Here is a 72,089-nt window from a genome sequence, read left to right as displayed (position 1 = left end):
TTTCCTCATAATTCTGACTTTAATCTTTAACGTCAGAATTCTGAATTTAATCTTTAACCTCAGAATTCTGACGTTAATCTAAGAGTTCTGACTTTAAAGTCTGAATGCATTTTGCCACTGCAGCCTATGAAATAATGTAGAATGCATGCAGAGCTAATGTCATGCACGTTCCTGTGCTTTTTCTGGAGTTGTGCAGATACAACCTCACTGCTATATGATTGAATAGTTGTAATGTTGGTCCCGGGTTAAAATAGTGGTGGTGGTCCAAGAGTAAACCAGCATGTTGGTTTCAGACTGTGTTAAGCACAGACCCTGTGGACTGGCGTTGCCAGTCGTGGAGGAGCTGCTGTGGTGGCCGGTCACCATCTGGGATGGGTCTCCTTTTTGCCCCCAGTGCATTTATTTCTGCTGAGGGAGGTGTTTCGGAAGGTGCTTTTTACAAAATCAGACACATGGAATGGCGTGATAGTTAAAATATAAATAAAATAATAGGTTAGGCTAAAAAAGTCAGTTGTAATTCCATGTGATCCATGTTCAGTAGTGTGCTGGTTGTTCCAACCATAGGCTTCACAAAAAATGGGCTTAGTTGCTCTCCCTGTGTTGACTCCAGTTGGGTTCGGACTCGGAGAGTGAGAAACCCATCCAATATGGCGGCGATGCTGTTACACTCTACAGCACCCAATGGGGCATCTACGTATTCATGTCTATGGTGTTAAGTCGATGGTCCTTTCAAGTCATCTGAGTTTGATGTGTTGTTCACCCAACAGGAGCCTCTCCATCTTACCTACTGTTGGTGCTTACAACAACAGAGCTCAGGCAGAGATCAACCTCAGTCGCTGGCACGATGCCATGAGAGACTGTCAGCAGGTGCTGGAGCTAGACCCAGACAATAAAAAAGGTGATCTTCCTCTAGTCCTGACTTAAACCTTGCACTATTCTGGATGTAGTTACATGAGTGCGTGAGATGTGGTTTCAGATTCAATGCTGTGATTGTATCATGAATGTATTTGTGGTTTTAGCCCTGCTACGTCGTGCTACTGTTCATAATCATATGGGGAACGTTCAGCTGGCCTCTGAGGATCTGAGGGGGGTGTTGAGGCAAGATCCATATAACATTGCAGCCACTGTAAGTGCCAGAGCTACACAGCATCTTCATTTAGGGCCCACTATGTGTCATGGTACTTGTTGAGGATTAGGTAGGCTCTATGTGTAGCACTACTACTAGAATCTACTAGATTTCTACATTTCATACAGCGTTTTGTGAAGGATCCAGTCAGTTTACACTTATACTCTACGTCTACGTGATGTAACCTGTTCAACTCTGGCAACAAACCCAGAGTCTGTTGACCAACCTCCAGAAATGGTTTTGTTTTCTGCCTTTAACAAATCCTAACACAAATTTTTTATGTAATGTAGCAACTTCTGTCTAAAATAGAGGAAAAGATGTCAGAATGTCAACTGGAACAAGAGCAGAGGAGCAAGAAAATCTTTATTGAGGAGGTTGAAGAGGAAAACAGCTGTTCCATGAAAGAACTACAGACTGGTGAGACATCACACACACACACACACACACACACACACACACACACGCACACGTGCACACACACACTCACACAATAATCTGCTTCAAACACACATTTTCATGTGGCGTCTCCAGTTCTGTAAGTAGATCAGGGTTCTCTGACAGCTTCTTAGTCAGTTTCATTAAATAAAGCTCAGCAACTCTACTCCAAGCCCCTCCTGGATATCAGAACTTCTCAGCTAATAGCATCCTGAGCGGGAGAGGGATGGGCGTGGCTAAATCCAGCTTGTTTTTCTGAAAACATTGTTTCTCATTTAGTGGGGGTGTGCATCTCTTTTTCATGCTGGACTGCTACAGCACCCCCAGTCATTAGGTGGCAGCAGTGCTCAGAGTGATTAGGTGTAAATAACTTGATGAACATGTTTATCATTGACCACAGAACTGCTGTAACTTAAAGGGATATTATGGAAGTTTGACAGCCAAAACATGTATAGAAATAATAAATTTCTTCTTCATACATTCTCCTGCAATGCCCTGGTCCTGTAGAATGAGCCCTGGCATTTTTACTGTGATTGCCTGTTTTTCTGTAAAATCACAGAAAAAGAGAGCTGCTCGGGTCGAGCAGGCTGCTTCATGCGCGTTCACGCTCAGGCATCGCTCCTAGCATTTGCTATCCGTAGCTTTAGCAGCCGAGAGAGAGGCAGTGCCAACTCAGCGACTTTGTCGCTGTTCCTAACGCCTAGTGATGAACCTAGCTACATTTCTGAGGACCCTTAGCTACTTTCTTCTAGATTTTTCCTGCAAATTAGCAACAAAATTGCCATTTTCGCTCCGAACCGTTCTTTGAACGTTGTTTCAGCTGTAATCAAGGATATAAATGTTACAGATACGAAAGACGTCATTGGCGCTTTAGCTCACCTAGTAAGATGTCGGACTCTCGTGCAGAAGACCTGGGTTTGATTCTGGATGTGAACATAGTTTATATAGAGTTTATTTTTTACATTAATGGTATATTTTTTTCAGTAAGATGCCCAAATTTTTATTTGAGACTCGCCGAACAGCATTGAATTCACACATAAAAAAGATGTGGGTTCAACTTTCATTTTGGAACAATTTTTCAAGCAAGGGAAGGGTCTGAGCATGCAGGAGGACTGACCCATCATAAACCTTTGTCAGCTGTGCTGAAGAGAAAGGTACAGAACCAAATTATTTAATTAATTAGCTGCGCGTTCTCCTGCCCTCTGTCCTCCGGGCTACACACAAACACACACACACACACACACACACACACACACTCACACACACACACACACACACACACACACGGGAATGTCTCAGCTGTTATTTTTGTTGAGTGTGCACGTACAGCATGCGCGCCTCGTACACGAGCCTACTATTGAAGCTGCCGTTACGCTTTTGGCCTGAGGGGACAATCACGAGCATAAAAATTCAAAACTCCATAAAGTCCCTTTAAAGAATCAGGGATTAGCAGATACAGGAAGTAAGAATATAGTCGTAATAAAATAATAAAATGAAGGCCATAGAGAAACGGCTGCTGTACTGATCGGATCAGTTCAGGTGCAACCACAACACAGGGTCATGTGACTCAGACCAAGCCACTGGAGTGGGCCGCCCTGGGATTGTCGTTCATGAGTCTGAGCGCAGATGGGAAGAAACTGTTCTTTTGGTGAGAGGTTCTGGTTTGAATGGATATGCACTCACCTCGCTGCTGATTATCTGTTCAGCCCATCGATATATAGGTTCAGCCATGTTGCAAAGTCACCATCACCAAGATATTCTCCACCATTTCTCCTCGCTGCAGAAGAAAAGCCTTCCTGTGGGTAGGTGCAAGCCAAAATGGGCGGGGCCATGGATGATAATTCATAGTGTGACGTAGATCTGTCAGGCTTTTCTAATCCTAGAGTTTCACCGCCTATTTTCTATCAGAAGCTACTGCAGGAGATAGGTGTAGGAGACTATTTTCATGTTCATCCTACACCAAACACTCAGAGTGACCCGTTAGAATCAGAAATCATCGTTAGAAACCCGGTGAACCACATCTTTAAGAAATTGTCATAATATGTCCCCTTTAACTTGTTTGACTTGGTGGAAAGTTCCCCAACACGAGTAAAGTATCTGAGCTGCTTCATCAGAAACATTCAAAAGTGTGTGTGTGTGTGTGTGTGTGTGTGTGTGTGTGTGTGTGTGTGTGTGTGTGTGTGTGTGTGTGTTTGTGTACTCGTCTATACATCAAAGTGAGGACATTTTGCTGGTCCTCACTTTGGTATTACGTAACAGAGCTCTACAGGAGCTGTGGTGTGAATTAAGTTTTAGTTAGGTCTAGGGTTAGGCAGTCACTAACATGAATGGAAGTCAATGATGGTCCTCACAAAGAATGCTAGATAAGAATCTGTCTGTGTGTGTGTGTGCGTGCGTGCGTGTGTGTGATTCCCTCTTCCGTCATACTCTTTTGTGAGTTCCAGTTTCCTGGAAGTCCCCCTTTGAAGTCTAACAGATCACCCCTCCCCCTCACTGACGTAATCACTGACTCCTTCCTGTCAATGTGCTTCCTCCTCCTCCTTCGCTCTTCCAGCTTGTCCGGCTCAACCTAGCCAGCCTGTGGGAGGGGAGGAGAGATTTGCTGCTCCTGCTGAAAGGAGAGACATGGGCAACACTCAGAAAAAGCCCCACAGCAGAGGGGACGGGGGTCCACACACTGAGTCCAGCAACTCCCACCACCACGGACACTGGAAGAGCAAAGGGAACAGCCCAGACAAGTACAAAGTTCCACAGGAGTCAAAGGAAAAGGTAGCCAACGGATCAGACAAGAGGGGATCAACAGCCTCCGTGCCGGGTGATCAGAACAACAGCAGTAAGGGAACTGCAGGTGGAGGGAAGTTTGAAGAATCTGCCAACCTTGATGCCCCGTGTGGGGCCCTGCCCCCACAGCTGTCCCGGCTAAAGAATGAGGGAAACCTGCTGTTTAAAAATGGACAGTTTGCTGATGCCCTGGATAAATACTCACAGGCTATCCAGGGCTACACAGACTCAGGTAAGAGGTGCTAGCTGTTGGTGTTCTTCCTGGTTCTGATCCACAGCAGCTGGAAGCCAACACACGCTGTGACAGAAAGTAGAGAGCCTGAGCTTTTTCAGCTGTAAACATAAGAATAAAACAGCTGACTCAGGCTGAGCAGCCCGTGTTTTCCCAGCTGCACATCCATCCCTGCCTGGCTGAACATGTCTGACTGGAAATATTACAGCTGTTCCTCTGACTGGCTGCTGTCGCTGTAAATCAAAGGTCACCATCAGATTTCAGCCATTTTGCTTTTTACTTGGGTTGCCCTGTACAACCATCCTAATGTCACTTTTGGTACACACTCTCACCTGGACTCAGGCTGTTAACTGTTAGAGCTATTTCAGGATCGGCCTCTGTGTCTCACATGGTGCGTTTAATGGCTCTGTCCCGTGGGCGTTGCGTCACACAGTCAGGCTGTTGTAGAAGGTAGAGTGTTTGAGTTTTAGTCCGCCACTAAGCCGCTCAGCTAGTCTGTCCAAGTCACATGACCATTAACCGCTCACTGGGCCGCAGCTTTAATTCTTACAGGAAGTAAGAGCAGCTGATGAAGGGAGAGGAACTGCAGCATGTTGGTTCATCCACCGTCAAACTCTGGCAGGAAGTTCCGATATTGGCTGGATGAGCCAAGCTGTGTGTGTGTGTGTGTGTGTGTGTGTGTGTGTGTGTGTGTGTGTGTGTGTGTGTGTGTGTGCATGCGTGCGTGCCTCTAACGAAGAACTTGTACAGACCTGATCTAGTGCTCCAGTGCAGCAACTGAGACGTCATCATCTCCATCTCTTGTTATCCATGATCAGATCTGATGTGCTGAACTCTCCGTGCTTATGGAGGAATGCTGCTCTGTCAGTAACACAGAAGCAGAACCGCAGATACACACTGGTGTGTATGTGTGTGTTAGTAGCCCTTTACAGATAGACATTCTGGAATGTGTGGGCAATTCAATCCAGTTCTTAACCGGAACTGTGTTTTCAGACACACCACTTTTGTACCGGAACTTGTCCTTTCAGCTGCCTTCACACAGCAGGGAAAAGTTCCAGATGTCTGAGGGAGGGAGGGAGGGGGGGGGGGGGGGGGGGATCAGACTTATGTTAAGCATAATTCTGCGCACACGAAGATGCATAAGAGACCTGGATGATGAAGCTCAATGGTTACAGGAATCATTGAAGTGGTGTGAAGCGCTCCGTCGCGCGTCTAGACGGTACCGTAGGAGGCGAGCTGCCATGGTTCGCTGCATGCTACAGCAGCGGGCTATCTAGTGGGTCATTCCCATCTGTACCGGGTCGGCCCCAGCCTGGCCCGGTTGATTTCACACATCCTTGCCTTAAGCCCATGTGGGCTGATTCTACCCACCAATCAGAGGCTTGCTCTAATGGAAGGTGTGAATTTGCTGTCAGCAGTGGGTGTGTTGGCCCTGGTCGGCCTGAACCAGACCCCCTCGAGAAGAGGACTGAGAATGAGCCTTGGTTGGCCTGGAAAAATACCAGGCCACCCAGATATGTAAACAACCTATGCTACCCGGCCCGGGCCGACCCGGTACAGATGGGAATGGCCCATAAGTGCACACAGCGTTCCCCGGTCCCCTCCTCCTCCCCCCCTCCCTGTCCGGAACTCGACCTCATCAGTCTGAAGCAGCCATCTTGTCCTTAACAAGTCCGGACCTGTTACTAGGGGCGTCGTCCGGTTAAATTACGGAAAACATTATCTGGATGTTTGTATTCAGACACAAAGGTCTTACTGACTGAGTCTCCGGACTCTGTCCGTAAGACATTTCCATTTTTCATGGCCTGTCTGAAGGGGGCTAGTGTGTCTCTAGCAGCTCACCAGACCTGCGTGTCTGGTTCTGTGTCACTAGTGGTGTTGTACCATAATCTGCAGCCATCTGATTCTGTGACTGTAGGGGGAGCCTGAAGAAAGGAGCTTTGAATGTTTTTTTTATTGTAGCTTACATGAAAGGCTTTTTCACAGACTGTGATTATAAATTAAATCCAAATATCCAGAATCAAATGTAAATGTATAAAAGTTAATCTACAAATTTAGGACCACATCTTAAAAAAGACCGTTACATCTGAACGTTGACATCTACAGTGGGGCATAAAATATTTAGTCAGTGTGATAGAGGCCTGTAATTTAGGTACACCTCGGCTATGAGAGGGAAAATGAAAAAACAAAGTCCAGAAAATCACAATTTCAGATATTTTTTAATCATTCATTTACAAATGATGGTGGAAAATACGTAAGTATTTGGTCTCCTGCAAATAAACAATATTTCTGCTCTAACAGACCTGTAACTTCTTCTGCAAGAGGTTCCTCTGTCCTCCACTTGTTACCTGTATTACTGTTACCTGTTGGAACTGGTTACCAGTCTAAAAGACACCTGTCTACAATAGTCACACTCCAAACTCCATTATGGCCAGGACCAAAGAGCTGTCAAAGGACACCAGAAACAAACTGTAGACCTGCACCAGGCTGGGAAGACTGAATCTGCAACAGGTAAGCAGCTTGGTGTGAAAACATCACCTGTGGGAACAATTATTAGAAAGTGGAAGACATACAAGACCACTGATAATCTCCCTCAATCAGGGGCTCCATGCAAGATCTCACCCCATGGGGTCAGAATGATCACAAGAACGTTGAGTAAAAATCCCACAACTACACAGGGGACCATGTGAGTGACCCGCAGAGAGCAGGGACCAAAGTTACAAAGGCCACCATCAGTAAGGGACTCAGATCCTGCTGTACCGGACATGTCCCCCTGCTTAAGCCAGTACAAGTGCAGACCCGTGTGAGGTTTGCTAGTTAAGGCGAATGGTTGAGGTTAGGATCCAAATGCTGGTGAGCTGAGACAGGTAGGCTGATGAGAACATTTAAGGGTCTTTATCTTGGAAGCACGCGGACGCTGAAACAATGAACAGACAAGACAAACAGGACTGAGAGGGTTTAAATACATGAGGAGCTGGGACAGTGAGTGATTGGGAGATGAGAGGCAGGTGGGAGCAGTTACCGTGGACACAGGACTGAACAGAAACTAGGGAGACAAGACAACTCATGACAGCTGGAGAGCATGTAGATGATCCAGAAGACGATTGGGAGAATGTCATATGGTAAGATGAAACCAAAATAGAACTTTCTGGAAAACACTCTACTTGTCTTGTTTGGAGGAGAACGAAGGCTAAGTTGCATCCAAAGAACACCATACCACAGCAGTTTCCTAATGTTGTGATTCTCACACATTTGGCAATAGAACCCTTCTGATTCTGACCTATTGCAAAGCATGGGGGCGGAAACATCATGCTTTGGGGCTGTTTTTCTGTAAAGGACAGAATGAATGAGGCCATGTATCGTCAGATTCTGAGTGAAAACCTCCTTCCATCAGCAAGGGCATGGCTGGGTCTTTCAGCATGACAATGATCCCAAACACACTGCCCGGGTGACAAAGGGGCTTCATAAGAAGGTCCTGGAGTGGCCTAGCCAGTCTCCTGATCTCAACCCCATAGAAAATCTTTGGAGGGAGTCGAAAGTCTGTGTTGCTCAGTGATAGGCCCCAAACATCACTGCTCTAGAGGAGATCTGAGATGCCAGCAACAGTGTGTGAAAACTTGTGAAGACTTCTAGGAAACCTTTGACCTCTGTCATTGCCAACAAAGGTATTTAACAAAGTATTGAGGAGGACTTTCGTTATTGAGCAAATACTTATTTTCCATCCTAATTTGTAAATAAATTAATTAAAAATCAGACAATGTGATTTTCTGGATTTTTTATCCACATTGTCTCTCATAGTTGAGGTATGCCTATGATGAAAATTGCAGGCCTCTTTCATCTTGTTAAGTGGGAGAAGTTGTACAATTAGTGGCTGACTGAGTACTTTATTGTCCCACTGTATTTAAAAATGTGGCTGTTTGTAGCTTAAATGTTGAGCTAGCATGCAAATTCAGACTTCCACAAAGCGGTTGTCAGGTTCAGTACTGGATTGGTTCTCGTCATATCCTTCCTGTAGAAGCTTTATTGTTCTGGCAAATCAGATATCTTCTGAAACAGCTGATTTTAAGAGTGGAGTACCACACGGATTCGTTTTGGGACCCCTCTTGTTTTTACTATACATTCTACGTCTTGGACAGTTACTTGACAATTTCAGCAATATATCATATCACCTGTATGCAGACAATATTCAACTGTGCTGCACCTTTTATGAGAATGAGTTGCATTTATTGGACTGTGTGCCAAATCAAACGTTGACTGAGTACAAACTTTCTCCAGCTTAACCCTGGTAAGACTGAGACTTTAATTATCACTCCTGGGAATAAGCTCCAAATCAAAGACCACCTGGGTATATTGGCCTCTTCGGCTTGATCGAGTGTCCACAACCTCGGTGTTCCTTTTGAATCTAAGATGTCTCTGACACAACACACAAGTCAGTTGGTCAAAAATGTCTCTTCCAACTGAGAAATATTCTGAAAGTTAGGACTATACTTTCCAAAAAGGAGATAGAGATGATAATGCATGTTTTTATCTAATTCTCAGTTGGATTACTGTAACAATATTTTTGCATGTCTAAGCAAAAAGGAGCTTGAACGTCTCCAGGTGAAAACTCCGCTACCAGACTATTAGCATGCAGAGCTCTCATCACTCCTGTATTAGAGAATGTACGCTGGCTCCCAGTTCCCTATCCAGTTCAAAATCTTTCTCTTTAATTTTTGAGCATTACATGGTCAGGCACCCAATTATATCATCCATCTACTATCTGCAACCCAGGATGCGCTTTCAGATTTTCAGGCCAACAGCTATTGGTAGTGCCTAGGTTTAGGACCAGAGGTGGTCGGGCCTTTCAGGCATTGGCCCCCTCACTAGGGAATGCTTTACCACCGACCCTGCGCTCTCTAACCACTGTGGAGTCCTTTTTATTTTGTGTTGCTTAGCCCTAACTCTCTACGCTTTATAGGTCTGTTTTCATTGCTTTTGTGGCAGGTTTTATGGATTTTACTTGAACAACGCTTTCCTTGATGCTTTAACACCTTTTAGGTTTGTGTTTATATAAATGTTACGGTGGCCACTCTCTATGGCATCGTTATGACGGTTTTATCACTTTGTTGTTGTGAGGTGCTTTCTAGGAAAGGTACTAAAGAAATAAACATTACTTCCTTACAAAGGAAAAGTAGCCTACTAAATAAAAAGTGATCAATCATCTAACATCTTGGAGACGTTAGGATGAACAAACAGAACCCAGATGAATGATGGCCAAACAAACCCACACAATCTGACTTTCTAAAGCAGAGCTTCCCAACCTGGGGTCTATGACCCCCCGAGCCCAGATCTCACTGTGCGATTTGCAGCCGGCTTAGCCAAATCCCTCATCGGGAGCAGAATCGTGCAAGAAAACAGTAAACTTGAGGGTGATTTGGAAAATATGCAGTCGTCCAGTCTGCGACAGCTTTCTGAGCCATCTCACAACCCAAATCAGCCTCCGACAGTCTACAAACATGCTTGAAAACCTACGACTCCCGTCTGCAACCAACCAATGAAAGCATACCTTTGGGACGCCGCAGCAACAAGACTCTGCCTCGCTGAGCTTCGGGTTCAATTTATGTTTAAAATCCAGATTATAAACTACACACCAGTTTTTATTTTTGTTAACAACCCAAGTTAAACCGGAGTTATACTAAAAATAATTAAACTACCTTTTTAGACCATCAGATAAATTGAGAAAACCGCGATTCTGTGATCTGTGAGAGCTGACAGGAGATGAGCTCACAAACATAAAAATAAAACACAAAAACATGAAATCCCTTTGCTGTTGGTGGAAATCTCACATATTCAGCCGATGGTTCAGTACTACCGGAGGTGCAGACGTGTTTTAGACCGTTTGACCCTGAAGACCTGATTTGTACACCTGAGAGAATTCTGTTCATCTTCAGAACCAAAATCAGTTCAGTTTGTTAACTTTTGTTAAATATTTCATCTCTTTTTTTTTTATTATATTTTTATTGAAAGAAGAAAACAACAGTACTTGCAATTACCAAAATACAATTAACATTTCTTCATTTTTTCTAGGTAAATAACAACAATCAGACAGAACAACAACAACAACAAAAAAAAAAAGGGGGACAAGACAATTAGACAAAAAAACCATACCAAAAAACAAAGACCCCCCCCCCCCCCCCCCCGTCCCACACAGATCAACACAACCGTCAAACATATTACCGGGATATAACAATAACAGAAGTACAATTAAACAGGTAATACCTCTAGACTAGTAAAATAAGAGATAAAGGGTTGCCACTTATGAAAAAAATTGGCCGTGCACCCTCTCAGCGTATATTTAATTTTTTCAAGTTTTAAAAAAAACATGACATCTTTAAGCCACTGGGAAACAGTAGGACACTTAGCAGACTTCCAATGTAACAATATTAAACGTCTCGCTAATAGGGATGTGAAGGCAATGATATCCTTTTGTGTGGAGTCCAGTATAAGTGAGCGGTCAGGAATCCCGAATACCGCAATCAGAGTACAAGGATGAAGAGTTACCCCAAGAACAGTTGACATAATAGCAAAATACCCTGTCCAGAAACGTTGTAGCTCAGGACACAAAAAAAACATGTGGCTAAGGTGACAAGGAGAACCCTGGCATTTATCACATTTATTTTCCACTTCCGGATACAGTTCAGAAAGTCTAGACTTAGAGAAATGCACCCTATGAATGACCTTAAATTGGATAAGTCCAAGACGAGCGCAGGAGGTGGAAGATCGTACCCTTGCTATAGCCTGTTCCCAAGACTCCTCATGTATTCCAATTCCTATTTCTCCTTCCCATATACCCCTAAGCTTAACCTTAGAGTGGTTACTAAGAGACAGAATAGCATCATAAAGTTTTGAAATGGTTCCTCTGTGATGAGGAATAAAATATAACATAGTTTCCCACCGCTGTTCTGGAGGTAAAAAGGGGAAATTCAGGAAACACTTGGCAACAAAATTTCGAATTTGAAAATAGCGAAACAAATGGGTAATAGGGAGATTATAACGAGAAGACAAATTGGGAAAACTATCGAACACACCATCCAAATATAAATGTTTAAACTGTCCTATACCCTTGTCACACCACACTGAGAATGTCGTGTCCAAAAGTGAAGGGGGAAACAAATGATTGTTGGTTAGAGGACCCGAAGAGGATGGCATTACAAAATTATTGTGTCGTCTAAACTGAAACCAGATTTTGAGTGTGTTAAGAACCACTGGATTATCAGTATACAAAGAGGGTTTTACGGGTAAAGAGGAATAGAGCAAAGCTGGTAAAGAGGAGCCCTTACATGATAATAGCTCCAATTTACACCACGAGGAACCAGAAGATTTTAGCCAGTAGCAGAGTTTTTGAATGTGAGCAGCCCAGTAATAAGCTAGAAAATTAGGTAATGCAAGTCCTCCACTAAATCTGCATTGCTGCAGCAACGTTTTAGAAACCCTAGGCGGCTTCCCTCCCCAAATAAAAGAACCAATAATCTTGTCCAGTGAAACAAAGAAATGTTTCGGCAAAAATAAGGGAATTGAGTGAAATAAAAATAAAAATTTTGGTAGGATATTCATTTTAACGACATTAATCTTACCGATTAAAGAAAGCGGGAGATTACCCCATTTTTGAATATCAGATGTGATCCTAGATAAAAGAGGAGACAAATTTGCTGATTTAAGGCCAGATAGAGAGCGAGTCACATTAACCCCTAAGTACTTAAACCCAGAGGGACTAAGACGAAAGGGTAAATCGGACTGTTGGAGTTGACGTGCTGCCGTATTAACAGGAAAACACTCACTTTTCCCTAAATTTAATTTATAACCTGAAAACGAGCTGAAGTTCTCCAGAATACTTAAAACAGCAGGAATGGAGCGAGCAGGGTCAGTCATATATAATAACAAGTCATCCGCATACAATGATACTTTATGTGTAATTCCATTACGGGGGATTCCCTTGAATACAGAAGAAGATCTTAATGTAATGGACAGCGGCTCGATGGCAATGGCAAAGAGTAAAGGTGACAAAGGGCAACCTTGACGACAACCACGACCCAGCGCAAAATAATCAGAATAAACATCATTAGTATGAACACTGGCTTTAGGGGATGAATAAAGAAGCTGAATCCAAGAAGTAAATTTATCACCAAAACCAAATTTCTTCAAAACTGCAAACAAATATTCCCACTCCACCCTATCGAAAGCCTTTTCAGCATCTAAAGAAATCACAAGTTCAGGAAGTTGAGATAGATGCTTTGAGTAAATAACGTTAAAGAGTGTACGAGTATTAAAAAATAATTGCCGTCCCTTTATAAAGCCATTCTGCTCTTCGGGGATAATTTGAGGAAGCACATCCTCAAGGTGAGACGCAATTACTTTAGCCAATATCTTTGCATCGGCATTAAGCAGAGATAATGGCCTGTAAGAATCACAGGAAGTTGGGTCCTTGTCATTTTTGAGAAGGAGCGCTATGGTGGCCTGCGTGGAAGTAGGAGGTAATGAACCTGATTCCAAGGACTCGTTAAACACAGACAAAAGCAAAGGTGCCAGTTTACCAATAAATGTTTTATAAAATTCAATAGGAAACCCATCCGGGCCTGGGGCTTTATTAGACTGCATAGCTGTAATAGCTTTTAATACTTCATCAGCAGATAGTGGGGAGTCCAGTTGCCCGGCCTTATGAGTACCGATAACCGGGTTTGAAAGAGACTGAAGAAATTCATTCATTTTAGCTTTATCCGTGGGAAATTCTGACTTGTACAACAAAGAGTAAAATGCTTTAAAGGTAGAATTAATTTCCTAAGGATCTGTAGTAATATTGTCGTAAGAGTTTTTAATACCAGGTATCACACGTGAAGAGGCCTGACGTCGTAACTGATGCGCCAACAAGCGATTAGCCTTGTCACCGTATTCATAATATGAGCCACGACTGCGTAGTAATAAGTGCTCAGCCTCTTTGGTTGACATAAGATCAAATTCGGCTTGCAAATCAAGGCGCTGCTTGAGTAATTCTGGAGAAGGATTCAGTGCATAAATTTGATCAAAGTTACTAATTGCCACCGTAAGTTCTTTAAGCCTGGCATTAATCTTTTTATTAGTACGTACAGAATAAGAAATAATTTGACCTCTCAAATAGCATTTAAGAGTCTCCCACAGCAGAGAATATGAAACAGAATCATCCCGATTAAAGAACAAGAACTCCTCAATAGAGCTTGAAATAAATTCACAACATTCTTTATCAGCCAAAAGGAGAGAATTAAATCTCCAAAGAGGAGGACTACGTTTATATGTAGAGAGTTGAACATCTAATAGCAGAGGAGAGTGATCAGATATTACAACACCAGAATAGTCGGAGTTAGTAACACATGAATTGAGAGTTCTATCGATGAAAAAATAATCAATCCTGGAATAAGATTGGTGGACCTGGGAGAAAAACGAAAATTTTTTGATTGTAGGGTTGCGAAGTCTCCATGGATCAACAAGGTCATTCTGTATCATAAAATCTGAAAATGTTTTAGACATAGATGATGGAGTTAAATTACGAGGACCAGAACGATCCAAGCTTGGAACAAAAACACAATTCAGATCGCCACCAAAAATAAGCAAATGTGTATTCAGAAAGGGGATGTTACTTAGTAATTTATTAGCGAATTCAGCATCATCAAAATTTGGGGCATATACGTTTACCAACAAAACCTTTTTCTGCATTAGGGTGCCAGCAACAATTATGTATCTACCGTTCCCATCAGCAATAACATTGGTCGAAGAGAATTGAACTTTCTTATTGATGAGAATGGCCACTCCTCTAGCCTTTGAATTGAAATTTGAGTGAAAAACCTGACCTACCCAAGGACAATATAACCTATGTTGATCCTTAATACGGAGATGAGTCTCCTGTAAAAAAGCTATGTCAGAATTCAGACGTTTCAAGTGAGTGTAAACCTTAGATCTCTTAACAGGGTTACCCATACCTCTGATATTCCAACTAATAAACCTAAGAGGCATACCTGACCCAGCAATGCTGGGGTCTATATTACCATTAACCATTCATAAAAAGGAGAAAGAAAAAGACAAAACCAAGATGCAGGTGGCCATGAAGAGCCAAGTTGGACAGCCCCCCCCCCCCACACACACACACCCCAAGTCTCCACAAAACAAAACAAAGGAGACAGCAGTGTACCCCAAAGTAGCAAAAAATAGTTCACAGAAGTGATTGGACTAACTGGCGTCTAAATACAAAATAAAAGCGAGAGAGGGAACAAGAGAGAGAAAAAAAAAAAAACACAACCTCTCGCCAACTTCTCTACAGTATAAGTGTGCGCTTCACAACATACCACCTAGTCCTTTGAACTCTCTAGAGTATATCATATAATTCAGTCTCATTAGATAACAATGAAAATAAAAGGAACCAGCACACCAACAGTATGATAACTGGCACAGCGGTCTAAGAAAACAATGCACAGGTGACGTTAAACCTAACGAGAGCGTGAGCACTTAGTTACATTACAGCATCTAACTAAGAGGCTATTCAGGCTCACCCAGAGATCAAAGTTTTAACATAATCACTTGCCTCTTCTGCTGAGACAAAGTCCCTCTCAACACCCTTGTATGTGATGCGGAGTCGTCCTGGATGAAGCAGGCCGTACCGGACGCCTTCAATGCCACGGAGTTGCTGCCTGACCGTATTGAATGCAGCACGAGCCCGTGCCACCTTGATGGTGTAGTCGGGGAAGATTGAGATGGTTCGGTCTCCAACTTTAATCTGTCGGCGTTCTCTAGCACGTCGTAAAATGTCAACACAATCAGTGTGGTAATGAAACCTGCATATAATAGCTCGTGGTCGGTCGCCAGGTTTAGGTGCAGGCTGGAGGGTCCTGTGTGAACGATCCAAAAGCGGCTCCTTCCCCAGGTCGAATGCTTCTTTTAGCAAGGAGGCTACGGCAGCAGTGGTGGACGTGTCAGGGCCCTCTGGTACTCCTAATATACTAACATTGTTGCGCCGCCACCTGGACTCCAAGTCTTCACACTTGTTTTCCAGCTTGGCTACATGAGCAGTGAGGCTCTTGATAGTAGTTTTCATATCAGCAACATCATCAGAACAAACAGTCAGTGCATGCTCCATCTCCTTGACCGTACCTTTTAGCTCGGACATGGTAGAGTCATTGGCAGCTTTATCGATCGCCAGCTGCGTCTTCACAGCCTGCAGGTCGAACTTAATGGTGGACAAAGCATCACCCAGTGTGTCCTGAAGTTCTTTTTTAAAAATGTCAGCAATATCATTCCTCAACGAAGCAAGCAACTCGACCTTGAGAGCCTCGATATCAGGATTAGCTTGGCCCAAGGGAAACTTTGCCGGAGACGGCGGCTCACTCGAGGGTGTGGCCACGGTTTGCAAACCAAGCTTCAGTTGTGTTTGAGTAGCATTGCGGGTTTTTACATTTTTTGCTGCCATTTTATGCCGAGCCGATTAAAACGTCCCAACAAAATAATTCAAAAATCAGAATTAGGACAAGAAATATGGTCAAAAAAGCGCAAATGAATAACAATTTTAATCGAAGTCGGCAGGAGCTCCCAGACTCGTGTCCTACTCCATCCTCCCCTCTCCCCGGAAAGCAAAAATATTTCATCTCTGTGCTCCACCAGGAGCTCTCAGCCAAATCCAGGTCTTAGCTCCATCATCTGTCCCAATATAACTAAGTAATCTACAGATAAATAATGTGCTGTCAGTTTTACCGCTGTGTGTGTATGTTGATATAACTCTGGATCATATTTAACCATAATTTACCAGAATAAATCTTCTAGATGCTGGAGTAACTCGCTAGCTCGACTCGTCATTTGCACTAATCCAGAATGGCACGGAGGTTCTGCTGGTCCCAGGAGGATCTACTGTTGAAATATGGGGATCATCTTTTAAATTATATGTGTGTGTGTGTTAAACCAGAGTTCTGTGTGCTCTGTCTTCTCCATTCCCAGTGAGTCATGGAGGATGGCTGCTTATACTGAGGCAGGATCCTCTGGAGGTTTCTTCCTGTTAAAAGGGAGTTTTCCTCTCCACTGTCGCTGCATGCTTGCTTAGTATGAGGATTGCTGTAAAGACTCTGACACTGGTCAGTGACTCGAAGCAACCTGCTGGGTTCCTTATATAGGAAATTTATTACTGATTGGCAGTGACCTGACCTGTGTTGGAATGTTTACTGTGTGAAGGTCCTTGAGACGACTCTTGTCGTGGTTTGGTGCTTTATGAATAAACTTTAATTTAATAATATAACCAATAATATAATCAGTAGCCTGTGTAAAAGGTATAACCCTGTATGTCTATATAAAGATGGTGATATTCACTGTGTGTGTGTGTGTGTGTGTGTGTGTGTGTGTGTGTGTGTGTGTGTGTGTGTGTGTGTGTGTGTGTGTGTGTGTGTGTGTGTGTGTGTGTGTGTGTGTGTGTGTGTGTGTGTGTGTGTGTGTGTGTGTGTGTGTGTAGGACTGGATAGTCCACAGGACCTGTGTGTTCTGTATTCTAACAGAGCAGCGTGTTTCCTGAAAGATGGGAACAGTCAGGACTGCATCCAGGACTGCACAAGGTGAGAGGAGCTTTATATTCCTGATTCTGACCTGAATCTGCAACCTTTATCAGAGAAAGAGACATTTTTAACTAATAAGTGCGAAACACAACCTTCTTCTGTGGTATTTCTGTTAGAAGAATCTTTCTTATTGTTTATTTAAATCCAAACTCAGGAGCAGCAGCATGGGGTCAGATGATGAACCTCGTCATTTATTTTGAGTCCAGTTGTTGTGGTCCAGCAGCCTCAGTAGCAGATCTGTGTTTAATCAAGTCTTTTTGTGATTATTATAGAATATAATTATTCTCACAGCAGGTTTAAGCTGTTACAACACACTAATATAGGCACTCCTAAAAAAAGCCTGTGAACTCTGCATTAAGGCTTCCAGACTCCAGCTTCTCCTCCTTGATCCTTCCTGCTGGTCTAATTATATCCACTTATCCTCGCCAGAGCTCTGGAGCTGCAGCCCTTCTCCCTGAAGCCCCTCCTGCGCCGGGCCATGGCTTACGAGTCCTTGGAGCAGTACCGGAAGGCCTACGTGGATTACAAGACTGTCCTGCAGATAGACAGCAGTGTGCAGGCAGCGCACGACAGTGTCAACAGGTATGAGCTTTCATCCACCTGAGACTTCTCTGGATACCATGGTGCACATGCATCTAATGCACTTGTCTTGTGATTAAAAAGTCTGTTTTCTCACTTTATCTACTGTGTTGCACCGTTTCTACTCTTCATTTCATTCATATCTTGTGCTGAAGCGTACTCACAATTCAGCAGCTAACTGTTCGTACCGAACACACTTGGCTCTCAGCAACCGTTGCTGGATATAAATCAGAAGTGTTTTTGTTGAACACAGAGTGTTTTCTTTAGGATCACCCGGATGCTGATCGAGCAGGATGGGCCGGAATGGAGACAGAAACTTCCAGAGATTCCCCTGGTGCCTTTGTCGGCTCAGCAGCACCGCAGAGAGGAGCCCCCCAGCGCAGAGGTCCTGCAGGCTCGGGTGGAAAAAGCTGCCAGGGAGGCAGGTCTGTTCTCTGCACACCCACCAGAAACAGCTGCTGGAGTTTCTGGGAAATCCTTCAGCAAATACATGAGTGGTTTTTAAAAGGCATTGTGTGCTTTCAGAGGTTGTTCTCAGGTTTTAGATTTAATTACTGAGTTCCAGCTAATGTCCCACTGGAGAATTCCTCCCATTCCCTCCCAGTGATGTGACCGTCCTCATCTTTAACTGAAGGGACATAGCTCAGGGTGCTGACTTTGCTCTTTCCTCAGTCTCAACATGTATATGTCAATGTTTCAATGCAGCAGCTCTCCTTATTAAAGTCTAACAGAAGAAAAGCACTGCTGGCGGTTTTCCTCCCAGAAGATGCTCTGCAGCAGATTGATTAGTCTGTAGATCACACCGGGACTCGCTGCTGACTTCACTCACATGCTTTGCGTCTGGCCAGCGCAGCATCCAGCCCTGGAGCTTGTTAAACAGAAGTCAGTTAAAGTGCATTCAGAGTCAGTGAGGATGTTTGGCCTTGAGAGGGAGGGACGGACATGAATCAGCCATGTTGGGTGATGACCGACCACTGTGTTTGTGTCGTAGAGAGGAGAGCAGATGTCCTTTTTCCTGCTCTGAAGCAAGAAGGCAATGACTTTGTGAAGAAGGGCCAGTACCGAGATGCTTTTGGGAAGTACACAGAATGCCTTAAGCTGAAGCCAGAGGAATGCTCCATCTACACCAACAGGTTAGTGCTTCAGCTTCAGCCTCAGTGGCACACTCACAACTCTGAATTAAATAATAATAATAATAATGGATCTCACGTGCACACACTGCTGGTGATGGTTAGCTACCATGTAGCCACAGCTGCCTTGGTGCGGTCTGACAGAGGCGAGGCGGCCATTTTGAGCCATCGGCCTCTCTGACCACCACCAACACAGGCTAGTGGGGTGAAGAGTCTTGCCCAAGGACACGGCAGCAGAAGACCCCTAGCGAGAGCTGGAGTCACTATTTTAGGTTTTGTGTGAAAATAAGTCCAGGACTACAAATGCGCTTCACAAAAGTGACATCATCGAACCAGACATGGAGAAAACTGAGGGAAAAGGTCTGTAAGTTCAGCAAACTTCCCACAGGAGGAAAGAACCACCATAAATCTGGTCATGTGGTAAGTAGCAGCTACGCTAGGGGGGAGGAGATTATGTGGTGACGTCACATATGCGACGTGTCGATGTCTGATTAGTAGTCATGCTAATTACGAACTTTTACAAGCTGATAAATCTCAAAGTACATGACTGGCATGGTCGAAACACCCATCATTATTCCATCCATCCATCCATTTTCATCCGCTTATCCGGAGTTGGGTCGCGGGGGCAGTAGCCTAAGGTGAGAGGCCCAGACTTCCCTCTCCCCAGCCAACTGAGCCAGCTCCTGCGGGGGAATCTCAAGGTGTTCCCTGGCCAGGTGGGAGACATAGTCCCTCCACCGTGTCCTATGAAGAGGAGGGGCCCCAGGACAGAGCCCTGGGGCACACCTGACTTGACTGGGGAGGGTTTTGAGGAAAAGGATTTTAACTGGATGAACTGAGTGCGGCCAGTAAGGTAAGATTGAAACCAGCGGAGGGGTGTGTGAGTGATGCCTAAGGAAGAGAGTCTATTGAGGAGGATGGGATGAGAAATGGTGTCAAAGGCCGCACTCAGATCGAGGAGAATGAGAATGGAACCAGAATCAGCAGCAATGAGTAGGTCATTAGTGATCTTGATGAGAGCCGTTTCTGTGCTGTGGTGGGGGCGGAAGCCAGACTGAAACTGTTAATAAAGGTTATTGCGGGTGAGATGGGAGTGCAGCTGAGATGCAACAGTTTTCTCTAGGACTTTGGAAATAAAGGGAAGATGGGAAAAGGGACGGAGGTTATTGAAATCATTGGGATCTGAACCAGGTTTTTTTAAAATAGGGCTGACTGAAGCGGATTTGAATAGGGAGGGGACCATACCAGAGGATAGTGAGGAATGAATAATGGCTGTTATAAAAGGGAGCAGGGAGGAAAGGCAGGATTTAACTAAAACTGTTGGAAGGGGCTCTAGTTGACATGTGGAAGGTTTGGACTTGATGATGTAATCTAATAGTTCTGAGGGACGGGGAAGTTCAAAGGAGGAGAACTGAATGGAGGGTTCAAATAAATCAGGGGAGGGAGGGGAGGAATGAGGTAAAGAGAGATGGATTCTATTGACCTTATCATTAAAAAACTGAAGGAGAGAGTTACAGGTTTCTGAAGAGTAAAGGTGGATGGGTAAAGAGTCAGGAGGCTGAAAAATGCTGTTCATGATGGAAAATAATGTCTTAGTATTGCTGGAGTCTTCCTCCATGGTCTCACCGAACTCCTCCCATGCCCGGGTTTTTGCCTTGGCGACCACCCGAGCCGCGTTCCGCTTGGACTTGCCAGTACCCATCAGCTGCCTCTGGAGTCCCACAGGCCAAAAAGACCTGATAGGACTCTTTCTTCAGCTTGACAGCATCCCTAACCTCCGGTGTCCACCAGCGGGTTCGGGGGTTGCCATCACGACAGGCACCGACGAATCTGCGACCACAGCTCCAGTTGGCCACCTCAACAATGGAGGCACGGAACAGGGTCCATTCAGACTCAATGTCTCCCGCCTCCCCCGGAACATTTTGGAAGTTCTGTCGGAGGTGGGAATTGAAGCTCCTTCTGACAGGAGACTCTGCCAGACATTCCCAGCATGATACGTTTGGGCCTGCCTGGTCTGACCGGTTTCCTCCCCCACCATCTGAGCCAACTCACCACCAGTTAGTGGTCAGTTGACAGCTCCGCCCCTCTCTTCACTCAAGTGTCCAAGACATGCAGCCGCAGGTCAGATGAAACAACAACAAAGTTGTTCATCGAGCTGCGTCCTAAGGTATCCTGGTGCCAAGAGCACATATGGACACCTTTATGTCTGAACATGGTGTTCATTATGGACAATCCATGACTGGCACAGAAGTCCAATAACAAAACACCACTCAAATTCAGATCAGGGGGCCGTTCCTCCCAACCACACCTATACGCCCAGCAGGGCTCTGAGATCCTTAGGAAACAGTCAGCTGGTAGAACCGGGTGGTGGTCAGAGGGGTCTACGGCGCCAAATGGCAGCCTCGCCTCCGTCAGACCGCCCCAGGGCGGCTGTGGCTACGTAGTAGCTTACCATCACTGGCAGTATGTAAATGTAAGTTCACGCAAGCGTCTTTGAGTGTCCTAATAAAGCGCTATATAAGTTCGATGATTATTATTATTTTATTATTAGAACCAAACAGGTGAAGCTGCTTTTAGCTACGATGCTGCTCACAGATGAAATCAGCTTCCTCTTGACCTCAGATGTGCCCCGACTCTAGAAACATTCATGTATTCATCAGCCATTAAATGAATATTTCTTATGCTGCCCTGTAAATGCTCAGCCTTTAACTTTGCTTTTTACTTCATACTTACATCTAATTTTGCTTATTATTAAATTTGTTTTGTTGTTATTGATTTTACTAAAGCATCCATCAGGATCAGCTGCTGATGAGCAGAATAAGACAATTGTGTGTGTGTGTGTGTGTTTTAGAGCTCTGTGCTTGTTGAAGCTGGAGAGGTTCGGTGAGGCTAAGCAGGACTGTGACGCGGCCCTGAGACTGGAGCCAGCCAATAAGAAGGCTTTCTACAGACGAGCCCTGGCCAATAAAGGCCTTCAGGTGAGCCGAGTGTCAAAGGAGGACTTACATTTATACAAACGTGCTCAGAGAAATTCTCCCTCACTCCTTCAGGACTTCCTGGCTTGTAGCTCCGACCTGCAGGAGGTGCTGCAGTTAGACCCCAGCGTGCAGGAGGCTCAAAAGGAGCTGGAGGAGGTGACAGTGCTGCTCAGACAGAGTCTTGCTGACGGTTCAAAAGAACATAGGAGGACTGTCCTCATCAGAGAGGTAGAGGCACAATAAACCATCTCTGATGAATATCCCAGCGGGCATTTAGTAATCCTGGCTCGTGGGGGTGAAGGTGGTTTGGTAGATGAAAGGATATGACTAAGCCCATAACCACTGAAGGTGCAGCATGTCCTTCTCTTGCCTCAGGTGGACGGCGATGAAGACACCACAGCTGTTCAAAGCAACTGCACAGGAGCCGTCTCCATCAACCAGAAGCCAACCAGCGCCTACGACTTCGGCCAGTCCCTGAACGCAGCTCGCTGCAGTGGAAACACGGAGGCCTGTGCAGAGCTGCTGGCCTCCACCTCACCTGAACAGCTTCCCCGGTACCTGAGCACGCAGCTGGATGGACATACCCTCAGCTTCATTATGCAGGCCCTCGACTCTCATCTACTGGAGAAGAATCCCAACTTAGTCTACCAGCACCTCCACCACCTGCACACTGCAGACAGGTTCACGGTACGTCCGAGTCCACGTATGTTTAATACCTCAGGAATAGATGCTGGTGATCAATGCTGCTGTGCTGTCTGCAGGTCGTACAGCTGCTGCAGGACATGGACACGCATCACCACATGACTCAGCTATTTGAACATCTCTCAGCTGTGGAGAGTGCCGAGTTCACAAAAAACGATGTTCAGAATCTGGCTAACAAGTATATCTGACCTCCCCGTCTCCCTCCCGCTGCATGAGCTGCTGCACCTCCACTCTTTGGTCTATGCAGAGGACGGAATACGACGGCAGGAAGCTGCAGAATGTGTCCACAGCAATCACGCTAAACCGGATTAAACTCACTGACTCGTCTGGGCAGTGGATCGTGTCTGTCACCTTATTTTATTTTTTAGTTTCTAATTCCACTGACCAGTTAAATCCTACAAATACCCTGGGTTCAGTGTTAAAGCTACAGAGAGCAGAGTTTGCACACGAGAAGCTGGCGTTCACACCTCCTTCACCAGAGGGTGAGTTGTTACAGGAATAACGTCAAACTACGGCGCATGAGGAGTTTAGCCCAGACACGAGCTGTTGGGCCTTCAGCAGGATGTTGGCTGGTGTCCATCTTTATTCTACTATGCAATTAGCTGCTGTCTTACATGCTAACTCCTCCTTGAAGGTAGGGGTGTGTGTGTTGAAGTCATTCAACCTACCAGCTGACACACATCTGCAGTCTGACTGTGGACTCATGAGCAAAGCAGCATCTTTGAGGCGTGTGCCTTTCCTTTCAGTTCCAGGGCTTTAGAGAGAATATATGTGTGGTTGTGTAGCTTTAATCTGATCTAAATATTACCTGTACAGTTAAAACTTTATTGTTGTGAATTTAAATGATTAAAATTTTAATGCTGGGGAAACCAAACTAGTCTCTTATTAAAGGTTAAAGGTTGCTTTTACATGTCGGGGACATTAGCTGTGGACAAAGAGGCAATAATTTTCCTCAACTTCACCGTAGTTCAGAGGGCTGTTCAATAAAAATGTAAAACAACATTTCTTACACATTTTTATTCATTGTCTGATTTGCATTTACACACATTTAGTAAAGTAGATGAGCAAGCATACAATTACTATGCTGATCCGAACAAAAGTTACCTGTTAGTGTTCCAGTTAGACCCAAGGTGCTGATGCAGCGAGGCCTGACCCACCGGTGAAGCAGGTCGGACCGAGCGGCTCACTGGCCTCAGAGCAGAAAACAAACAGAACTCACTTAAAAAACCACAAGCTCCACGCAAAAGGTGAATGTAAAGAAAATCCGATAACAGTGCAGGCGCCTCAGGCTGCGGTGCAGAGCTTCTGTGAAGCAAATACAAAACCAGTCAGCAGGATCCTGTCTTCATTCATCTGATGGTGTAGAAAAAGGCTCAAAATACCGTCAAGATGCATCAAGAGCCTGAGTGCCGTCTTTGGTAGAATGTCTTTATTTACTCCATCTACCTGTTATGCAGGTGAGTGGGCCAGCCTTCAGCGTGATTAACAGTGGAGATGAAACACTAACAGCTTCTTGAAGGCACCACGAGTTCATGAAGGTATCAAAGCTCTGAGGTGAAACCATCAATCTGGACCCACCCACTGGTTATTTACAATAACGCTCAGCTTCATCTGTGGCCTTCCAGAGGCCTGATCTCAGAATAAAGGGGAAATAAAATACTTGCAAAACTGGCACAGTGGTTTTATTTCAACCTACAGCGGCCAATCAGCAGGCTGCATTCTGTTAGACATGGTGCATGAGGGAGTGCCGAGTGGACACAAACACGAACCACAATGGTTCTCTCACAGCTGCTCTAGAAGCACCAAGCCTCCATGAAGCACAAACCAGAGCTGCTTTTAGGACGCACGTCCCAACGTCAGAGATCTGCTTTAGCAGCAGCAACTGTTAGTTTAAAGAAACAATGTTAGATGCAAAGTAAGTCTGTACAGCACTTAAGGTATTAAATGTCCGTCTGTATCCAGGAGCTGTGGGCCTGCTGCTGGTTGTTGTTGCTTTCCTGTAGCAGCTCAGAGGGACACGGCAGGTTCACACGCTCCTCTGTGATGAAGCAAAGAGAGGACAGCTCAGCGCCATTACCCAGAGATGAGGTGGTGGAGGTGGGAGACTGAGGAGGAATCAGGGCTCCGTGTCCCTGCAATGAAGCAGCAGGACACATCTCCAGGCGGTCGTTCTCCACCTCTGGTAGGGGGCTGACTGTGGCAAAGCAGAGGTGGTAATCACCTCCACTAGAGCCGTGGCTACAGGAAGTCTTCATGCTTTCCAGATCAGAGCAGCTGAACTCTGAGAAGTGGCTACAGTGGAAGTCAGCAACAGATGGCAGGCTGCCGCTCAGAGATGGAGAGTCAAACTCGGAGGAGTTGGTGCTGCGCTGCTCTAGGAGCTGAGCATCCATGTCCTCTCGAGTCTCGTTGATCTTCGTGCTCCCACCGCCACCTCCATTCTTACGCACCTTGCCTTTACTCTTTTTGCCCCCTGAGCAGGTGGAGGAGGAGCAGCATGATGCCTCTTTGGCCCACTTAGAGGTCCCTTTGCTTCCTGAAGACGTGCAGCCATTGGAGGGGTACGGCCAGCCGCAGTGACCAACATGGCTGTCTTCCATGCTACTGCTACCACTATGGTGACGCCTTTTCGTGGGTTTAGATTCAATGTCCACCTGGACTTCCATATTGTTTCCTTCTCTGGAAGATGGAGAGAATAAACATGAAGTAGGTCAGATGACTTCTACCACCACATGTGCGTGTATAAGATTTAGTCATCACCCTAACAAACACGATGCTCACCTGTCCACAGGTATGTAAGCATTAAGAATGGACCCAGCCATTGCTTTGGTGCTGGCGTTATCGCTGATTGCACCCAGGCTGACGGTGGCAGACTCACCGCTCAGACTGCAGCGCTCCTTCTGCACATCAGCCTGCACCTCCAGCCTGATAACAAAACATCAGAAGATCTTAGACGGCGAGGATGGAAGGAGGGAACAGCACAGCCTACAGTTAGCTAAAGCAACCAGATGTGGATCAAAGAGTAAATTTATGAAAGACAAAGCGCTGACAAACTGGCCCAAATACATATAATACATATGTATACGTTTACATATATGTATACATATGTATATGTATAATATGTACACATTTAGATGTATTATGTGTATACGCATTATATGTATACATATAATACATATGTATATGTATACAAATAATACATCTAAATGCATACATATATGTATTATATGTATACATATATGTTATGGAAAAATTTATGGTTATTAATTCTTGATCATTGACTCAATCAACTGAATGTAAATGTATTGGTCTATGCCTCTTTGATCATGCTCACTCATTCAGACACACCCATGCCTCCACACACACACATTCTTGACCCCCCCCCCCCCCCCCACCCACCCACCCACACACACACACACACACACACAATCTCTCTCTCCCTCTCACTCCCCTCTCTTTAAATAAACTCTGTGACCGGATGTTCGGTGCATTTGCCTTGTGCATCTTGCCACAGTTATAACTGTTTGACTTGTTGTTCACTGTCTCCTTCTCTCTTCACTATAGGAAATGGGTTATTGATAAACATATTGATAAAATCCATGACATTATTTGGTCCTTCGAAAGCCGGGGTCCCATCTCCTCGCGGCGCCAGGAGCTGACGCCGGTAAACTGTCGACAACCTAAATCATCTCCGGCGCTGTGCTTTCGATGGGGGTTGGTGTGAGGATCTTGACGGCGTTGGTGGGATGCAGATCCACGAACTACTCAAGCCCTGAGTGGAGAGATTCGACGAGTCAAGTTTGTTGCTTTTTTTAGTGGTACCGAGAAAAATCCTAGGTGACCGGGGTTAAAATTGGTTTTTGAACGTTTTAACCGGAAAATATAAACGGAAGTAAGCAGATTTCTGGAATGCTGTTTTGGTGAGAGCAGACAGAAAGATAAACAGATTCTGGAGATGCTGTATTGGCTTGGGTTTTTGAGCGTTTTTGCCTTGAATAGAAACGCAACTCTGTAGTTATCTGTGTTGTTGTTTGTTGTCTTAGATGTTGTCTGCTTAATTGTTGTTTGGATAAATGAGTGTTTGGACTTGCTTATTCGTGTAGAAAGGATATGGCAAATCACTTGCACAAGTTTCAAGTTGGTGGTCAGACTTTTAAACTAGTTGGCTGATAAGTGAGTCCCGCTGTGTTAGAGATACAGTTGGAGGACAGATTCGTGAGCCTAAATCTGACCTCATGCCGAAGAAGAGACGGTGTGGTGTCTATATGGGGAAATAAGAACTCACAAAATAACTTTTGAGTAAATATTGTACATTGATGGAAATGTAAATCCAGGAAATGTGGAAGGGAACTGAAAATTATCAGAGGGTGGATGGAAAATGTGATTTTGATAACCGCTGACGTGTCACAAATGTATTATACTTACGAGGAAGCACAGAGCGGTGAAGAAAAAAGGGTTGAAAATATGAAACAGAGAGGAGGCAAGTCCTGCCTAAAAAAATCAAAACAACTGCAGCTGTTCTCTGAGCCTAAGCCACCAATGTTAATTGCAGCCTGATGGTTATAACTAGGAAATAAAGATGAAAAATATAATTTGAACAGGTTCTCAAAATTGTCACTTACTTATTTGTTTTTGCTATTAAGCACAGCTGTTGAGTACTTTAATGCATTTGAGACCCTCTGTGTGGACTTCAGTAAGTCCAGTCAACATATTCCATGTTCAGAATGCACGCTGTCCACAGAGGTGGACATGTAGTAAAATTATTTGCTAATTATTAAATGTTACAAACAATATTGTTGAAATTTGTTTCATTCACACCTAAAGATAAATGAAAGACATTGTTAAATAATCATGGTTGAAGATTTCATAATTCATGCATCAAAAGGTTAAGCACTAACCACATATTTAGTTCCTGGTATTCTGGTGATTAATATAATTTGAACTATAAACTGTGTCACTTTAGTGGATTTAAGTGAAGGGTTTTAGTAAAAACCCCCGGTTCGAGAAATTGAGTGTTTCAGTACATGGTAGTAGAAAGGGAGCCCAAATAATAGCTAAGTATGTAGGTTTTTAGTTGCAACCCTTGGGCTGGGCAATTGACTGTGTGATTTAACAGTAATTCCAGACCAACAAAACTATGACATTATTTGACAATGACTATTGTCAAATTGCATTTTATCTCATTTTGTTGTTTATTTTCTTTTTATCTTTGCTTCTGACGCTTAAAACCAAGACAAGGGAGTTCAGCGGATGACAATCGCACCTGGGTGAACATAAACTGGTGGACAGTACCTGCTGAACCCAAAAACTGCATTTTGAACACTCTAAAAATATCATTTGTCATCAATTTAATCTTTCTGGTGTCTGTCCAATGTAGGAACTTGTTCAGATCTCCGATTAGCGGGCTTTGTGATCAGAACAAGGGGAGAAACAGTCTGGAAGTAAAATTAAATGAGACAGCAGATTAAAGCTGCTGTAGGGAATTCACATTTAAATAGTTTAAATTGGTTTAATTCTTCATGTATTCCCAGCTTGGGAACTTTTAAATGTTTTGACACAGAATTTCACGTTCCCCTGTGTCTGGGTTAAACAGCAAGATCGTATCAGAAAAACATAACAGACCTTGGTCTCAAGTAAGACAGTATCAGCCAAGAGGCTGAAGCAGAAATCAGAAAGGTTTTGAGAAATAACTGCTGGATGAAATTATAAAATAAAAAAAGTAAATGCTTTAAATGAAAAACGGAGTTTGCACACTTGAAACTAAGTGTGAAGCAGTTGGACAGTTGATTTGAGGTTTTCTGTCCTCTTTGGAATGTAAACATCGACACCGGCTCATGCTTTCAGAGCCAGTAGAGATAAGAGTAGGATACTGCTGACAACAGCCTGCTCGGCCGACCTTGCTCACTTTAGAATTGGGAGAAATAAATTATGCAGTTTCAGACTGAAACATTTAAATGTTGGTAGATTGTAAATAACTTAATGAACATCTTTATTGCTGAACACATCAAATAAATGTATTTAAATTTGAATTGTGTAAATTTAGTCAATGACTCAATATTTCCTTTTTTTTAGGGGCAGACGGTATGAAATTACCTACATCTCATAACTTGGATTTCATAAAACATGATAAAGTTAAAAAAGCTTTGTTACACACCTAAATTTATTTATAAATAGGATTTAGCTGGGGAATGTCATTTAGCTTACTGAGTGATTTGGCTGCTTCCTAGTAAATTCAATTGTTTTTTTTTTCTTTTAATGTGACTGAGTGGGATAAGGCCGATTCTCAGTGCCATGCCGAACCTCACTGTTTCCTTATCTGAACCCAAGACAGAGGGAGACGGCTGGTGTCTGCTAGCTGCGCTGACCTATCCACACACACAGTGTGACCTGATACTTCTCCGAGTAAGTTGATTAGCTGATTCCCCTTGACAACCTGTTAACTATCTGACGCTTGTGCGTCTGTTAAATACCAATTAAAAAAAACTTCATTGTAAGAAGAAACAAGATAATATTAAGCAAAGTGTGACCTCTGATAGAAGATTAAGTGGCCAGTATTGAAATGTCAAATTTAGAAGTGATGATAAATGTTTTTTTTAATTCTGACTTACCTTATCATTAGGACATAAGGGATAATGTGTGATGTCCTAGACTTTCATGAGTACTGATTATGCCCTTTTAAACCATCATCTATGAATGACTTGGTTCGCTCCCTCGAGTAGATTCTTAAATACAATCATTATATCAATATCATTAGAGATTACCCAATATCTTCAAAAACACTTTTTATTGTAGCTAGATGGATTAGCTTCCGGCTCTTGGAGGGTGCAGATGCTTTTCTTCTCCTCTCCTCCCTATCTTATCCTCAAGGCCTTTGTCTGTCTGTGTGTGCTGGGTGCACGGCTGCTTCTGCATTTTTCTGGAAACTGGAAACTGAAATTCACTAAAATGGATCTCGTCAGTTGGTCACTCAACACGGTTGATAAAATTTTTTCAACGATGAGAACGAGAGAAGGGGCTCCCAGATGCCCCTCCGGGACAGACCAGCTGTCTGTGGAGGACTCTGAAGATGTGTGGATATTCGTGGTGTTGGTGTCTGGTTTCCTGCTGATCGGCATTGGAGGCTACGTGGCTTACCAGAAAAATAACGAGCTGTCGAGGAATATTGGCCGGATCCCGGAGCTCAGAGATGGATTGCACCGTGCTGTGAATTCACAGACTCACATAATTTTGTTTTAGTGTTCATGTTGGAGACTGCTCTTCTCCCAATATCCCACTTCCATGGGGAGTACCGCAGGGCTCCATCCTAGGTCCTCTCCTCTTTTCAATTTACATGCTACCACTTGATAAGATTTTAGCAAGTCTCGGGGTTAACCACCACTTTTATGCAGATGATTGCCAGCAGATGATTGCCAGATCTACCTTCAAATCAACCAACAGCACTCATTTTCTATAATGAATCAAAATTTATTTATGAAGCGCTTTTCATGCAAATGCAGCTCAAAGCGCTTTACAATATTAAAAACAACCAGACAGCAGTCGGTTTCCCACCCCTCCCACACAGATTCACATAACAGATCCCCTTTGTTTCTCCCTCCTCCCACCCTCAATCCCATCCCAAGCAGATGCAAACTCCCGCACGCACACAGAATGCCTCTCCCAGGTCAGATCATGGCTTTCTCAAAACTGCCTACGGTTAAATGAAATCAGATGCCATACTTTTTAGCCCCACTAACATGAATGGTACTTTAGATGTCTCAACTCTCCTACTCAATCTCAAATCATGTGCCACTAGCCTAGGTGTGAAACTGGACTCTGACCTTTCAATGTCTTCACAAGTCAACGCTACTGTCAAGTCCTGCTTTTTCCAACTCCGCCGCATCACTCGTCTTAAGTCAGTCCTCAAACGCCCAGATCTTGAGTCAGTCATTCATGCTTTCATAACTTCACGTCTGGATTAAGCAAATTCTGTCCTGATTGGGATTAATGCTTCAGCCCTAAGCAAACTGCAGAAGGTTCAAAATGCCGTGGACAGATTTTTAACCAACACCGACAGACGCATACACATCACACCCATCCTCGCAGATTTACATTGGCTCCCAGTCAAATTTAGGATTAACTTCAAGGTCTTGTTATATGTTTATAAGGCTTTGTACTGCCCATACCCATCCTATCTGACGGACCTGCTGACCCCGTATGTTCCCACCCGTGCCCTTCGGTCAGCAGATCATCTGCTGCTTGTTGTTCCAAAGGTTCGGTACAAATCACGGGGGGAGCGTGCCTTCTCTTGTGCAGCCCCAAAACTCTGGAACTCTCTGCCCCTCCGTGTGCGTCTGTCTCCCTCTGTTAGCAGTTTCAAGTTAGCCCTGAAAATGCACTTCTTTAGTATTGCCATCCCTCCGTGAAACTTTTCATGAAAATCTAGCAACGAATTTGAGTTTTTAATTCCGTTTTTATGATTCAGTTGCACACTTTTGGCACCTCGCACCATCTGGTAGCTTATTTCGTTTTATTTGTGCCATTTCAAATGTTTTTATCATTCATCGCATTATTTTATTTTTTATAGTGCTGTTAACTGTTCTATTTTATTGTTTTTAGTAGGAATTTTTATCTCCAACTATTTATGCTTTGTTCTTATGTATTTTGCCTGTTCTTATTGTGTTTCTTGTTCAAGCATTTGGCGTTTTTATGTACAGCACTTTGGTTAGCTGCCATGCTATTTTGAAATGATGCTTTATAAATAAATATGGTATGGTATAATTGCCGAGATGAATCGTAAGCTTGGGACCTTGGCCGAGATTCATTATTGGCACAAAAGATGGATGCCATCAAGGAGAGAGTGGACGAATCAGCACGGATTGGGATAGTTTAATGTCCATTATTGGGATTTTGAGAGAACTGTAAGACAGAGAGGAAATTATCTCCGTCTGGCCCCAAAACTATTTCTAATCGGAATCTGGTGCCCTTGAGCCTGCAAGGCTCCAACGAAAACTCCTCCCTCAGAAGATATGTGGAATGTGCTGTCGCTATGGCAACTCAATTCTGTCTCCTATCCCAGCCTGGGCGGGACTGTGGGAAGGCCGCTGAAACGTTCCAGGGTCACTGCAACCCTTCAACCCTCAATGCTCCTCCCCCTATCCACACTGAGGTGACACGAGCTGCTTCTATTGTGGCCACGGGAACTGAAGTAGGGATAGTCCCAACCCACCACCCCACCTAGTGGACACTTGTGTTTTCTGAAGTCTGTTGCATCTCTGTCTGAGGTGTTTTTTTGCAGAGCAAAGCTGCCCTACTGGTGGAGGGTAACTCTGAAGTGCCTTTTTCCCCCTCCACCTGAACCAACCCTCATGTAAACCCCTCATCTCTATTAACGTAGCGCGACTCATGGTTGCGAATGACCACAGTCACCAATTCTTGTCATGTGTATTGCCCATGTATGTCTGATCTCTGAATTGTGTGTATTGAAACTCTAATTTCCCTCTGGGATTAAAAAAGTATCTTTGATTTGATTTCATTTTTAAGTTACCATGGGCTTTGTTATGTAAATCTCTACCTTGTGTTAGCCACTCTATCTTCAGGGTTTCCCTTACATAGGCGTAGCCATGGCGGCCTGCCACAGTTGAAATCCCACCGCCACGCCAACAAGATCCCAAGTGTTTTTTTTTTGCGCTGTTGCCCGAAGAAGCAGCGGGAACTACTATGTTGTCGCTTGTGATCACAGCCGGCGGGCAGCAAGGAGGAGCAGGCAGGGCAGGGTGAAGTTACAGCATAAGTTACTGAGTTTAAAATTAGAAAGGTAGCAGTGGATATAATGCTTTTTGGTTTACATGTTTCAACAGCATTAAGATAAATGAGTGTTGACGATCTTGACAGGGTTTCCTCCAGTGCTTATTAGGCCAGGTTCTCCTCCCCCCACCAGGCTAAGATCGATGTGTGAGCAGCCTGAGAGGTCGGGTGTTTTCATCTGAACCCTTACCCCCAAATTCCACTACCTCCGCTCCGCTGCGGTCCGCCCCCGCCTTCCGCAGCCGCTCGCTTCCGAACTCAATTTTACTGGTACCCGCTCTACAACGGCTCCGCTCCGGTGCAGAGACCTGAGGTGGGCAAACAAGCATGCGCGGGATTTTCAAGATCTTGCATACAGTCCGAGCAATAAACGCGGAAGTTAGATCCAAACACCCGTTGTGTGGGAGAAGCATCGGCATGAACTGTTTAATCTGCCCATCATTTGTGTAGAGATCAGCAGTGTTTGGATCAACAAAGTGTGACTACTTTGATAGTGGAAACTGTATTTATGGCTTATTTTTGTGCATTTAAAGTTCAACCGCCATTGATAGTTGTTAAAAGTTGTTAAACCTGTGCATATGAAACAAAAAACGCCTTTTGTTTATCGATTTATTGTGAAAAACGGAAGTTGTGCTTGCTCCTTTTCCTGTTGGGCGGTGGTGATTTCTGTCCATTGACTGCGGAGGTGCTCCGGCGTCCGGCGAAAATAGGATCGATTCTATTTTTGCCGGACGCCGGAACAAAGGGCGGAGGTAGTGGAATTTGGGGGTTACCCCCAAATTCTACTACCTCCGCTCCGCTCCGACACGAACGCCGGAGCAAAATCGGTCCCGTTGTAGTCAATCAGAGCTATTCCACTACTGCGGCCGTGCACCGCCCTCTGTTCCAGCGTCCGGCAAAAATAGAATCGATCCTATTTTCGCCGGACGCCGGAGCACCTCCGCAGTAAATGGACAGAAATCAGAACCGCCTAACAGGAAAAGGAGCAAGCACAACTTCCGTTTTTCACAATAAATCGATAAACAAAAGGCGTTTTTTGTTTCATATGCACAGGTTTAACAACTTTTAACAACTATCAATGGCGGCTGAAGTTTAAATGCATAAAAGTAAGCCATAAATACAGTTTTTACTATGACGTCGTAATTTTGGTCACAATAACCGTGAGGTTAAATTTTCACACAGTGACAACCCTAATACAGACCATTTTAGATTAGGTTACATTTCCTTTATTCCCAGATTGTGTAGTTTGTAGTAGGGCTGAAACGATTCCTCGAGTACCTCGAATAATTCAAGTCCAAAAAATCCTCAAGTCAAATTCTCTGCCTCGAGGCTTTGTTTAATTCATGTTTAATTAATTCATGGCTTTGCAATCACCCGGGGTCATGTTTCACCCGGACCTAAATAAGTGACGCACATACATACTGCACTGAATGCACACGCGAGTGGCGAATGTAACTTAACTTTCTCAAAAAAAAAAAAAAAAAAACCTTAACTTTCTCTTAAGCCATGGCGGACAACGTGGACCCCGGTGGAGTGCGAAAAAGACAGAAAATGTCAAAGGCGTGGGACCATTTTTCACGTCTTAAGGCGGAAAACGTACTCCGGTGTAAATACTGTAAAATGGATTTAGCCTACCATAACGCCACATCCTTGATGCTGCAGCACCTGACCAGGAAACATCCACATGTAAATGTCTCTTCTGCAAGCGAACTCGGAGCCTCTACAAGATAATGCATTTTAGCCTGTATATATGTGTTCTATATATTCTGCAGACACTGTGCGACTTTTTCGTTTGTAGCACTCAGTTTCAGCTCACACTGTGCGTCTGGTAGCAACACGTCAGTCTTAAAATGTGCTAAAAATAGCAGTTTTTACAACACGTCGGACTTTTTACTGTGTTGTTATTGATGTCCGTTGTCCCTCAGGATTGCTGCAGAAGGACACAGATATTTATGAGGAAAACAAAAGAAAGTAAACAAATGTGTGATCAGTATAATTTGACATAACCACGGCAAACATGCTTTCTCAACCATCCTTGTTAGTGTGAGGAAAAAAAAGTGTAGAAATTAAAACGGATGTGTGTTAATAGGGAAACAGCTGGCGAGCCATGTTTTCGCATGCGCCGTGAGCGGTTCTGGTGCTGTTTGGGCCGCAGTCGCTCGCATTTGTTTACTGTAAAGTAAAGTTGAAGTGCTGAAGTTTTGAAAACTAATTTTGAATAAAACTTGAATAACTGGCAATTGCTCATTTTAAGAGGTCTTTCATATTTTATAACATGCTGTTTGATATAATGGTTTACAAACGCAAAAGGGTAATTTATTAGAGTACTCGATTAATCGATAGAGTATTCGATAGAGTACTCGATTACAAAAATGTTCGATAGCTGCAGCCCTAGTTTGTAGCACTCATTATAATGTTGTAGAAAATTTCTGGCCAATCCACGTGATCGATATCGGTGATCAGCATTCTTTGATATCGGTATCGGCAGCAAAAACCTGATCGGTGCATCCCTAGTTTTTGCTACAGCTCTTTTACTACAATTTCTCCAGTTACTCTTAGGTTATGTGAATCACTTTTTGTGTTCATTTTCAATTTTCTTTACACGGATTATGGCTTTTGTTAGTTGTTTTGGTTTGTTTAGTTGTTTTATGCACACTGTGTTGCACGACTCTGCCCCTTGCTGACATGAACTAGTAATTACAAGTTCCTTGGGACGGGTGTGCTCAGAGCACATTACTTACAGGCCAATGCCACGTGAGCATGTGGCATTGTCAAATTAGTGATCCTAAATGAATGGAGAAGACTGTGAGCTCCAAAGAGGCTTTATTATTTGAATGTTAGCACCTGTTCAGGTAATTGACCATGACGCTGCCAGAGAGGCTGCCAGTGATGCTGGCTCCAGCCAGGGCCATGGTGGAGGCCGTCTCACTCAGGTTATCCCTGGTGGTCCCCAAACGGTCCACGTGGCTGCCGCTGGCACTGAAGCTGCCCGTCATCCCCTCGACGCTGCCCTCACAGAGGCTAGGGTTGTTTCTGGTATCTGCTACTGATGTCATGTCTTTAACGGTGGAAAAAAGAAACTAACATGAGAATACCATAAAGTACTGAAAATACCGCACTGAAACTGCATTAGTGAAGTTACAAATGATATCCTCATGGCCTCGGGTAAGAATCTTGTGTCTGTTCTAGTCTTGTTAGATCTCGGTGCAGCCTTTGACACAGTTGATCACAATGTTCTTTTAGAAAGGCTTCGCCATGTTGTAGGGCTCAAAGGAGCAGCGTTAGGCTGGTTTAAATCCTACCTGTCTGACAGATATAATTTTGTAAACGTACATAATAATAATGCATTGAACTTATATAGCGCTTTTCTAGACACCCAAAGATGCTTTTCACACACTCTCACATTCACACACTGCTAGTGATGGTAAGCTAGTTGTAGCCACAGCCGCCATGGGGAGGTCTGGCAGAGGCGAGGCTGCCATTTGGCGCCGTCGGCCCCTCTGACCACTTCTAACACAGGCAAGTTGGGTGAAGTGTCTTGCCCAAGGACACAACAGCAGGATACCCCTGGCGGGAGCTGGAATCAAACCCATGACCCTCCGATCATGAGGCAACCCGCTCTACCACCTGAGCTACTGCTGCCCCAAATGATAACAGATCTTCATACTCCAAGGTTACTTGTGGAGTAACACAGGGTTCAGTGCTTGGACCATATCTTTTTACTATATATATGCTCCCAATTGGTAAAATCATTAGACAGCATGGGATAAACTTCCTCTGTTATGCTGACGATACTCAGTTATATCTATCCATTAACCCTGATAAACCTAATCGGTTCGTTACAGCATGTAGCGGAATCAGGACAGTAAAACGTACCGGTGGCAGCCGTCCCGCTGCCAACATTCATGTCATTCTCATCATCAAACTCTATTCGCACTCCTTTTCCATTCCCAGCTGAGACCCCACAGCCTCCGCTACGACACAGAGAGATGGGCACCACGCCGTAGACATACGCCAGCATGATGGGAACGCCGATGCCTGAAAAAACAGCATGAAGACAGATTACACATTTGACTTTGTCCAGCTTCCCTTCAACAACCAACCAAAATGGTGACACTGGCAAATTTCCAGAGTGAAAAAAGAAGGGGTGAACTGACCCTTATTCAGATTAGTTTAGTATTTCTCTGTTAGAGAGGAAGTTATTGTTTATTCTTTTTGCCTACAGGGATGTTTTGGGTAAACTACAACATGGGCCCTGTTTAGGTTGTTTACGCATTAGGTTCACACTGAAGTTATACTCCATAAATGTGCTGGAACTCCTAGCAGTGTTTCTAGCTTTAAAGCACTTCCTGCCCTACTTAAGGGACCGTCATGTCTTAGTGAAGACAGATAACACCACAGTGGTAGCTTATATCAACCGTCAGGGTGGGACACACTCCCTACAGCTGCACTCACTAGCCAAGGAAATTATTGTGTGGTGCAGCTCCAGACTCCTCTCAGCCCGTGCAACACGTGGCGGACAGCTTGAACAGAGGGGCAGACCTTCTGTCCAGAGGAAATCTTCTGTACGGAGAATGGAAACTCCACCCCCAGGTGGTGCACCAAATGTGGCAGAGATTCAGTCAGGCTAACGTAGATCTCTTCGCCTCATTGGAAAGCGCCCACTGCCCACTCTTCTCCCTGACAGACGTGGACGCGCCTCTAGGAATCGACGCATTGGCTCACCAGTGGCCAAGAGTGCTGCTGTACGCGTTTCCTCCTCTCAGTCTGATTTCCTTTATTTTAATAAGAGTAAGAGAACAGGGCCTGTCTTTGATCTTGGTGGCTCCATTGTGGCCATCCAAGCCGTGGGTGGCAGAAATAATCCAGATGCTTTGGGACAAACCCTGGCCCCAGCCTGTCTGCAGGGATCTCCTGTCCCAAGCCAGGGGAGAGATTTATCACCCTCACCCAGGCCGCTTGTCTCTGTGGGCCTGGCCCGTGAGAGGTGGAATCTGAGCATGGCAGGCCTGTCCCCAAGCATCAAAATGACACCATTCAAAATGCTAGCCCCCCCCCCCCCCCCCCCCCCCCCCCCCAAGTCTCTCTCTTTACAGCTTTAAATGGAGGGTTTTTGAGGTGTGGTGCGAAGAAAAACATGTTATTCCATTTCAGTGTTCAGTGGTGGATGTACTGTTTTTTGCAGAGTCTGATGGACAAGGATAAAGCTTTCTCCACTATTAAGTTTTATCTGGCTGCAATTTCTGCATGCCATGTGGGGTTTGGTGACAAACCAGTGGGGCAACACCCACTAGTGAGTTGCTTCATGAAGGGTGCTTGCCGTAAGCTACCAGTCTTTTGGCCACTGGTACCACTGGGGGACCTCTTACTTGTTCTGGAGGCCCTCTGTCATCATCCTTTTGAACCTGTAGATGGGGCTGGACTGAAATTTCTCTCTTTAAAAACTGCACTGCTCTTAGCTTTAACTACAGCAAAAAGAGTGAGTGACCTTCAGGCATGGTCAGTCAGTCCCTCTTGTTTACTGTGGGCCCCTGGCTACACTAAGGTGTGTCTGCGGCCCAATCCAGCTTTTGTGCCTAAAGTAATGGAGTCGTCTTATAGCTGCTCCCCTCTGGAGCTGCTGGCTTTTCACCCACTTCATTTTTCCTCAGCAGAAGAGCAGAAGCTTAATTGTCTCTGCCCTGTTCGAGCTTTAAGGGCTTATATGGACAGGACTGCTGGTCTCAAAAAAATCAGACCAGTTGTTTGTTTCTTGGGCCACGGCCCATAAAGGCAAACCTGTGTCTCACCAGAGACTGGCACACTGGACTGTAGAAGCAATAAGCCTTTCATATAGGTGTATGGGTGCTGAACCCCCTCTGGGGGTGAGGTCTCGTTCTACAAGGAGCATGGCCACATCTTGGGCCCTGTTTCGTGGGGTGTCAGTCCAGGATATTTGTGCAGCAGTTAGCTGGGCCATGCCGCTAACTTTTGTGCGGTTTTACAGGTTGGATGTGTCTCAACCTTCACTGGCACATTCAGTGCTGGAGGCAGGATGCACAGCATCTGCTTAGTGGTTAAGGAGAATTTTGCTGCAGCTCGCTTCGGGATGGACATGCAATCCGGGAGTGGGCCATATCTCCCTTAGTGAAACACCGAACGAAGTTAGAAAAAGAACGTAGGGTTACGTTATGTAAACCCCGGTTCTTTGATAACAGAGTGAGGTGTTTCACCAACAATTCCCTTCTTGCATTAACTGTAAGAAATCGTCCGAATGAGTAGGAGTTGGTTGGCCGTGTATATACTGGGTGGGCGGAGCCTGGGCACGGCGCAACCGGTCTGTCAGGGACAGACGGGATGTCATTGGAGCTTCCCGTAGTTTGTCATGCCAGGGCGATTCTCCCATAGTGAAACACCTCACTCTGTTATCAAAGAACCGGGGTTTACATAACGTAACCCTACGTTTTTCCTCCACATTATCTTATCAAATTCAATTCAAATTCAAATTCAAAAATACTTTATTAATCCTAGAGGGAAATTGATTATATCAACTAATTTACATGGGTCACTGTCAATATTTGTATATATGATCTTAAATTAACCTTTTTTATGAAAAATTAATTAAAATACTTTGCAATGTCATATGGTCTAGTAGGGCTGCACAATATAACGAAAAATTATCATCATCGCGATAACAGGACGTGCGATAGGCCCATCGCAAAGCACATACAAAACGGCGATAATGACCTTTATGGCAAATCGCCATATAAAGACATTTGTCTTTTCTTTAATGGAAACATATGAATAAATGTGAGGATTACCTGGATTCATCTCTGAAATGCAAGATTTTCTTACATCACTCTGTGCAATGTCACATTATACACTTATTATGGGTGATTTTAATCTGCATGTAGATTGTCCCACAAACCGTTCTGCAGTTGAGTTTCTGGATGTACTAGATTGCTTACATCTTACTCAACATGTCACAGTTCCTACACACACAAAAGGTCATACCCTAGATTTGGTCATTACAGATACTCCCGCCATTACAAACTTACAGGTTTATGATTTGGGTGTGTCTGACCATAGTGTTGTCTCCATGGAACTGCCACTAAAAGACACATACAGTAGAGCCAAAACGTCAGATCCTTTTCAGAAATTTAAAAGCTATAGACCCCATAAGGACATTCAGAATATTCTATCGGTAAAACATCACACGTCAGTAAACAAATCTGTTCACAGTTACAACCTAAACCTAAACCTCCACAATATTCTTAAATCACATGCACCAATAAAAACAAGGTCAGTTACAGTCTCCAGGTCAGCCCCATGGTATACAATAGAACTACGATAAATGAAAACAAATGGCCGTGCCCTGGAGCGTCTGTTTACCTCCAAGGGGTTGCTTGTTCATAAACTGGCCTACCGGGACCATCAAAGAACATACTCTAGAGCACTCATTGCCGCCAGGTCAAAATATTTTTCACAGAAATTCGTAAACAGTGCTGGAAATTCAAAGCAGCTATTCTACACCATAAATTCACTGCTAAACCCTCCTACAAATCCACATACTGACACTAGCATTGATAAATGCAATAGGTTCATGGACTTTTTTACCAACAAGGTGGCATCAATCCGATACTCCATCAGTCGTACATTTCGGTATCCGTTTGACACCACCCTTCCACATACATTAAATACCTTTTCTGATTTCTCAGCAGCCACCCAGACAGAAGTGGAGAAAACAATAAAAAGCATGAATACCTCAACCTGCCCCCTTGACCCTCTCCCGACACAACTTTTAAAATCAAATATTATAGTCGTCAGTCCATTAATCACTACAATTATAAACCAGTCATTACATTCAGGTCAGGTTCCCTCAGCCCTCAAAACTGCAATAATTCGTCCCTGTCTGAAAAAGCCCTCTCTAAACGCTGCTATCTTGTCCCATTACAGACCCATTTCTAACATACCGTTCTTAGCTAAAATAATGGAAAAAACTGTAGCACACCAACTCCACAATCATCTCATTACTCATAATCTGTATGAAAAATTCCAGTCCGGTTTCCGTTCAGCCCACAGCACAGAAACTGCCCTGGTCCGTGTTATGAATGATTTACTTCTAACTGCGGATCAGGGCTCACCATCTCTTCTCCTCCTACTGGATCTGTCAGCGGCGTTTGACACTGTGGACCATACCATCTTCCTAAATCGACTCCAGACTGTGGTTGGCCTTTCGGGAACCACACTACATTGGTTCCAGGAGTACCTTACGGGCAGAACGGAATTTGTAGCTTTAGGACAATGTCAGTCATCCCCCCACACTGTAAATTGTGGAGTACCACAGGGGTCGGTTCTTGGGCCAACCCTTTTCTCCATCTACATGCTTCCACTTGGACAAATTTTCCATAAATACAAAATATTGTTTCACTGTTATGCAGACGACACTCAGTTATACATGAAAATGGACTCCACTACACCTAAAACTCTTCCATCTGTACTTCAGGTCTGCCTGGAGGAGATGAGGGCATGGATGGCCGCAAATTTTCTTCAACTAAACAGTAATAAAACTGAAGCTATCATTATCGGCACTCCACATCAAACACAGTCTCTCTCCCTTAGCAGTATTTCCATTTTCGGTCATGACGTTCCCCTTTCCTCTACTGTAACAAATCTTGGTATCAGACTAGATTCAAATATTACATTTGACACCCACATTCGCCACCTCTGCAAGGTCTCTTTTCTCCACCTCAAAAACATTGCTAAACTCCGTCCCTCTCTTTCCCAGCCAGATGCAGAGAAGTTGGTCCACACATTTATCTCCTCCAGGTTGGACTATTGCAATGCCCTCCTTGTTGGGGCCCCTGGCAAGAGCATACAAAAGCTCCAGAACTCAGCTGCCCGGGTCCTGATGAGGAGACGCAAATATGATCATATCACTCCAGATCTGAGATCACTTCATTGGCTGCCCATTCAATATCGAGTTCAGTACAAAATTGGCCTTCTTACTCACTAGTGCATCCATGGAACTGCTCCTGCCTATCTGAGCGAACTTCTCATCCCACACACTGCCACAAGAACCCTCCGATCTACCACCTCTTCACACCGCCTGCACCAACCACTGACTAAACTCTCCACTATGGGAGACAGGTCCTTCAAGGTAGTGGCCCCTCAATTTTGGAATTCTCTCCCAGAGTTTCTAAGGGCCACACAATCTGTGGAGCTTTGACCTTTTTGTTTAATAAGGCTTTCTAGTGCACAATGACCTCTTGAGTGTTTTACTTTATTGTGTTGTTTTTACTTATTGTTTGTATCTACTGTAATGACTTTTTAGATGGGTTTTATCCATTTCTGGGGACTGTTTTTATTTTCCACACTTGATATTATCCTGAAATTTGAACTGTTTTTAACTAGCTGTGTACCTTATACCTGTCCCCTATACTCTGTAGCACTTTGAGATTACTTCTGTAATGTAAAGCGCATTATAAATAAAATGTATTATTATCATTAGGATTACTGCATAAACATGGCTCACATCTTAATGTAAAGTCCTAGAGAGGATTTGTTTTCACAGTACTGTATAGAAGCCAACGATAAAGGTATAATATCATCAGCTCATAAGTGCTATCTAGTGCTTTTTGGCTGCTTTAAGATGGTCAAAATGTGAAAGTTGAAATGTTTCAATAAAAGGTAGAAAATCACTCATCTGGGCTAAGCCCCGGATCTTTTTCGTTCCCATTTCCGCCCATGTCATATACAACTTCTCTGTGTTTATAAGCATATCTTTCAGTGGCTCTGTGTTTTTATCCAAGTGGCTGGCGTTTCACATTTGTATCATATTGTGTTGAACCAAGGGGGAAACTCCAAAGGTTTCCAAAAGGGACTTAGACATTATTTCGAATTTCCGAGTGGTTTGACTAAAGACTCTGTCTAGTTATGGTTGAATCCTTGATTGCCATATATCATTGTAGTCAGAAGATTCTTAGCATTCAAATTAAGTGTAAAAATATGCACATAGAAACACTGCTGCAAAACAAGACGCTAATTTGACATGGAAGTGTGCAGTCTCCTAGCCATGAGACTCATTAATAGGCATAAAAAATATCGTTCATAAAATCTGATCAGCGAAGGACTCAGTCAATCACCAATGGTTAAATACCTGGGACAGTTCTACATCTGTGGAACAACACACGAGGAGAGTCTGGATTGTCCTGAGTATGGTGTAGTTCCAATTTCATTTATAAAATAAGGGTTAACACATTACAGATCAACTTCACTCACACTTTTGATACATTTGCCGGGGTCTCTAGTAGGAATGAACACCTTGTTAGTCATACTCTGGGGGAAAAAGCTCTGCTGCACCTGTTTGAGGACACAGAATTCATCCAAAGGAGAAAGCAGCTTCAGACAGCAGGATCTGGAGTTTTACTTCCTGATAATTGGACATCTCTCCTCTGACTGGCTAACAGCAGCACGACTACCACCGACTCTGTCTGCTCTGCAACGTTGATGTTTTATCTCTACCAATAACACAAGCCTGGGGGAGTTCTGCTGTGGGGTGGAGTTGCTAATGCTAACAGTTAGCTTCTACTAGCTGAGACGTTCTCTGCTGTTTCCTGGATACTAAACCAAAAACAGCCTTCCCCGTCTTAAACCCAGATGAATGAGTCCATGAATGTTAGTGACAGTGTGACGTAGATCTGTCAGGATTTTCTAATCCTAGAGTTTCACCGTCTGTTTTCTTCAGAAAGAATGAAAGAAAGAAAGAAACAAACAAAAGAACAAGGACTAAAAATGTCTGAGGATTTTCCTGCATGCCGAAATCCTAAGAAGAACTTGGACCACAAAGAGAGGAGGACAGGGGACAGAGGACGGCGGGGTTGAGAGCAGACTGACCTACAGTAACTGCAGCCACCACTGGAGACACGATTACAGAGAGGGACACTCCACCAGCGATCACCAGGTTCCTCTTGTGGTTGGAAATATCTTTGCCTTCATAGCGGTTATGAATCTGACAAAGAAAAGTGTAGACTCATGAGACACAATGACGGCATGGTGACCATCAGTTCCTCCTTAGAAACAGAAACTTAAAGATCCAATCTGCTAGCTGGTGAGATGCGTAAAGTCCCTTTCCTACCGCATTTCTACACTTAAATATTCTTCTGGTCCAAACTCAGTCACACAACACTGGTTCAGGGGCAGGGGGGACGGTTGCATGTTTTAGATGTTTCTTTGCTCTGATTATTATCAGCTGATTACGTCCCAAAATAGTTGTAGGATTATACATAAATCTAATGCAAAGCCACAGCACAGCTCTGGGCGCCTGAAGACAGTTTTCCACGCATCACTGAACCACTTCAGCTGACTCATTTTGATTAGGAGGAGCAACGGCTTTACTTCCCTCAGATGATGGAGATCCTGACTTCATCTCTAAAGCCTAGGGCACACCGGAGGCGGACGCGCTGCGCCTGAGATTTTGAGCTTGATTTGCCAAAGAGCCAGCCTTGCTGTGCCAAGCGGACTGTTTAGTAACTCACAATGGTGCTCCCTATTGGCTGGTAGATGTAAACAAACACCTAGTGTCATGCCCGCCAAAATAAATATTTGATTTTTTTTAATTGAAATGTAGATCAGGTATTCATAGGAGTTCTGCTGTGTTGTGGAGTTGCTAATGCCAACGGTTATCTTCTCGTTCTTTGCCGTTTCCTGGACTCTAAACCAACAACAGCCATCCCTGTCGTGAGTCCAGATGGGTGAGTCCATGTTAGTGACAGTGTGACGTAGATCTGTCACGCTTTTCTAATCCTAGAGTTTCACTGTCTGTTTTCTATCACAAGCTACTGCAGGAGGAAGGTGTAGGAGACTATTTTCATGTTCAGCCCGAATGAAACACTCTAGAGTGACCCGTTAGAATCAGACATAATCATTAAAACAGGGTTTTTCAGTGAATCAGACCTTAATAAAATGGGGCATTAAAAGAAACAGTGGTCTGGAGTAGGGTTGTCACGGTAACCGGTGTAGCGGTAAACCCCGGTAAAAAAAAGTGGACAATAATAATAACCGTCTTGTTTTTAAAAATATATATTATGTCGGTGGATTACAGTGGCTACGGTGTAGGCACGGTGACCCTTACCAGCCACCGTATCATTTGCTAAAGTTGTCAGCGGCACATGCGCAATTTGTTGTTTACAACCAAATCTTTCTTGAAGCTAAAGCTGAAATAATGGCCAAAGGAGGAGACGGCAGCGCTCAGGACATTTTTTATCCCTCAAAGAAGACAAAGTGGGAAGTATGGGCATTTTTTGGATATTTGAAGAATGCCGAGGGACAGTTGATAGAAGACGGCTACCCTGTTTGCAGCACGTGCAGAAAAAGTGTCTGTGAAAGGCAGCAACGCTTCAAATCTCATGACACATCTGCGTGACCATCACCCACAACTCTACAGTCAACGCAAGGCAAGCTAATGTTAGCGTTTTATCTAAAATGCGTGATCCGAGGATTTGGGTTGAGGGAGAATGCAACGAGTCGCTATATAAAGCAGCCGCAGCGCCGCTACCTGCATGTAAACCGTGTCGTGGACACCCCCATGTTGAAATGACGCTATGCATTACGGGGCTCCCAGGGGCAGATAAGAGTTGGTCTCTCTCCGAGAATAATTATGAATTTAACAATGATTACTGCCTGATGACATTTTCCCACATCTGCAAAGCTCACTGGAAGGACACAAACTGAGGACAATATTTTCCTGATATAGAGTTTATTACTCAAGTAAGGGTAAAAAAAGTATCTGATTAGAAGGCTACTTAAGTACTGAGTATCATCTGATCTAATATTTTTAAATGATGGCATCAAAAAGACAAAAAATAAGAAGTTATGGGCAAATATTGGTATTTTAAAGACTAAAGGGGAAAAATGTAATCAAACAAACATAATTACAAAATAACACATTTTAGGCAAAATTTAGACACAAACTGAGGACAATATTTCCTGACATACAGGGTTTATTTTGTTGTCTGAAAATATAACACGTTTAAAAAAAATACCGCGATAATACCGAAAACCGTGATAATTTTGGTCACAATAACCGTGAGGTTACATTTTTACACCGTGACAACCCTAGTCTGGAGTCCAGCATCATTCCTTTCATATTATTCCAAAGGAAAATTCTAATTATTCATCAGTATCACAGATTTAAATAAAACAATGAAAGATATTTGGCAACTCAAGTTATGAATTAATATCCTTTAAAAATAAAAATAAATATAACAGAAAGACTCCCCCTCAGCTCTAACACAGCCAGATTAAACACACTAACCATGCAGCAGAAATACAACCATGTGCTTTATACTTTTGACCTCTAGGTAAACATTTGCTTAGAGCCTCACCTTCCTTCCCACATATACAGGGATTCCAATGATCATGGCAGGTATCGCTATGCCAGCAATCAGTGCAATTCCAACAGGGGCTCCCACTAGTGTTCCCAGTTGCCACAGAATCTTCTTCTTTCTGCTCCATGGCTTCTTACCCCAGAAGGTACAGCCTGACGGACTGAGCGGTAAAAGCATGCACTCAGACATTTAGACTAAACTTGCAGGAGAGGCCACGAGTATTAGCCTCTCCTCTAGAGAAAAACATCCACAGACACATGCTGGTTACAATCACAAAATAGAAAACAATGAAATTATCTTACTTTTCCCCAGAAAATGTGCACAAATTAAAACTTTAAACTTTCTAAATATGCACAATGAAATACCTCAAGTAGTGTAAATCCGAGATCTCCTTCATGCAGAGCCAGCAGAACTCACAGCCACAGACGGCACAGGTCATGTGGTTACAACTCCCATCATTCATCTTGATGATGTACGCAGCACAGCGAGGGCATGGTTTAATGTCATCAGCTGAAACACACACAACACACAAAATTATTCTCCCCTGCACTGCCATCTCCACTGACAGTCCCATGCATGATCTAATGTGTAGACCCCTCGTCTCTGTTCATGGTTCCACGCCCACGTCTCCTTATTTCTAAGGCTTCCTTAATCCATCTTTTATATTCCTGTTGTTGGGTGTTTATGATCCGTGTGTTGTCCCAGTCCATTATGTGGCTTTACCTTGTGCGGGGATCTGTTACGGCTGATTTCTTTGTTGTGCTTTCTGCTTCTTGTCTTGCTGCTCTTGTGCGTCTTCGGTTTGTTTCTTTCTCACACTACTTTCTATGTTCTGTTGTCCTTGTGTTGAGTTGGTGTCAAGTTGCTCCTATGTATGTTTTACTGCAGAGTTTACCTGGGATTTCTTTACGACTCCACACTTACGTCCTGCTGATAGCTTGTCCTTTGGGTGTACTAGTCTGTTTCTAACTGTTGTGTATGGTTTTGTTGGTGTGATTATGTTGTTGCTATTATTTTTGAGGATACCCTGATTTCCCTCTTTCCAATTCATTTCGTCTTTCCCCGTCTTCACATTTTTATTCACAGTTTTCTCTCAATTTAATCATCTTTTAATCTTTGTTTTAAAAATCTTTGTTATGTTTTAAACTTTTTGTTCTTGTGAAGAAGCGCCTCGTGATTTTTATCTTAAGAGGCGCTACATAAAAGGTTATTTTCTTTCTTTCTCTCTCTAGATGGAAATAAGGTTAAGTCAAAGTCTGAGGAGTCACGCTGAGGTTGCATGCTTTCTGCTTCCCGGTAACAACATTTACCACAATGTTGTTTAAAACTAGAGACAGTCAAGGCTGCATGGTGTAAAACTACCCTGAAATCCCATTTTTTGTTCTACCCTGAAATGTATGCACTGCCCCCTAGCGCCACAAAACTACACACTGCCAAGCATCAAACTTATCAGCTGTAGCTGTCTATTGTAATTTATTCGCAGAAACTACAGCTAAGAAGCTTGACGCTCTCATTTCCCAGTCAGAACTGACAAAGCTCCTCGGATGAGAAGCAAAATGTCTTCAATAAATGAAAGTGCAGTTGCCTTCATTTAACCCTTTTGAACTGGATTAGTGAAGCTCTGCCTAACCACCATTTCCAAGGGTGTGGTTCGGTACTTTACCCCAATTTTTATGTCCCTGCTCCATGAGGTTCCTGGCAAGGCCAAATGAGATCAGCATTGCAACTGTGGCCGCTGATTGGCTAGGGGCCGGAGTCACTGGTTTCAATGGAGTTTTCTGCCTGCTGCTTCAACTGCCCACAGCCATTTCCTGGTTCAGAGTCTAACAAAAAGCCAAAAAACTGAGCAGAATTTCCAACTCCATCACCATTTTTTAGCTGAGTTGTGTTCCTGTGCAGCATACAGGCTACCTTACACTGTTAACTGATCGCCTCGTGCTATTTCTGTCATGAGTAAAGCACAGACTATAAAGATCCTAAACTATCCCTGGTTATAATGTCTTTTGTCAGGATAGACCCTCCAAGGGTGGGGGATTGCTATTTACTGTAAGGACAATTTGCAATGTTCAGTCATGTAATCTAAATCCTTGCCCAAACAGTTTGAACTGCTGTTACTGAAAATCAACCTCTCAATAAACTACTCTTTGGTTGTTGCTGGCTGCTACAGGTGCCCATCTGCCCCTGCCGGTGCCCTGTCTGCCCTCAGGGAACTCATTACCCCTTACACCGCCTCTGAATTCTTAGGTGATTTGAACTGGGACGTGCTCAAGCCGTCTACTTCTCTGCAACTTCAGCTGGATGCTTTAAACCTTCCCCAGATTGTGCAACCTCCAACAAGATTTAACAATAAGTTCTTCAATAATGGAGCATTAATCGATAATTCTCACCAACAGACCAACAAAATACTCATCTGCAGTTTTCAGCCAAAGCGGCCATTATGTTACTGTTTGTGTCGACAACGGTACAAACATTAAACAACCTGCCCTAATTATCAGTAAACAAATATTAAAAAACCTCAATGAGCAGGTCATTTTACGTGACTTGGTGAAAGAACAATGGTACAGAATTAACCTCATTCCTGTTGTCGAGGGCACTTGGTCACACTTCAAAAACTCCTTTATCTCGATTTAAGTCAGACACGCTCCTTTTAAAACAGCCAGAGTTAAAAATTGTTTCAGTCCCTGGATCAACACTGAACTTTTAGAACTGATTAGTCTAAAACATCAATGCTGGCAAAGAGCAAAGACATCAAAGAATATCAGGGAGCGGCGATCCTTCAGATCTGCAAGGAACAAATGTACCTGGTCAACCAGAAAAGCTAAATCTGATTATTATAAGAACCAGTATCTAATGAGTAGTTCTGACCCCTTAAAGTTCTGGCAGACTGTCAAGACTCTGGAAAACACCAACAAGTCCTCACACTCAACAAATGCAATCAAATCTGAGGGCATTGTTGTCTCAGATAAAACTAAAATGGTAAATTCCTTCAATACTTATTTTATCAAGTCCGGTCATGCCTTTGCAACAGCTTCACCCGCCTCTGGGGTCTCTGACCTCGACTCAGCTATAAGCAACGATTCCCTCTCCACAACCACTTCCTGTTCCTCCGTTCAGATGTTTCAGGTAAATGAGGTACTTGACGAGTTACTCAGGTTAGATCCTCATAAATCAGCTGGACTGGACACTCATGACCCTTTCTTTCTGAAAATAGTAGCACATTTTATTGCTGCACCCATTACCCATCTGTTTAATCTGTCCATACAAACTGGTGCATTTCTGCAGGACTAGAAATCTGCATCTGTTTCTCCACTTTTTAAAGAGGGAGATCATTCAGACCTAAGCTGTCATAGCCCTATCTCTACCCTGCCTTGCCTCTCTAAAGTCATTGAAAAGTTAGTCAACAAACAGCTAACTCGCTATCTGGAATCCAGCAGTATTATTACCCCCGTGCAGCCCGGCTTTAGAACTGGCCATGGATGTGTTTCTGCAACACTTAAAAGTGCTAAATGACATCATGTGTGCCATTGACAATAAGGAATATTGTGTGGCTGTGTTTGATGACTTGATTAAAGCCTTTGACTCTGTAGACCATGGGTCACCAACTCTGGTCCTCGAGGGCTATGTTTATGTTTATGTATTTAGCAGACACTTTTGTCCAAAGCGACTTACAAGTGATAATCGGCATGTTGCCCTTGAGGCTAACAACAACAACAATACAACAACTTGACATCAATCATGGAGAGGAGGGAACAAAGGAGTGGACGGTAGAGGGGGGGACAGGTGAAGGGAGGGTGCTAGTTTAGAAGATGCTCTCTGAAGAGCAGGGTCTTCAGGAGTTTCTTGAAAATTGAAAAGGAAGCCGCTGTTCTGGTAGTGCTTGGAAGGTCATTCCACATTTGCGGAACGATGCATGAGAAGAGTCTGGATTGTCCTGAGTGTGGTATAGGCACTGCTAGCCGACAATCCTGTGATGACCGGAGCGGCCGGGCCGAGACGTAAGCCTTTGCAAGAGGATTCAGGTAGATGGGAGCCGTACCATCTCGGACTTTGTATGCTAGTGTTATCAATTTGAATCTGATGCGTGCTGCTAGCGGTAGCCAGTGGAGCTCAATGATCAGAGGGGTGACGTGTGCTCTTTTTGGCTGATTGAAGACCAGACGCGCCGCTGCGTTCTGGACCATTTGAAGAGGTCTCACAGTACAGGCTGGAAGACCAGTTAGAAGGGCATTGCAGTAATCGAGGCGGGAGATGAGAGTAGATTGCACCAGGAGCTGGGTGGCATGTTGTGTTAGGTATGGTCTGATCTTTCGTATGTTATTCAGCGCAAAGCGGCATGAACGAGCAACAGAGGAAGCATGATCTTTAAAGGTCAGGTGTTCATCAATCACAACACCCAGATTTTGAACTGCCTTTGAAGGAGCCAAAAATAGGAAGTCATTTTGGATTGAGATATTGTGCTGTATGGATGGCTTTGCTGGGATGACAAGTAATTCAGTTTTAGAGAATTTGAGTTGGAGATGGTGGGATTTCATCCATTTTGATATGTCAGAGAGACAGTTTGATATTCGTGCAGAGACAGTGTGGTCGTCCGGTGGAAATGACAGACAGAGCTGGGTGTCGTCTGCATAGCAGTGGTAGGAGAAGCCATGAGATCGAATGATCTCACCCAGTGAGGTGGTGTATATGGCAAAGAGAAGAGGTCCTAGTACAGAGCCCTGGGGGACTCCTGTGGCAAGATGGTGCACGGTAGAGGATTGTCCAAGCCAAGGTACACTGAATGATCGTCCTGTGAGTTACGATTCAAACCAGGCGTGTGCTTTCTCTGTGATGCCCATGCTAGAGTATTGACAAAAGCAAGCCATGGTTGACAGTGTCAAATGCAGCCGATAAGTCGAGCAGGATAAGCACTGAGGATTTGCCTGTCGCTCTAGCTTCTTTTAAGGATTCAGTCACTGCTAACAGAGCAGTTTCAGTGGAGTGCCCCTTTTTGAACCCAGATTGGTACGGGTCAAGCAGACAGTTTTGTGAGAGGTATTCTGTGATCTGCTGGACTGGTCCATGGGACGCCAGGGGAATCTTGTGTCAATGCACAAAAGGTGGCGGTGCGTGTGGTGGGGTAGGAACCCTTACTTCATGGATTGTGGTTAACCCACATCTTGCACATGTGTAGCATACCCAAAGGTCAAGTATTTCATCAAAATGAACAGAAATTAACTTTTTAATTTGCAGACACAAACATCCCATCTGTCTGGCCTCCAAACAAGAAACACTGTACAAGGCCTTGTCACCGGATGAAGGAGATATAATAATTCCTAACTACCTTATCTTGGCATGGGTCTGGCTGTGTGCCAGCATTGCTCAGATGACACTGCCCTGTCCGTCCTGCCAGCCAATCCTCCCCGGACCCTGCTGAACCCCAATCACCACTACTTCGACCAAGCTCTCTGTGTGGGTTTGCCAACTGTGTAAGTTGATGGCAGCTCATTCCGACACGATGCTGAAACAACTTCTGGCGTGGAAGTCGTTTGGTTACACGCTGACCAGAAAGACTCTTGGTGCTACCAGCTGGGTCCTCAGACCTCACAATTTGCAGAGGTAGCTGGGATCCTGATAGTGCTACAACTTGCTGCTGATCGTGGTGTCCACGAGCTGGTGATATGCACCAACCCACAGTCTAAGGACTCTTCTTCTATTCACAGTCGGTCCTATGACATCGACACATCTCGTGTACATCTCTGACCTCGGTACCATGTCTCTGATACTTGGGTTGATCTTTTGAAATGCCTTGTCCCTGTTATCGATCTTGAATGGGGGGGGATCTTTGGGCATGTGTTGAAGACCCCCTGCCCATCGATCTATCTCCTGACCTTGACCTTTGCTGTCTTGTGGTAGGTGGCCCTGAGCATGGGGAAAACACAAGCTCCCCGCTGGGCTCAGCCCTTCAGGAACCGCTACCACAGCATCCTTCAGAGCCGCCCTCTGATGTTCGCTCTCTCACTGAACAGGTCGTGGGCCAAGCCGATGCTCTTACGAATGAGGTTGAGCGGGACAAACTGCGGCAGCTCCTACATAAATACAGAGGCTCTCTTTCAGTCGACTCCTTAGACTGTGGGTTAACCACAATCCATGAAGTAAGGGTTCCTACCCCACCACACGCACTGCCACCTTTTGTGCATTAACACAAGATTCCCCTGGCGTCCGATGGACCAGTCCAGGAAATCATTGACAGCCTCTTGGAAAAGACTATCATTCAACTGTAACGTCACGAAATGGCCTGATTTTCAGATCCCACAGGTCAAATTCACAGCCAGGTCAACTTACCCCTGGCTACGACAACCTGCAATTTTTTCCCTCACAGGAGTCTGGGAGTCTGCACGTAGTCCCTCTAATCAGAGCCTACTTCCTTACATCAGCTGGACTGCAGCTCTGAGAGATAATAAAACATAAACAATAACATTCTCCTCCAAGGTCCTTTACAGAGGAACTCCTTTATTCCCAGATGGAAGAAGAAAGAAGATCTATAATTAAAAATAATCATTGAATGAACTTTTGTTATTGCCAATTATAAATAATTAAAAGTTCATTGATCTGTGTTTAATGGTATATGATTAGTATGTTTACTGGATGAGGTTATCACCATTTGCACTCATACAAGACAGAGTAAGGTTAAGTTAACGCATGACACATAAGTTAACCTTTTGCCCAGATTCAGAGTCTCCATCACAGAGGGTGTGTCTCTGAGATGCTTGGTAACATCTCTCAAACTTGTCAGCCCCTGATTGGCTGGCCATACAATAATATCAATTCTTTAAAACCAAATGACTTTGAGTAATTTGTCAGTTCTAGAGCGAGCTTCAGACTGGCCATCTTTAGCACCTCTTTAACCAGCAAGGAGTTTGACACATCGTCAAACTCTTTGAACCTTTGTCGCACCTGCGAAGCTGAATAGTTTCCTGCAGAACAAAGCTGACACAAAACTCCTTCAGAGTTATTTTTAAGACGCTTGGTTTCATCTATCATTGTGATCCGGGGAGACATCCCAGGACTGATTTGGGCGCATCAAGGTTTTTCTACGAGCCAGGTGCAGTGGGGTCGTCGGCCCCGGGACATCTTGGATCCAACGGGGGTCTTCCAGAACTGTTGAGGTAGACACAGCGAGATAACGTCTGCATGTGGTTTTGAAAACAAGAACTTGATAGCTTATTTGCAAACCAAATTCTCTCCATCCAGAACTCAGCTTTCTCATGATTCTGACTCTGAATACATTATATTCACACACAGGTTCCAGACACCCATCTTTTAGTCCGCATTCACTCACAGTAAATAATAGTTTAAACAATTTGTCAAGTCTTAATGGTTTGTAAAATAAATTCTTATTTTGTTTATAAACCTGCCTGTTTCTTGAATCAAAGCGAAGTGTGTACAATCCCTTAATGAATAAAATAATCTTAGAATCTTCTGACTAAAACAAATGAAGACCAGGCAAGGTGATACTCTATTTACATAGAGTATCACAGCTATTGGTCACAAGTAGTGGTTAGGGCTGCAACAACGAATCGATAAATTCGATGAAAATCGATTACTAAAAGCGTTGGCAACAAATTGCGTCATCGATTCGTTGTGTCGCACAACTCTTCCAAAAGCGCCCCCCCCTTCCCGCCCGCCGTTGCGCGCAGACCAGAGCAAGTCAGATCAGCGCGAGGGAGAGCCGCAGATCAGCGCGAGGGAGAGCCGCAGATCAGCGCGAGGGAGAGCCGGTACCGGCAGATCAGCGCGAGGGAGAGCCGGTACCGGCAGATCAGCGCGAGGGAGAGCCGGCAGAATTGCGCTGCTGCGAACCGGTTCCGCATTGTTGCGCAGCGATCCAGGCAGCTGCTTCCAGCGCACGGTCCATTCTCAAAGTGGCGCAACCAAAAAACTATAATTAGCACACGATCGTTCATGTCCGCACATGTTCTCTATTTTCTGTCTTATTTGTGCCTGAAGCTCGCTACTGCGGAGCTCATCACCTGTGCTGTGGTGATGTCACCTCACACAGCATCGAAAACGCGCTCTGCGCTTTTCGGTCAGGAGATCCCTTTGATCTGCTCAAAAGTAACTGATGAGGTGAAAAGGTAAGAATCCAGGCAACAGATTTTCTGGAGAATTAAGAGGAGATGCAGGAAGATGAGAGACAGACAGGACAGGAAAATAGTTAAATAAAAACAAGAAAACAAAACAAAGTGTTGAAAAGTAAAATGTAGGTAGATTTATCTCCACTACACATTTTTACCAGTTAAAAACAATAAGTTATACACATGTAATATTTATACATCTGATACAATTCAGATCACCTTCAAAACTCAGTCACACACCCAGGGCCGTTTCAAGACATTTTGGGGGCCAAGGCAAAATGCCCCCCCCCCCCCCCCCCCCCATAACTGGGCTCCCCAGAAGCCTCTGTAATCCATACCCTCTCCAGTAGTGTTAGTTATACAGTGTTTGTAAAAACCCCTCAGACATTACTGACATGTTCTAATATTATCAGAAGAAAAACTAAATTATCAGACATGCTGTCTCATCTGCTTCTTTTCTTAACTTGCAAAAAGTAACAAAACCATTTGAAAGCCACTATTTGTGGATTCTCTGAAAGTTTTCATGGAGTGTGTGACAACTTATTTTTTTCATTGATCCTATCGTCTAATCTCACAGCTGAAACAAGCATCCTTAATAATCTGTGCACAGGAAGCTTACCGATGCTGAAGTAAAACAAAAGGTATAATAATTTATTATTAATAAAACCTTGTTGCAGCACTAAAGCAGAAAAATTAGATTTTGCATTAAATATGCAAAATATTTACATATGAATTGTTTTAGAGCCCTTTAATTGGCAGAATCTGATATTAATTTAGTTCTTACAAAAAATGGGTCTCAACATGGTTTGTGTGGCGTTGCCATAGTGTGATGTCATAGGCACAGATCCCCTGTCCTCTTGTTTGGAAATGGAAATATGGTCACCCTACATTAAACAAACTGTCCACCCGGGCTTTTGCGCTGCACAGAGACGCTTCGCTGCCTACGACTGAACGTCAGTTGAGAGTCAGTCTCATGCAGACTGACCAATGAAGACAGGGCCTCAAGTTAATACCCTCTCCTCATTGGTCAGTCCACACGAGGTGGGTCAAAGGTTACTCTGGGCGGGTTACGTGTTGTCAGGCATTCAAGTATTGAGTATATTTACTGCATATTACAGTAAAATATTCTGTATGTGACCACATTATGGTGATCCTTGGGTCGTGATGATGGAGCCCTTGAATATTGTTGCCCAGGGTACAACAAAGTGTTAATCTGGCCCTGGTTCCGCCGTCACATTCCCGCAGAAACTGGTTGATCACACCGGGGCCAGACTACTAGCATGTGGTTTTACAACCACAATGTCCTCAGAAGCAAAAACGCTTTTAAAAGGGAGGGAGGAGTCCTAACTGTTGCTGCAGGCGTGTTGTGTGAGAGTGCAGTTATATACTGGTTAATATATTTTTGGGTTCAGTTGCTTTCATGTGGCCTAATGTGAGTCTATTTGGGATCATTGGAATGATCAGCAGCATTTCTTGATGTGACTTTATGGCAGTTGCCCAGGGCATCATCGCAAGGAGGATGGCATTCATTTACTTTTGTTTTATTTGGTATTTTTTCAGTCATTTTTGGAAATAGTGATTAATTTTGATTAATTCACAGCCTATGTTTAATTACATTTAAAATAAATGTCAACAGATGAGATCAAACAAAACAGATGAGAATTGCCCTTAAGCTGTTTAACTTGGACCAAGCATTTTAGGTCACAGATAGATGTAGCTTAGGGTCTCTGTCTATACACCTTATATGACAATTTAGGTGATGGCATGTTGTTTTTCTGCTATTGAACTGTTTTCTAATAATGTTGTGTTAAATAAAGTGAAGGAAGGAGAGAAATAACGTTTCCCTAGCAGTTTTTAAAAATTTCCCCATGTAATCCGATTAATCGATTAATCGTGTCGAGACCCCATCCGATTCATCGATTATCCAAATAATCGTTTGTTGCAGCCCTAGTAGTGGTGATAATATAAATAGCTTTTCAAGCAATTTACTTAACCTAATTTACCATCTATTATCATTACACAACCCTTGAACAGCACCTACTCGGCTCTGTTGTGGCCAGTAAGAAAATCTAATGGTAAGTGGTGACTAACCATCGACTACAGGAGACTCAACCAACAAGCTCCTTTGTCTCGGTGGCCGTTGGCCCGCCTGGAACAAGAACTTCTGAAGGTGAGAGAAGCTAAATACTTTTCCACCCTTGACATTGCGTCTGAATTCTGAACAATCCCTGACCATGAATATAAATGAGCCTTCACCTTCGCCAACCGCTAGTACACCTTCACACATTGTCTTTTTAGCTACTGCAAGTCACAGGGCTGTATAGTGCAACATATATGTTGCACGTGCGATGATAACTCTTTATAGACATAGCACTCGCGATTTCATTTTCTCCCTGCGTCCTTTGCATTTTTGCGGGTTTTGAATTAGCCTACCTGTAGCTCCACTCTCCTGACTGTAACTGAGGGAGGACGAGCGAACAGTTCTCAGATGGAGGCTCTGAGCTCTCTGCTGTCGCGCTGCATCACAGGTCTGGTTAGGATGCCACAGTTGCTTACAGTGGTAACAGAACTCCGTACCGCAGCCTTCTCTGCCGCACGTAATCTTTGGACAGCTGGCACACCCGAAGGCTATTACTGCATATCTGTGGAGGACAAAAAAGAACACAATGTGATGTGCTTCACAATGAGAGAGGATGCATATCATACCCGTCTCTGACAGATGCTTAAAAATATAAGCACGAGCTTTAAAATGGTGTTCAGTAAAAAAAAAACAAATGTATAGTTAAAGAGCAAATAGCAGGTTAGAGACTCCCATGAACCAATGTTCAGAGAAACATAATAGAAACTCGTAAACATTTTTTTTCACAAACATACATTATTTAGGCTTTTAAGAGTTATTTTTGTGGGAAAAGTTTTTTTTTACCAGAATCTTCCTCTGTTCGGCCTGCCTGCGTCATTTCTCTGTTAAATGTCGATTTAAAGATCTTGTCTAAAATTTTAGCAATCCGATTAGATTTTTTATTGCCTATTTTGGTTAATGAAGACCAAACTGGGTTTATTAATGGTCGTAGCTCTTATAATATGCGTCGACTGCTAAACACCATCCAGATTTATCAGAAGGAGTCTAAGGATGGTCTCGTGCTTTCTCTGGACGTGGAGAAGGCATTCGACCGTGTGGAGTTACCATATCTGTTTTACACACTACATACTTTTGGTATGGGAGAAAATTTTATAAACTGGGTAAAGTTTCTATATAAAACTCCTTTATCAGCGGTGCTCACAAATGGGGTACGATCCTCTTGCTTCGGCATCTCAAGGGGCACGAGACAGGGATGTCCTCTCTCTCACCATTGCTTTTTGGCCTCATAATTGAGCAATTGGCTGAGGCAATCAGGTGTAATGAAAATATAACGGGTCTCAGTATTGCGAACAGAGAGCATAAGATCTCTCTTTATGCTGATGATGTACTAATCGTAGTGACTAAACCAGAGATGTCTATTCCCTGTCTGATTGAAACAATAGATATGTTCAGCCAGTTCTCTGGCTATAAAATAAATTTTGATAAATCAGAGGCTATGCCCCTGGGTACCTTGAAACAAATACCCGTGAGATCCTTCCCATTTAAATGGTCACCAGAAGGTTTTACCTATCTAGGAATACACATTATGCCAAAACTTGATCAGATGTATAAAGCCAATTTCTCACCCCTGTTAGAACGTATTCGGCTGGATTTAGATAGATGGAATACCCTTCCTGTGTCTTGGATAGGTCATATTGCTCTCTTAAAAATGAATGTTCTACCTAGGATTCTCTATCCAATACAGATACCAGTGCTGCTTCCTCGTAAGGTACTGAAACGATTAAATAGTTGGTTTAGTTCCTTTATATGGTCCAAAAGAAAGGCACGTCTTAAAATAGCTACTTTATGTCACTCGTCAGCAGAGGGGGGCTGTGACCTCCCGGACATTCAAAATTACCAACTCAGTGTACATTTGCGCATTATGGCTAACTGGACACGCAATAAGTCTACTTCACTCTGGTTGGACATTGAAAGTTCAATGTCGAACCGTCCTTTAAAATCACTGCTTTTTCTAAAAAAGGGGAAAACCCTCAAAACTGTCTGTACCAACCTGATTACATTACCACAATTACAGCGTGGCAAATAATAAGAAAATTAGAGGGTGGGTCACAAAAAACCTCGGTTTTTACTCCAATATGTGGAAACCCAGATTTTCTACCTGGGATTATAGATGATAACTTTGGAAGATTGAGTGATAAGGGAGTATCCAAATTACAAGATCTATTTGATGGACCTACCCTGATGTCATTTACCCAACTGACTGAAAAATACAATATTTCAAAAAAGGACCTTTTCTGATACTTACAAATTAGAGACTTTATCAGGAAGGACACTACACTTCTGGCATGCCAGGATGTGTCAGATACTGAGCGCCAGGTGTTTTCTGCCAGGTCAGTTACTTCTATTTGTACATTTTATAATATCATTAAATGCTATAAAACAAGGGAATCTTCCTGCCTGAGGGAACTATGGGAAAGGGAACTCAACTGTTATGGGCCATTCCCATCTGTACCGGGTCGGCCCGGGCCGGGTAGCCCCAGTCGGCCCCAGCCTGGCCCGGTTGATTCCACACATCCTTGCCTTAAGCCCATGTGGGCTGATTCTACCCACCAATCAGAGGCTTGCTCTAATGGAAGGTGTGAATTTGCTGTCAGCAGTGGGCGTATTGGCCCTGGTCGGCCTGAAGCAGTACCCCTCGGGAAGAGGGCCGAGAATGAGCCTTGGTTGGCCCGGGAAAATTCCAGGCCACCCAGATATGTAAACAACCTACGCTACCCGGCCCGGGCCGACCCGGTACAGGTGGGAATGGGGCTTAACATTACTGAAGATGACTGGAACAATGCTTTGAGAAACGTAAGAACCTTAGGTGTATGTAATAGGGTTAAAGCGACCCAACTTATGATTTTTCACAGAGCTCATATATCACCCTACCAAAGGCAGAAATTTAACCCCACCGCATCTTCACAGTGCCTGAAATGCAAAACTGACGTTGGCACTCTTATGCACTGTTTCTGGTCCTGTATTAAGGTGAAGCAATTCTGGCAGATTATCTGAGGGGAAATGAACAAAATTTTGTTTGCGAATAATAATCCCTCATTTCATTTCTGTTGTTGGGAGTGGTCGATCCGGTTGTCAGTGGTAAATATGAAAGGAGACTCTACAGCATATTGACTAGAAAGTGTCTTCTCCTGAACTGGGTAGCTGACAAGATCCCCTCCAAAACACAGTGGCAGAGGGTTGTGCTCAGTTATGCCTCTCTTGACTGTCTAACATGTCGACTGCATTGCAGGGATGAAGCCTTCGCCAGGACATGGAAACATTTTCTACTGTACGTTGGACTGGATTTCTCTGTATTCTTTGCTAGAGCTTTGGTGTAGGGACACCGTTGTGCGAACTGAATCTGAACTTGTATATATGTGAGGAAAGGGAGCCAAGGATTCATGTTGTTGTTTATGTTTGTGATTGATGTTAAAATAAATAAAAAATATTTTAAAAAAATTAAAAAATATTCTAATTCTGATGGACCAGAACCATAAAGTTATGAGTTTGCTACACGCCCCAGAGAGCAGAGACAATTTCTAAAAGCCGCGCATCCTCTCCTGGTGGTCCAGGCGGCGGTTCTGATCGTTCCGACCCGGAACCCAGCTGAGCTGCACATTTCTGGTGGTCGGTTCTGACGGTGATCTGAGCTTCAGAAATCCACATTTTAATTTTATAAACCCCTCTACAGGTCTCCGGAGCCCAGCGCGGACCTCCCTGACCCGGTACCGACCGATGTGGGCTACAGAAGTCCGTGTTTTCAGCTGCATAAAACACCCTCAGGCATGGAGATAGAGGCGTTGTTTAAAACTACAGTTTAAACTATAGTTTATCAAAATGAACACAATCCAACATTAGTAAACACACACACGGACTGGATAACATGACTTCTCTACCCTAAAACTACCCACTCTCCACACTGAGATTAGGGGTGTAACGGTTCACGGAGGCGTGTTGAACCGTTTCGGTCTGTTCGGTCCGGTCCACTTGCGTACCGTTTCAGTGGATTTTTTCCTGTAAATAATTAATTTTTATTTGCGTGATTTAAGTGCAGCAGATAAAAGTTCCTAGGAGTTTCTGCACAGACGCTGTATTGAGTGACACATGATGGCTGGATGCTCCCGATCTCCGTTTAAAAAATGATCTGCAAATTAAGATCAAGGCCTTTCAGAGCGGATCAAACCAGCTGGCTGTCGCTGCTACAGGAGCCTGTAGACTCCTAACGGAGCTGCTACAGGTGCCTGTAGAGACGCTGAAGGTAGCTGCTACAGGTGCCTGTAGAGACGCTGAAGGGAGCTGCAGCAGGAGCCTGAAGAGACGCTGAACGAAGCCGCTACTGGAGCCTGAAGAGACGCTGAACGAAGCCGCTACTGGAGCCTGTAGAGACGCTGAACGGAGCGGCTACAGGAGCCTGTAGAGACGCTGAACGGAGCTGCTGCTGGAGCCTGTATAGACTCCTAACGGAGCTGCTACAGGTGCCTGTAGAGACGCTGAACGGAGCTGCAGCAGGAGCCTGAAGAGACGCTGAACGAAGCCGCTACTGGAGCCTGTAGAGACGGTGAACGGAGCTGCTACAGGTGCCTGTAGAGACGCTCAACGGAGCTGCTACAGGTGCCTGTAGAGACGGTGAACGGAGCCTCTACAGGAGCCTGTAGAGACTCCTAACGGAGCTGCTACAGGTGCCTGTAGAGACGCTCAACGGAGCTGCTACAGGTGCCTGTAGAGACGCTCAACAGAGCTGCTACAGGTGCCTGTAGAGACGGTGAACGGAGCCTCTACAGGAGCCTGTAGAGACTCCTAACGGAGCTGCTACAGGTGCCTGTAGAGACGCTCAACGGAGCTGCTACAGGTGCCTGTAGAGACGCTCAACAGAGCTGCTACAGGTGCCTGTAGAGAAGCTGAAGGTAGCTACTACAGGAGCCTGTAGAGATGCTCAACACAGCTGCTACAGGTGCCTGTAGAGACGCTCAACAGAGCTGCTACAGGTGCCTGTAGAGACGCTCAACAGAGCTGCTACAGGTGCCTGTAGAGACGCTCAACAGAGCTGCTACAGGTGCCTGTAGAGACGCTGAAGGTAGCTGCTACAGGTGCCTGTAGAGACGCTCAACAGAGCTGCTACAGGTGCCTGTAGAGAAGCTGAAGGTAGCTACTACAGGAGCCTGTAGAGATGCTCAACACAGCTGCTACAGGTGCCTGTAGAGACGCTCAACAGAGCTGCTACAGGTGCCTGTAGAGACGCTCAACAGAGCTGCTACAGGTGCCTGTAGAGACGCTGAACGAAGCCGCTACTGGAGCCTGTAGAGACGGTGAAGGTAGCTGCTGCAGGTGCCTGTAGAGACGGTGAAGGTAGCTGCTGCAGGTGCCTGTAGAGACGCTCAACACAGCTGCTGCAGGTGCCTGTAGAGACGCTCAACAGAGCTGCTGCAGGTGCCTGTAGAGACGCTCAACAGAGCTGCTGCAGGTGCCTGTAGAGACGCTCAACAGAGCTGCTACAGGTGCCTGTAGAGACGCTCAACAGAGCTGCTACAGGTGCCTGTAGAGACGCTGAACGAAGCCGCTACTGGAGCCTGTAGAGACGGTGAAGGTAGATGCTACAGGTGCCTGTAGAGACGCTCAACAGAGCTGCTGCAGGTGCCTGTAGAGACGCTCAACAGAGCTGCTGCAGGTGCCTGTAGAGACGCTCAACACAGCTGCTACAGGTGCCTGTAGAGACGCTCAACAGAGCTGCTACAGGTGCCTGTAGAGACGCTGAAGGTAGCTGCTACAGGTGCCTGTAGAGAAGCTGAAGGTAGCTGCTACAGGAGCCTGTAGAGAAGCTGAAGGTAGCTGCTACAGGAGCCTGTAGAGAAGCTGAAGGTAGCTGCTACAGGAGCCTGTAGAGAAGCTGAAGGTAGCTGCTACAGGTGCCTGTAGAGACCCTCAATAGAGCTGCTACCGGTGCCTGTAGAGAAGCTGAAGGTAGCTGCTACAGGAGCCTGTAGGGATGCCTAACGGAGCTGCTACAGGTGCCTGTACAGACACTGAATGGAGCGTCGTGTTGTCCCTCCCTCCCTTCTCCCACACTGTGCAAGCATGAAGCGGCTAAAATGTAAACAAACAAACATGTCTGTCAAACCTTCTCTGCACAACAGGAAACACTGTTAGATAAAAACTACTGATCCAAATGAAATTACACTAAGGCCGATGATCATTCACACATCACCGTTAGTTACTAAACACATCAATTAATGAACTATAGTGGTTCTAAAGTCTTCTACACTAAAAGCTCCATTAGTCATGTTTATAAAGTTTTAGCCAACAAACAATTATAACACAAATTAACCTTTTCATGAGAGAGAGAGAGAAAGAGAGAGAGAGAGAAAGAGAGAGAGAGAGAGAGAAAGAGAAAGAGAAAGAGAGAGAGAGAGAGAGAGAGAGAGAGAGAGAGAGAGAGAGAGAGACTATGGTGTGAACCAGTTGTTTCTGCCAGTTGAATCTCTTGGACTTCCCTACATGTGTAGCTCGGGGGTGACGGCGGCTGAAGATATCGCGTTAGCATTCACACTTGTTCAATTTTCAATTTTAATTCTGGTGCCTGCTAGCAGCTGAAACACATCCTCACATGCTTGTGGATATCATATATTCTATATGAAAACATGACTGTAATAATAAGTAAAGGTTAGCAGCTGTAGCTTCAGTGTGCTCATAGGAAACGTGACAAAAGAAAACAAAACACATTTCTCTTTATGGCCTATATTGTTGTCATCATCAACGTAACATGATTTACAGAATACATGTGACCAACTAACATTTCATGTTCTACCACCGGATAAAAATATGAAAAAACCAAAATATGAACCAATCAGATCTTAGATCAGGTGAGAGCCAGGCGTTTCCCATCATCCTCTAGGTTTTGCAGCCGAGGGAGAGCAACTGCAGCGCCTTGCTCCAAAATCTGCGGCCGCCTTGATCTCACGAGGTTATCGTTGCCTACGTATGCATGACGTCAGAGCAAGTTGGCGTCAATTCGGACACATATCTAACAGGCATGCACTGCTCGCCGATCACTGCTGGTCTAATCTGCGCAGAACTGGCTCATCTCGAACAGTCAATGGCTCGAATACAGCAAAGCGGAGTTGGTGATGTACGCCGTAAGTATGCGACAACAAAATCGTGTTTTGTTGAGGGAACAAACAAATTCAAACTTGAATACGTTATTATGTTTGTGAATGTGTACAAAATAAAGGTTTATTACATTTAAACGGTTCAGTTGTTATTTTGACTCGTTTTGGCAGCTGACCAGCGGGGCCGGTAGATTCTTGGCGGGGCCGGTAAATATTCAGAGTTACCGGCCCGGCTGGCCGGTTGGTTTTGAAGTTAATGTCCACCCCTGTTTAAACAACAATAAGTTAGCCTGATGAGTGAAAGCTAAACATCTAAAACAGATTTACCTTTCGTGTGCCATGTCTGTATAAATTCGCTGCTTACCCACAGTCTGGTGCGGGGCACCAGCGGCAGTCCGGGTCAGCAACCAGCCACCTTCTCAGCATGAACTCCTCGTATTTCTCCATGAGCACTCGATCACAGAGGATCATACAGATATCGTGAGGGTTGTAGCGCTCCGAGCACTCCGGGCAGCTTATATTGACACGTGACTCTGAGATCTCGATACGCAGATACTGGCGCAGGCAGTCGATGCAGGAGCGGTGGTGACAGGTCATAATGTCAGGGAAGCTCTCCCTTGAGTGGCACAGAAGGCACAGAGGGCACTCCAGAATCTCGGCCCCCCCTACAATCACTACCATAGATGATGAGGAGGAAGAAGACCCAGAGGCAGATGAGGTGGATGCAGCAACAGCAGCAGAAGCAACTCCGGTACTAGTCACAGAGAAGGTTGAGCTCTTGTCATTACACATCTCTGAGTGGATGCTTTCAATACTGGCAATGCCATCAACTCCATTTAGCTCTCCGTGACCAGGATGCTGAATCTCTTTGGACCTTAGGCACCCTGATTTAGAGTCACGCCCTCGTCTTCGGAAAAGAGAAGCCAGGGAGATGCGTCTTTTCTTGGGAGCCTTCTTTACAGATGGCAGGGTGATAGAAGAAGCATTGGACTGTAGGTCCCGGTCAGAACCCATCACCTCACCGCTTCCACCATCCAGCTTCTGTAAGCTCATCTCTCCGGAGAGAGGGGAGGGGGGTGCCAACGGGGTGCCAGGGCTGGGGAGCCTGTCTGTCACATGTGCTGAGAGACCTGGGAGTCGGGTGGAGCTGGGATAGGGGGTAAGGTGGTGGATTGGAGAGGGAGTAGGGGAAGGGGGTCCAGGGTGGGGGGACAGGGCTCCAGAGGGCCCATCTGTGTTTAGGACATGGTGGCTTCTCCTTATCAACCTCGATGTCAGATCTAGGAGCCGGATTTTGGCGAGGGGGTGGGAACTTTTTCTGTGAACGTGATGCAACAGAACCTGATGGGAGCAAGGAAAATGTGTGGAAAAGACCAAGACAAGAAGAGATGGGAAGAGGGAAAGAGAAGAAAAGAAAAATGTTATGGTATCACTTTCAACAAGGCATTTCACATCATTACACACATGTAGAAAACAGGACTGTGGCCATGTTCAGGGGCTGCATCCTTTGAAGGCTGCATTTGGAGGCCGATGAAGTCAGAGAAGCAGGGCATTAGCAAGAAACTGGGAAAGTGGGTGTCCCACAGGATAGAGTGACCGTTCCCCTTCGGGGGGATCCTAATTTCATTTAATCATTTTTCATGTTTTTTTTTCATGAAAAAAACGTGAAAATCATGTTTTCACCAGTGAGGTGAAGTCACCGGACCACGAGTGATGTGCTCTGCTGCAGCAGAACGCGTCAGGCCCAAATAAAACACAGAAAGTACCAGAAAGAATTTGAGCGGACATGAACGATCGTGTGTTAATTATATTTTTTGATGAATTCACTGAAAATGTTACTGTGGCCATGTGTAGGATGCAGCTGCCTGCTGTGTGCATCAATGATCAGCGCTCTGCTAAAAGATATCCCTGGTGTATGCTGAGAGTCTGTATAGTCAATGTAATGTAGGGCTGCAACAAACGATTATTTGGATAATCGATTAATCGGATGGGGTCTCGACACGATTAATCGATTAATCTGATTACATGGGGAAATTTTTAAAAACTGCTAGGGAAACGTTATTTCTCTCCTTCCTTCAATTTATTTAACACAACATTATTAGAAAACAGTTCAATTGCAGAAAAACAACATGCCATCACCTAAATTGTCTTATAAGGTGTATAGACAGAGACCCTAAGCTACACCTATCTGTGACCTAAAATGCTTGGTCCAAGTTAAACAGCTTAAGGGCAATTCTCATCTGTTTTGTTTGATCTCATCTGTAGACATTTATTATAACTATATTGTCAAACAACTAATTTTTAAATGTAATTAAACATAGGCTGTGAATTAATCAAAATTAATCACTATTTCCAAAAATGACTGAAAAAATACCAAATAAAACAAAAGTAAATGAATGCCATCCTCCTTGTGATGATGCTCTGGGCAACTGCCATAAAGTCACATCAAGAAATGCTGCTGATCATTCCAATGATCCCAAATAGACTCACATTAGGCCACATGAAAGCAACTGAACCCAAAAATATATTAACCAGTATAAAGTGCACTCACACAACAGCATGCAGCAACAGTTAGGACTCCTCCCTCCCTTTTAAAAGCGTTTTTGCTTCTGAGGACATTGTGGTTGTAAAACCACATGCTAGTAGTCTGGCCCCGGTGTGATCAACCAGTTTCTGCGGGAATGTGATGGCGGAACCGGTTCGCAGCAGCGCGAGTCTGGGCCAGCCCAGTAACAATCTTGGACCAAAATAAAGGGGGGCAAAAGGAGATGTTTTTCCAGACGCCAAGGAAAATTAAATGCCAACCCACCCACCCACCCACCCCCACTCCTGCAAAGAGTGTCACTGAGAGTTTATGGCTGATAACCAATATTTGCTGATACCGATATACTGACATTAATGCTTCTAAAATCAGCAGATTTTGTATAGAATGAAAATTATTAAAGCTGAATTTACATTATTATGTACACACACACACACACACACACACACACACACACACACACACACATTTATGGTTCTGAGATGATTTCATTCACTGTTCACATGAATAAACAAATATACATCACCCCCTCACCCTCTGAAACAGGCAAACAAATGGAGACGAGATGGAAAACATATCGATTGTTAATATCGGCCAAGTTTTATTTATCGAACCAATATGTTAAAAAATGACTAACAACGGCCGATACAGATATTGATGCCGATATATTGTCCATCCCTAGCTGTAGGTCAAAAATCGTAAATCAGTTTTGATGGATGGTAAAGCTTATATCGCCTCAAGTATTAAAAAAAACCTGAAATTTCAATCTCTGATTTGGGGTTGTCACAGTAACCGGTGTAGCGGTAAAAAAAGTTGACAATATTAATAACCGTCTTGTTTTTTTAAAAATATATTATCTCGGTGGGTTTACCGTGGCTGCAGTGTAGGCGCGGTGACCCTTACCGGCCACCGTATCATCTGCTAAAGTTGCCGGCGGCACATGCGCGCTTTGTTGTTTACGATCAAACTTTCTTGAAGCTAAAGCTGAAATAATGGCCAAAGGAGGAGACGGCAGCACGCAGGACATGTATTATCCCTCAAAGAAGACAAAAGTGGGAAGTACGGGCATTTTTTGGATATTTGAAGAATGCCGAGGGACAGTTGATAGAAGACGGCTATCCTGTTTGCAGCACGTGCAGGAAAAGTGTCTGTGAAAGGCAGCAACGCTTCAAATCTCATGACACATCTGCGTGACCATCACCCACAACTCTACAGTCAACACAAGGCAAGTTAGCATTAGCGTTTTATCTAAAATGCGTGATCCGAGGATTTGGGTTGAGGGAGAATGCAACGAGTCGCTATATAAAGCAGCCGCAGCGCCGCTACCTGCATATAAACCGTGTCGCGGACACCCCCATGTTGAAATGACGCTATGCATTACGGGGCTCCCAGGGGCAGATAAGAGTTGGTCTCTCTCCGAGAATAATTATGAATTTAACAATGATTACTGCCTGATGACATTTTCCCACATCTGCAAAGCTCACTGGAAGGACACAAACCGAGGACAATATTTTCCTGATATAGGGATTATTACTCAAGTAAGGGTAAAAAAGTATCTGATTAGAAGGCTACTTGAGTACTGAGTATCATCTGATCTAATATTTTTAAAATGATGACATCAAAAAGACAAAAAATAAGAAGTTATGGGCAAGACTAAAGGAGAAAAATGTAAACAAATAACATAATTACAAAATAACAAATTTTAGGTAAAATTTAGACACAAACTGAGGACAATATTTTCCTGATATACAGGGTTTATTTAGTTGTCTGAAAATATAACGCATCTAAAAAAATACTGCGATAATACCGAAAACTGATCATTTTGGTCACAATAACCGTGAGCTTAAATTTTCACACCGTGACAACCCTACTCTGATTTCACTAGCTTTGTTTTGCACCGTTGTGGTTGTTGGCCAACGTACAGTGAGCTAGTGGTGGGAATAAACCTTAAGGCTACACAGTCCTATTTCACAGCCACTCATTCCTGGCCTTCATCGTTGACGGAGAACCCAGTTGGGCGACGTAGACTGGGTCTGTCGAAAGATGCAGCCCTTGAATCCAAACACAGTGCACTTCTCCAGAAACTGTTCACCAAACCGAGTCAAAAAGCATCTCCACTTTCACCAGATGCTATTTTGTGTAGGTTTTGTTCCGTTTTAAGCTCAATTTTTCAATGTGAATCTGCACAAGCTGCAGGACTTCAATGTTCCTGCTTGCTGTTGACATTTTGCTCAGTCAGTCAAAGTGCACATTTGCTTTGCTAATCAGAACATCAATCAAGAGAAGAGGACATGGGGTTATTAACCTTGGACAGCATTGATGCAAAGAGACAGTGTTATGATTGGTCTGCAAGATCCACAGTGATGTGGCCTGGGGCCGTCAGCTGCTGATAATGGCAAACAGGAGGAAGAGTGTGATAAAGCTAATCACACTTGAGCAAAGGTTTTCCAATGTAAACCATCTCCAGCTACTAGAACTGCAAATGTACCAAAACATACATACATACAATTAAAGGTGTGCTAAAATTAGGGACGTTCCGATTAAGGTTTGGCGATGGGAAAAATTAATCGACCATCGGCACTGGGCTGAGCAGTTACGGTTGTTTTTTACAGGAGGTAATTTGTTTATTGATTTGTTATTGACTAATATTTTACACGCTACGCACAGAGAACATCGCGGAGGTAACAATCAAGAAAAGATCTCCATCAGCGCATCTGAGCCTTTTCTCACCTCCGCCTCTGGCTATGCATGCGCAAACTGCACGCTGAGGAGGGGTTTGGAGAGCGTCTAATGCGCTCGACATCATGCACTACAGTGCGCCGTTGAGTGGAAACCCTTCCATCTTTCAGAGTCTGGAAGACTTCTGGTTATTTCATTTGGAGAAATGTTTCCTGATTTAAAACTTTGGCTTAAGTAGCACTCGTCGTTATTCAGCACTTGGTTTGAGTGTGTCAGCAGAGCACGGATCCATCCAGAACATTATTTAAACAGGCATGAGTCTGTCTGAAGCAAAAGTCTAAATGCTCATAACCTCTTCAGCAAGCTCCCTAGAGACATTTGATCACACACAAGCTGCAGGTGACCAGTTCAGGTTTAAGCGGCGCAGGAAGAATGTGCGTTCGAGCCGCAGCAGGTGAAATGTTCCTAATTTAATGAGCAAGTCACCCCCTATCAGAGTCTAACTCCACTCCCACTTCATGTTTGAAAAATGCAATAAATGCTTTTGCCTGGCAGACCGAGAGGGCGGAGCTGCTAACAAATACACACACACACAGGCTCATGACAGCACTGTGACATCATAATGTACCAGTTTACATCATAGCATACCTCTTAGCCAATAGCAGTGGCAGATTTAAATTCAAATATAGTTCAGAGTTTTTACCTGACAATGGCAGAACACTGCCAGTTTTAGGCAGAATAATTAAATTTTAACTAAGATGCACTGAAGTGCCAAATTATTGACTACACGTGTCTGCAGCACGATTAGACACTTGTTTATTTAGTTTATTAGCCAAAAAAAAAATTATTTGGGGGTGACTTTAGGGCTGCAACAAAAGATTATTTGGATAATCGATTAATCGGATGGGGTCTCGACACGATTAATCGATTAATCGGATTACATGGGGAAATTTTTAAAAACTGCTAGGGAAACGTTATTTCTCTCCTTCCTTCACTTTATTTAACACAACATTATTAGAAAACAGTTCAATAGCAGAAAAACAACATGCCATCACCTAAATTGTCTTATAAGGTGTATAGACAGAGACCCTAAGCTACATCTATCTGTGACCTAAAATGCTTGGTCCAAGTTAAACAGCTTAAGGGCAATTCTCATCTGTTTTGTTTGATCTCATCTGTTGACATTTATTTTAAATGTAATCAAACATAGGCTGTGAATTAATCAAAATTAATCACTATTTCCAAAAATGACTGAAAAAATACCAAATAAAACAAAAGTAAATGAATTCCATCGTCCTTGTGATGATGCCCTGGGCAACTGCCATAAAGTCACATCAAGAAATGCTGCTGATCATTCCAATGATCCCAAATAGACTCACATTAGGCCACATGAAAGCAACTGAACCCAAAAATATATTAACCAGTATATAACTGCACTCTCACACAACACGCCTGCAGCAACAGTTAGGACTCCTCCCTCCCTTTTAAAAGCGTTTTTGCTTCCGAGGACATTGTGGTTGTAAAACCACATGCTAGTAGTCTGGCCCCGGTGTGATCAACCAGTTTCTGCGGGAATGTGACGGCGGAACCAGGGCCAGATTAACACTTTCTTGTACCCTGGGCAACAATATTCAAGGGCTCCATCATCACGACCCAAGGATCACCATAATGTGGTCACATACAGAATATTTTACTGTAATATGCAGTAAATATACTCAATACTTGAATGCCTGACAACACGTAACCCGCCCAGAGTAACCTTTGACCCACCTCGTGTGGACTGACCAGTGAGGAGAGGGTCTTAACTTGAGGCCCTCTCTTCATTGGTCAGTCTGCATGAGACTGACTCTCAACTGACGTTCAAAGTCGTAGGCAGCGAAGCGTCTGTGCAGCGCAAAAGCTCGGGTGGACAGGTTGTTTAATATAGGGTGATCATATTTCCATTTCCAAACAAGAGGACAGGGGATTGTGCCTATGACATCACACTATGGCAACGCCACACAAACCATGTTGGGACCCATTTTTTGTAAGAACTAAATTAATATCAGATTCTGCCAATAAAAGGGCTCTAAAACAATTCATATGTAAATATTTTGCATATTTAAAGCAAAATCTCATTTTTATGCTTTAGTGCTGCAACAAGGTTTTATTAATAATAAATTATTATACCTTTTGTTTTACTACAGCATTGGTAAGCTTCCTGTGCACAGATTATTAAGGATGCTTGTTTCAGCTGTGAGATTAGACGATAGGATCAATGAAAAAATAAGTTGTCCCACACTCCATGGAAACTTTCAGAGAATCCACAAATAGTGGCTTTCAAATTGTTTTGTTACTTTTTGCAAGTTTAGAAAAGAAGCAGATGAGACAGCATGTCTGATAATTTAGTTTTTCATCTGATAATATTAGAACATGTCAGTAATGTCTGAGGGGATTTTATAGACACTGTATAACTAACACTCCTGGAGAGGGTATGAATTACACAGAGGCTTCTGGGGAGCCCAGTTATGGGGGGGGGGGGGGGGGGGCATTTTGCCTTGGCCCCCAAAATGTCTTGAAACGGCCCTGGGTGTGACTGAGTTTTGAAGGTGATCTGAAATGTATCAGATGTATAAATATGACGTGTATAACTTATTGTTTTTTACTGGTAAAAACGTGTAGTGGAGATAAATCTACCTACATTTTACTGTGTTTTCTTGTTTTTATTTAACTATTTTCCTGTCCTGTCTGTCTCTCATCTTCCTGCATCTCCTCATAATTCTCCAGAAAATCTGTTGCCTGGATTCTTACCTTTTCACCTCATCAGTTACTTTTGAGCAGATCAAAGAGATCTCCTGACCGCAAAGCGCAGAGAGCGTTTTCGATGCTGCGTGCGGAGCTCATCACCGCAGCACAGGTGATGAGCTCCGCAGTAGCGCGCTTCAGGCACAAATAAGACAGAAAATAGAGAACATGTGCAGACAAGAACGATCGTGTGCTAATTATAGTTTTTTGGTTTTGCCACTTTGAGAATGGACCGTGCGCTGGTGGAAGCAGCTGCCTGGATCGCTGCGCAACAATGCGGAACCAGTTCGCAGCAGCGCAAGTCTGCAGGCTCTCTCTCGCGCTGATCTGCGGCTCTCCCTCGCGCTGATCTGCCGGCTCTCCCTCGCTCTGATCTGCGGCTCTCCCTCGCGCTGATCTGCGGCTCTCCCTCGCGCTGATCTGCGGCTCTCCCTCGCGCTGATCTGCCGGCTCTCCCTCGCTCTGATCTGCGGCTCTCCCTCGCGCTGATCTGACTTGCTCTGGTCTGCGCGCAACGGCGGGTGGGAAGGGCGGGGGGATTTTGGAAGAGTTGTGCGACACAACGAATCGATGACGCAATTCGTTGCCAACGCTTTTAGTAATCGATTTTCATCGAATTTATCGATTCGTTGTTGCAGCCCTAGGTGACTTGCTCTTTAAGCTAAATCGATTGCATTGTTCATGTTACTGGGGCATTCTGATCAGCTTGGTTGGACTTATTAATTAAAACGAACAACTGATTATTCGATATTTTAAAAATGAAAGTGACAGGGATAAATGGATCATGTGACCTCTGGCAGCGAGCTGCCTCCTCAGGGTGTGTCCAAACGCAGCAGCGATTCATTCCATCCCCCACTTATAAAAGAAAAAACCCAGAAGTTTTTGTTCAGAAAGAAACATTTTTCTTAAATAAAATACCACAAAAGTGGGCACCACAGGGAAACGAAGACGAGACTTATTTTTAACATTTTAACAGTGTTTAATACAGGTCATTTATACGTCACTCTACCAAACTACAAATACAAAATAAAACAAAATGAAA

The 72,089-nt window shown here is 44.1% G+C and overlaps 2 protein-coding genes across 4 annotated transcripts in view; one reads left to right on the top strand and one right to left on the bottom strand.

The window, feature by feature from the left end:
- spag1b (sperm associated antigen 1b) overlaps window positions 1-23,430 on the top strand; it is a 32,515-nt gene extending 9,085 nt beyond the window's left edge. For 2 of the 3 annotated variants that reach the window (XM_070550850.1, XM_070550851.1), the window contains 12 exons: window positions 768-898; window positions 1,020-1,126; window positions 1,417-1,543; window positions 4,116-4,574; window positions 17,068-17,167; window positions 17,597-17,749; window positions 18,014-18,171; window positions 18,738-18,879; window positions 21,728-21,854; window positions 21,927-22,082; window positions 22,230-22,541; window positions 22,616-23,430. In XM_070550850.1, the coding sequence (XP_070406951.1) occupies window positions 768-898; window positions 1,020-1,126; window positions 1,417-1,543; window positions 4,116-4,574; window positions 17,068-17,167; window positions 17,597-17,749; window positions 18,014-18,171; window positions 18,738-18,879; window positions 21,728-21,854; window positions 21,927-22,082; window positions 22,230-22,541; window positions 22,616-22,744 (2,101 nt within the window). In that variant the 3' untranslated portion in view covers window positions 22,745-23,430. The remainder of the gene's footprint in view (window positions 1-767; window positions 899-1,019; window positions 1,127-1,416; window positions 1,544-4,115; window positions 4,575-17,067; window positions 17,168-17,596; window positions 17,750-18,013; window positions 18,172-18,737; window positions 18,880-21,727; window positions 21,855-21,926; window positions 22,083-22,229; window positions 22,542-22,615) is intronic. The other variant, XM_070550852.1, reaches the window with a different exon arrangement.
- Window positions 23,431-24,221: 791 nt separating this feature from the next.
- Window positions 24,222-64,383, bottom strand: rnf19a (ring finger protein 19A, RBR E3 ubiquitin protein ligase). Its single transcript, XM_070550854.1, has 9 exons — window positions 63,407-64,383; window positions 56,254-56,462; window positions 46,072-46,216; window positions 45,704-45,866; window positions 43,215-43,329; window positions 36,216-36,377; window positions 35,184-35,397; window positions 25,338-25,481; window positions 24,222-25,235 (listed from the first exon to the last, which is right to left on the bottom strand). Exons 1-9 carry the CDS (start codon window positions 64,093-64,095, stop codon window positions 24,497-24,499), a joined length of 2,580 nt encoding a protein of 859 aa, XP_070406955.1. The 5' UTR covers window positions 64,096-64,383; the 3' UTR covers window positions 24,222-24,496.
- Between the last annotated feature and the right edge of the window lie 7,706 nt (window positions 64,384-72,089).

Source organism: Nothobranchius furzeri, chromosome 5 (genome assembly GCF_043380555.1).
Source record: "Nothobranchius furzeri strain GRZ-AD chromosome 5, NfurGRZ-RIMD1, whole genome shotgun sequence".
Classification (NCBI taxonomy): Eukaryota; Metazoa; Chordata; class Actinopteri; order Cyprinodontiformes; family Nothobranchiidae; genus Nothobranchius; species Nothobranchius furzeri.
This window is presented reverse-complemented; position numbering and strand designations above follow the sequence as displayed.

What these genes read in the sequence shown, in the direction of transcription:
- rnf19a (XM_070550854.1), bottom strand. Translation starts at nt 64,095, where the DNA reads ATGAGCTTACAGAAGCTGGATGGTGGAAGCGGTGAGGTGATGGGTTCT. An exon ending in GGTGGCTGCAGTTACTGTAG is followed by an intron (nt 36,378 to 43,214) that starts GTCAGTCTGCTC and finishes CTGTTTTTTCAG; the next exon opens with GCATCGGCGTTCCCATCATG. An exon ending in GCTTACATACCTGTGGACAG is followed by an intron (nt 25,236 to 25,337) that starts GTGAGCATCGTG and finishes TCCATCTTCCAG; the next exon opens with AGAAGGAAACAATATGGAAG.